At 49.4% G+C, this 70,805-nt stretch overlaps 3 protein-coding genes and 1 pseudogene across 4 annotated transcripts; 3 read left to right on the forward strand and 1 right to left on the reverse strand.

The window, feature by feature from the left end:
• The first annotated feature begins 18,420 nt into the window (after positions 1-18,420).
• LOC136454785 (probable E3 ubiquitin-protein ligase ATL44) lies at positions 18,421-19,091 on the forward strand (annotated as a pseudogene).
• A 527-nt stretch (positions 19,092-19,618) lies between these two features.
• LOC136450088 (serine/threonine protein phosphatase 2A 55 kDa regulatory subunit B beta isoform-like) lies at positions 19,619-27,161 on the forward strand. 2 transcript variants are annotated; one of them, XM_066450369.1, is made up of 14 exons: positions 19,619-20,036; positions 21,868-21,971; positions 22,064-22,159; positions 22,246-22,365; positions 22,719-22,877; positions 23,072-23,163; positions 23,916-24,034; positions 24,620-24,743; positions 24,882-25,005; positions 25,664-25,732; positions 25,840-25,931; positions 26,010-26,087; positions 26,428-26,495; positions 26,575-27,161. In XM_066450369.1, the coding sequence occupies exons 1-14, from the start codon at positions 19,880-19,882 to the stop codon at positions 26,709-26,711; spliced, it is 1,539 nt and encodes a 512-aa protein (XP_066306466.1). In that variant the 5' UTR covers positions 19,619-19,879; the 3' UTR covers positions 26,712-27,161. The 2 variants fall into 2 exon arrangements, with proteins under 2 accessions (XP_066306466.1, XP_066306465.1); XM_066450368.1 differs by having other exon boundaries at positions 19,621-20,036; positions 22,719-22,880.
• Positions 27,162-30,921: 3,760 nt separating this feature from the next.
• LOC136452361 (uncharacterized) lies at positions 30,922-34,146 on the forward strand. The gene is made up of 5 exons (XM_066452977.1): positions 30,922-31,832; positions 31,927-31,979; positions 32,861-33,012; positions 33,085-33,233; positions 33,329-34,146. The coding sequence occupies exons 1-5, from the start codon at positions 31,067-31,069 to the stop codon at positions 33,763-33,765; spliced, it is 1,557 nt and encodes a 518-aa protein (XP_066309074.1). The 5' UTR covers positions 30,922-31,066; the 3' UTR covers positions 33,766-34,146.
• Positions 34,147-36,668: 2,522 nt separating this feature from the next.
• Positions 36,669-38,344, reverse strand: LOC136452362 (thiamine phosphate phosphatase-like protein). Its single transcript, XM_066452979.1, has 4 exons — positions 38,081-38,344; positions 37,838-37,959; positions 37,530-37,731; positions 36,669-37,206 (listed from the first exon to the last, which is right to left on the reverse strand). Exons 1-4 carry the CDS (start codon positions 38,225-38,227, stop codon positions 36,862-36,864), a joined length of 816 nt encoding a protein of 271 aa, XP_066309076.1. The 5' UTR covers positions 38,228-38,344; the 3' UTR covers positions 36,669-36,861.
• Positions 38,345-70,805: the final 32,461 nt, after the last annotated feature.

Here is a 70,805-nt window from a genome sequence, read left to right on the forward strand (position 1 = left end):
GTTTCAGCAACCAGCCAATCTCGCGAAATATAGCGGCGAGACCAACCCCAAACTCTGGCTTGCTGATTACCACCTGGCCTGCCAGCTAGGTGGCGAGGACGATGACCTGCTCATCATCCGCAACCTCCCCTTGCTCTTGTCAGACTCAGCGTGAGCCTGGCTCGAGCACCTTCCTCCCTCGCAAATCCACGACTGGCGCGACTTGGTTAGGATCTTCGTCGAGAACTTTCAGGGCACATACGTGCGCCCTGGGAATTCCTAGGATCTTAAGAGCTGTCGCCAGAAGCCAGACGAGTCTCTTCAAGACTTCATCCAGTGCTTCTCCAAACAGTGCACCGAGTTGCCCAGCGTCGACGACTCGGAGATCGTCCAGGCTTTCCTCTCCGGCACCACCTACCGAGACTTGATTCGAGAGTTAGGTCGGAACGTGCCACGCTCAGCTGCCGCGCTCCTCGACATCGCCACCAATTTCGCCTCGGGTGAGGAGGCTGTTGGAGCCATCTTCCCCGATAGCGACGCCAAGGGTAAGCAGAGGGACGAGGCCCTCAAGGCCTCGGCCTCCCGCCTCCCCAAGAGAAAGAAGAAGGGGCGCCTAGGGAAGCAGGAGGTCTTGGGGGCCGATCTGGTCGCGGCCGCAGAACATAAGAATCCCCGAGGCCCTAGAGGTCCTAGACCTTTCAACGACATGCTTAAGAAACCCTGCCCTTACCACCAAGGCCTGGTCAAGCATGCCCTCGAGGATTGCTCCATGCTGCGGCGTTACTACGCCAGGCTCGGGCCCCCCGACGATGATGCCAAGCAGAAGGGCGACCAGGACGATGACAAGGACGATGGGTTCCCCGAGGTACGCAATGCCTTCATGATCTTCGGTGGACCCTTAGCGTGCCTTACGGCACGGCAGCGCAAGAGGGAACGCCGAGAAGTCTTCTCGATCAAGGTGGCCACCCCTGGTACCTCGACTGGTCTCGGGAGGCGATCACCTTTGATCAAGACGACCACCCTGACCATGTCTTGAATCCTGGGCAGTACCCACTGGTCATCGACCTGATCATCGGTAACACCCAACTCTCCAAGGTGTTGATGGACGGAGGCAGCGGCCTCAATATCCTCTACGTCAATACCCTGGAGCTCTTGGAGATCGACCGGTCGAGGCTCCGAGGCGACGTCGCACCCTTCCACGGCATCGTGCCAGAGAAGCGCACGCGACCCCTCGGGCGCATCGACCTTCCCGTCTGCTTCAGCACCCCCTCCAACTACCGCAAGGAAGTCCTTACCTTCGAGGTAGTCGGGTTTGGGGGAGCTTACCACGCCATCCTGGGGCGGTCGTGCTACGCCAAGTTCATGGCAGTCCCCAACTATACCTACCTCAAGCTCAAGATGCTAGGCCCCAGCGGTATCATCACGATCGAGTCCACGTACGAACATGCATACGACTGTGACGTTGAGTGCATCGAGTATGCCGAGGCTCTTGTGGAGGCCGAGACCCTCATCGCCCACCTCGACCAACTCAGTGGCAAGGCGCCTGACTCCAAGCGTCGCGCAGGGATGTTCGAGCCCGCGAAGACCATCAAGCTCGTCCCGGTCAACCCCACCTGCCCCGACGACCGGGCGCTGAGGATCAGCGCCACCCTCGATATCAAATAGGAAGTCATGCTCATCAACTTCCTCCATGCAAATGCCGACATATTCGCATGGAGTCCCTCGAACATGCTGGGCATACCGAGGGAGGTCGCCGAGCACGCCTTGGACATCTAGGCCGGCTCTAGACCAATGAAGCAACGCCTGCGCTGCTTTGACGAGGAAAAGCGTAGGGCCATCGGTGAGGAGGTGCAGAAACTCTTAGCGGCCGGGTTCATCAAAGAAGTGTCCCACCCAGAGTGGTTGGCTAACCCCGTGTTAGTCAAAAAGAAAAGTGGGAAATGGAGGATGTGCGTAGACTACACCGGTTTGAACAAAGCCTATCCAAAAGTCCCCTTCCCATTACCCCGAATCGATCAAATTGTTGATTCCACTACAGGGTGCGAGACCCTGTCTTTCCTTGATGCGTATTCTGGTTACCATCAAATCAGGATGAAAGAGTCCGACCAGCTTGCGACTTCTTTCATCACGCCATTCGGCATGTACTGCTACGTGACTTTGCCTTTCGGCCTCAGAAATGCAGGTGCCATGTACCAATGGTGCATGACCCAGGTCTTTGGCAACAACATTGGGTGACCTGTCGAGGCCTACGTAGACGACATCATGGTCAAGACCAGAAAGGCCGAAGATCTCGTCGAGGACTTGAGGATAACCTTCAAATGCCTTAGAGGGAAGGGCATCAAGCTCAATCCCGAGAAGTGTGTGTTCGGGGTCCCCCGAGGCATGCTCTTGGGATTCATAGTCTCGAAACGCGGCATTGAAGCCAACCCAGAGGTCTCGGCTATAACCAGCATGGGACCAATCAGAGACCTCAAGGGAGTATAGAGGGTCATGGGATGCCTTGCGGCCCTGAGCCGCTTCATCTCGCGCCTCGGCAAAAAAGGTTTGCCTCTGTACCGACTCTTGAGAAAATCCGAGCGTTTTTCTTGGACCCCCGAGGCCAAAGAAGCCCTCGATAGACTCAAAACGCTGCTCACAAATCCTCCCATCCTGGTACCCTCGGCCAGGGACGAGGCCCTCTTACTCTACATCGCCGCAACGACCCAAGTGGTCAGCGCTTCCGTAGTGGTAGAGAGGCAAGAAGAGGGGCATTCTCTACCCACCCAACGTCCTGTTTATTTCATCAGCGAGGTGCTCTCCAAGACCAAAGCACGCTACCCCCACATCCAGAAGCTGGTCTACGCCGTGGTCCTAGCCCGGCGTAAATTGCGTCACTACTTCGAGTCTCACCCAGTGACTGTGGTATCATCTTTCCCCCTGGGGGAGATAGTTCATAACCGGGAGGCCTCAGGCAGGATAGCCAAGTGGGCCATCGAGCTTATGGGGGAAACCTTGACTTTTGCGCCTTGAAAAGCGATCAAGTCTCAGGTCTTGGCCGATTTCGTGGCTGAGTGGACAGACACCCAACTACCACCTGCTCAAATTCAGATGGAGTGCTAGACCCTGTACTTCGACGGATCCCTGATGAAGACCAGGGCAGGCATGGGTCTACTCTTCATCTCGCCCCTTGGAGTACACATGCGCTACATGGTGCGGCTCCACTTCGCCGCCTCCAACAATGTGGCCGAGTACGAGGCCCTCATCAATGGCTTGCAAGTCGCCATCGAACTTGGGGCATGGCGTCTCGACGTCCGAGGCGACTCGCAGCTCGTTGTGGATCAAGTGATGAAGGAGTCAAATTGCCTCGACCCCAAAATGGAGGCTTACTGCAAATTAGTACGTCGCTTAGAAGACAAGTTCGATGGCCTCGAACTAAACCATGTCACCCCGGTCCCCCCGAACGTCTTCACCAGAGACCTCCACAAACCTTCCATTGACTACACCTCGATGACAGAGGAGGGCCCACCTGTGGGACCCACGGCAAAGCTCGACACCCCCTCTGCTGCCGAGACCCCCTCGACCGAGACCGAGGTCATGGAAGTCAACACCGAGCATCCGCAGACTGATCAGGACGTGGATTGGTGAATCCCGTTCCTCGATTGGCTTGATCGGGGGGAGCTTCCTGGTGATAGAACCGAAGCACGACGGCTGGCGCACCGAGCCAAGACCTATGTCCTCTACAATGATGAATTGTACAGGCGAAGTCCCTCAGGTGTCCTCCAACGATGTATCACTGCCGAGACGGGCCGAGCCCTGCTTTGGGACTTGCACGCAGGCGCTTGCAGGCACCATGCGGCGTCTCGGACGCTCGTGGGGAACGCTTTCCGCCAAGGGTTCTACTGGCCGACGGCGGTCACCGACGCTACCAAGCTAGTGCACTCCTACGAAGGATGCCAGTACTATGCTCGGCAGACACATCTCCTGACCCTAGCCCTGCAAACTATCCCCATCATGTGGCCGTTCGCCGTGTGGGGGCTCGACATGGTCGGGCCTCTGCAAAAGGCCCCCGAGGGCTACACCCATCTACCGGTATCAATCGATAAGTTCTCCAAATGGATCGAGGCTCGTCCGATCAATCGAATCAAATCCAAGCAGGCAGTGCTGTTCTTCACTGACATTATCCACAGATTTGGGGTCCCCAACACCATCATCACCAACAACGGGACACAGTTCACCAGCAAAAAGTTCCTGATGTTTTGCGACGACCACCACATCCGTATGGCCTGGTCGGCCGTAGGACACCCAAAGGCCAACAGCCAAGTAGAGCGTGCCAATGGCATGATCCTACAAGGCCTCAAGCCAAGGATTCACAACTGGTTGAAAAAATTTGGCAAGAAATGGCTCGCCGAACTCCCATCGGTCATCTGGAGCCTGAGGAACACTCCAAGCTAAGCCACGGGGTTCACGCCTTTCCTCCTGGTCTATGGGGCCAAGGCCATCCTCCCCACTGACTTGGAATATGGTTCCCCAAGGCTACAAGCCTATAACGAACAAAGTAACTGCACCACCCGAGAGGACGCCCTCGATCAACTGGAGGAAGCCCGAGACGTCGCGCTACTACACTCGGCCAAATACTAGCAGAGCCTACGGCGCTATCAGGCCCGACGCGTCCGAGGCCGAGACTTGAAGGTAGGCGACCTGGTGTTGAGGCTAGCACAGAGCAACAAGGGCCGCCACAAGCTGACCCCGCCATGGGAAGGACCGTACATCATCGCCCAAGTACTGAAGCCCGGGACCTACAAGCTGGCCAACGAGAAGGGCGAAGTCTTCACCAACGCTTGGAACATAGAACAGCTACGTCGCTTTTATCCCTAAATTTCCAAGCATTGTATATGTTGTTTCTCGAAATACAATTAAAAAGCGTTCTTTAGTTGGTCTAATTTTTCGAGAAACCCCCAAGCCCATCGTAGGTCTCGGCAATACAGCAACACGGCAAGGGAGACTCGGCTCTGCCTCGGCAGAACCAAGCCTCCCTCGGGGGCTAGATGGGGGACTCCCCCTAGGTCCCACGCACCATTCTTCAGTCGTTTTTCGCAAAAAAATCCTACGCCAAGACTCTAGCATGCTCTGACGAATCGGTTGTAAAAACCCCTCGAACCAAGGTCTGTTTCCAAAGCAAGAGGCCGGTAGAGTCGCGAGACGACCTATGCCTCTGGGCTACGGCACTCCCTCACTACCTCTCGCCCAAGGGACGGCTTAGGCCCCAAGGGGGTGTTTTGAAAACGAAATCTGGTCAGGAGCAACAGAGGGCAGAGGCTCAGAAACATGAGAAAAACAACTAAGAAACACAAATACTTCAAAAATAAAGGCCTCGACGGCCACAAGCGTTACAAAACAAAAATAACTCCTACTCTATTTTTACATAGCTCCCAGGGCCCAGATCAAGGCTCAGGGCCTTCAGCACCAGCAGATGGAAGGGGAGGAACCACCTCCTCTTCGAAGAGCGTCACCAGCGCCGTGCCAGGGCCTTCCGCCACCTCCATCAGCTTCGTGACTGCTGCGTCAGCCTCCTCGTTATCATCAGGCAGGACATACCCATCACTCATGGCTGGGAGGTCGACGCTGACGTAGTGAGAAGAGATGACAGCCAGCTCGCGCTTGACACCCGTGTGCAGCGCTCCTCGGAGCCACTCACGCATCTGGTTGCTCAGCGCGATCAAATGGCTCCCTAGGGAGCTACCTGACTGAACCCCTTCAACCTCCAAGGCCTCACAGGCGGAAAGGGCAGCATGTTTTAGCGCCTCATGCTCCCCGATCTCGGTCTCGAGCACCGTCTGCACCGTGCTGGAAGCCTCGACTGCCCGAGTAACCTCCGCCTCTGACTCTGCACCATGGAGAACAGAGTAAGGTTGAGCGAGGGAAAAACAACCTAAATTAGGAGAGGAAGCCCACAGGACTCACCCTTGGCCTTCAGCTCCCAGTGTCGGATCTCGACCTGACAGGCCTCGACCTTCTCCTTCCAGCACAGGGCCTCGGCCCTGGAGGCCTCGGCCTCCTCCTTCAAGTGCTGGGCCTCGACCCGAGAAGCCTCGGCCGCCCTGGAAGCTTCACTCCCTAGCTCTGCGTCACACAAGGGAGTTAGGGAGCAGACATAAGGAAAAGAAAACAAAATGAGGGGACTAAAACTCACCCTCGACCGTCCTCCTCCAAACTACAGCCTCGGTTCGTGAGGCCTCAGCTGCAGCAAGGGCCTCGTCCAAGGCACCTTTCGTCAGCTGGTGCGCCCTCTGTTCCACCCCCAGCTGCCCCACGAGAGCCGCGGCCAAGGCCGTAGCTTCAACGGCTCGGCCCCTGAAGGCATCCTGATCGCTGACCGCGTGGGTGAGCTCCTCCTCCAACTCCTTGACTCGCGCCACCAGAGGGGCGAGCTACGTCTGGGCCGTGGCCGCCTCGACCTTCGTGTCGGCACAACGAAGGTGGAGGTCCTCTACCTCCGCGCTCCGTGCCAATAGGAGCTCGTTGGCGCCAGCAAGAAGGCCCTTCTGCCACTGAAGCTAGTCCTAGATGCCCCTCTCCCGCCGGAGAAAGACCGACTTCCCAAGGGACCGGGTCTCGAGCTCCTGGGGAAGCAGAACAGGGGTCATTGATTGCAACGAAACCAGAAAAGGACAACATCACGCGAGAAAGGAAAATGCGAACCTGGGCGACTCCGGGCAGTTCGTCGACCACCACAGATAGGGATGTCCGTAGCGACCGCTCCGCTAGCTGACGATATTGCTCGAAGGTGCCCCAGTGCCCGCCCTCGGCTGCGTCCTCGAGGGCGAACAGAGGCTCCCCCATAGGGTCGTCCTGGCTCCGCCACAGTACCCGCGGGTGATCCCACCCGTGAGGCTCAGGTCGCGCTCGCACGAGGGCCGAGCTTCCCTCGTCTAAGATCGGCGCCGGCTGTTCCACGGCACCGGCATCCTCGGCGTCGACCACCTCCCGTGCTCGGGAAGTATCGTTGGAGGAGATCAGATAGACCTCTGCCTCTCGGGCGCTCTCTCGCAACAACGACGGCCCCTGAACCAAGGGCGCCACTGAGGCCTCCGCCGCCTTCATCTCTGCCTCCTAGACAGACGGCCTCGCTGCCATCACAATGGCCTTGGTGATCTCGGGGGCTCCGGCCTCCGAGATTATGGCCTCAACAGTCTCAGTGGCTCCGACCTCCGCCATCGTGGCCTCGGTGGATGCAGAAACACCGACCGCGGCCACCACGGTCTTGGGCGCCCTAGCCTCCATCGCCTTAGCCTCGGAGACCCTAGGGGCCTCGGCAACCAAGGGCACGCTGGCCCCATCCGACTCGTGAGCCTCGCCCTCACGGGGTGGAAGCACTCCCTCCCTCGTCTGTGTAGGGGTCACCTCGGCAGCCCCTCCTTGGGCGGCCGGCTCCTTCGGGTCGACCCTCACCGACGCCGCGCCGCGTTGGATAGCGGCTTGTGCCTCCGCCACCCAGTGGGCGGAGGAGCCAGGGCTCGCCTTGAGCGCCTTAAGGGGCGTCAAGGGAAGCTCGTCCGCAGGCCGCTTTTGACTAAGGAAAAATAACCTATAGGGTCAGCATGAGACCAAAAGGCGAACGAAAAGCACTATGACCCTGCCAAAAATACAATTACCTTGAATGGGGCGGCAACCGCTTCGCCACGGCAAACCTCGTCCGCAACGACGGAGGCAGCGGTAGAGGCGTCGCCTCTGTGTCCATCAGCGCCGGTCGGTCCTCAATGGACCCCGGCGCCCCTTCGGTCCTCTACGGGGGCGGTGGCGTCGCCTCCACCGCCACTTGTTCCACCACAGCCGCCGAGCCCACTGGGCTGACGGCGCGTTTGCCTAACGCCCGCGCCTCGGGCGTGTCGGCCTCGGCCCCGGAGCGGGCAACCGTCGACCCCGGGTCCGCTTCTCCTCCTCCTCCCGGGAGTGCCGGGCTGCTTCCCAATGCCCCGGGCACTACCTCCACTACGTCAGGAAGGTGGTCCAGGGGACCTCGCCCCCGTCATCCCCGTCCGAGGCCTCCGTCGACAACGACGATGATGGGGATTCCTCCAACAGGAGACCATCCTTCCGTTGTTGACGGCGGCGCTTATCCAGCTCCTCGCGCGCGAGGATTTGCTTCGTGCGCTTCACCGCCTTGGCGTCTTTCTGCTTTTTCTGCGCGTCAGCGTGTGCGCGGTTGATTGCCCGTCGCCTCGCGTCCTCGGGAACAGGCGGCGGAGAGGAGCGCATGTCCCTCATCCCCTGCAGGAACGACGGATGCGCATAAGGGAACAAGGGGTAAGGGGAGACTGAGGAGGCTCGGAGGCTACAGCGGCACATGACTTACCAGTGAGAGGAACCCCCGCGACGGCCGCATCGCGATAGGGGTCAAGTTGCCGCCCCTCAGCTTCGCCTCTACTGTCTCCCCCACCCGACGAAGAATCTCCTCGTCGGAAAGGGCAGAGGAGGACATCCGGATGCCCTCAATGGGCTCACCCGGCTTCATCTCGAACAGCCGCCGCCGCTGAGCCATCAGCGGCAGCACCCTCCGGTGGTGGAAGGCGGTCACGACCACAGCCACGGTGAGACCGTGGCCCTGCAGCCTCGCCAGCCCCTCCAAAAGCGGCTGTAGCTTGGGCTGGTCGTCCTTTGAGACACCATACTTCCATCTCTCTGGGCAACTCCCCACAATCTGCCCAGTGTAGGGGGGAAGTCCTCCGTCGTCGTTGCGAAGGTAAAACCAACTCGTGTACCACCGGCGATTGGATGACGCGAGTTGGGCCAGGATGTAGAGGTGCAGGCGGTCCTGGCGCACTTGGAGAGTGCAGCCGCCGGCCCTCGTCGCCTTCCTCGTCCCCGACGTGCCCGTCGGCTTGGTAGTGTGCCCTGCTCGGAATAGGTGGAGCCACAACTCCCAATGGGGAGCAATCCCCAAATACCCCTCGCAGACAGCAACAAAGATAGCCGCCTGAGCGATGGAGTTGGGATTGAAGTTGTGGAGCTCCACACCATAGTAGTGCGGGAGCGCCCACATGAACCGATCCGCCGGGATGCCGAGGCCCACTCATGAAAGGAGACGAAGGTCACGACGTAGCCGTCGCGAGGCCTTGGCTTTGGCTCGTCATACGGAGCAATCCACTCCGGCCTGCTGGGGTCTGTCACCGGGCGAAGGAGTCCACCGTCGACAAGCGACTGAAGCATCTCCTCGGTGACGTCCGACGAGTCCCAGGGGTCTGCCTCGACAACGACGATGTTGCCGGCCATGGGTGCGATAGAGGAATCGGGTGCGGCGGTGAGTTTTTCCCTCTCTCCCACGCTCTTGCTTTTTTCTCGCTTTCTCCCTAGGCTCGCTCTTCTCCCCTCTTCTTCCCGGCACCTGCTGCTCTAGCGATGGCTCGATGGAGGCAGTGCTAATGCAGGCAAGGTAAGACGAGGAGGGGCGAGACTCTTCGGGTATTTATGTAGGGAGGAGGCAAAACGAACGGGCGACGAAATCGGGGAAGTTCTCCCCCCCCCCCAATCCGGCACAGTTAACCATGAGCCAATTTCATCGGCCCATGTGCCCACAACTTCCTCATTAAATGCGAGGACAGTTACGTCCCATCCACCACGTCACGCCCGGCCACTACAGCAGCAGGAGTCATTTCGCCTCCCCAGAAAACTGCCTCAAAAGGCGTGCCACCCATTGCTGAGCCAACGGGGAAGATATTCCCCCCGGCCTATTCCTTTCATATGAAGGAACTAGGCTTTGAGCCTATTACAGTCTAGGGGTTCGAAGGCTGGGCCCTAAGGGGTTTCAATAGCCGCCCAGGATAACAGAGTCAGGGACGACCACGGGCGAGCCTATACGGGGTCAAGACCCAAGCAAGCGAAACGCTTGGGACGCCCAAAGTCGTGTCCGAGACCGGCAGGAAGGTCTCTGAATGGGATCCCACCGTAGGGAGGCATCGAGCCACCGAGGCCCAGTGAATGGCCTCGGCACCCACTAGAGAAATCCTCTGATACTCTTGGAGTGCGTCTCTGGACCGCTAGCCGACCCTTAGCGAATGGGGTTCGGGCCTCCACTCGGACTACCCGATAACAGCTCACCGGAAGTGCCACCACTCGTGCCCACCGAGGGTAGCGAGGCACATTCCACCCCTCCTTCTGAGCGAAAAGGAAGCATGAGGGTCGTACAAAAAGTCAGGGGAACCCCCGACGGCCTTCACGCTCTAATGCAGAGGCTAAGGGGCTCTCCCTATAACCTTGCCAAGACCCAGCGACCCCGGCTCGCACTCGAAGGGGCTCGGCAAAACAAACCCTCCTTCCGAGCAAAAAGGAAGCATGAGGGTCGTACGAAAAGACAGGGGAGCTCCTGACAGCCCTCTTGCCCTGTGTAGAGGCTAAGGGGCTCTTCCTGCAAATACGCCGAGACCCCACGACCCGGGCTCGCGCCCAAAGGGGCCTCGGCAAACAAACCCTCACATGCGAGGGGCGTATAAAAAGCCAGGGGAACTCCCGATGGCCCTCTCGCTCCGCGCAGAGGCTAGGGGCTCTTCCTGCAACCTTGCCGAGATCAGCGGCTCTGGCTCGCACCAGAATGGGCTTGGCAAACAAACCCTCCGTCCAAACGAAAAGGATGTGTGAGGGTCGGATGAAAAAGCCAGGGGACCCCTGACCGCCCTCCTGCTCCTAGCGGAGGCTCGGGGGCTCCTCCTGCACCCAAGACAAAGACAAACAGTCTAAGTCCATGCTGGAAGTTTCGTTACAAACACGTTAAAGGGCACCGAGCCCGTTACGGTCCAGGGGTTCGAAGGTTGGGCTTCCAGAGGTTTCGACAGCTGCCCCAGGGCAACAGAGTCAGGGACGACCTTAGGGCGAGCCTACGAATGGCTGAGGCCCGAGCGAACAATTGCTCGGGGCATCCTAAGTCGTGTCCGAGACCGGCAGGGAAGTCTCCAAATGGGATCCCACCGTAGGGAGGCACCGAGCCACCGAGGCCCAGCGAACGGCCTCGGCACCCACTAGAGAAACCCTTTGGTACTCTTGGAGTGTGTCTCCGAACCGCTAGCCGACCCTTAGTGAACGGGGTTCGGGCCTCCACTCGGACTACCCGATAACAACTCACCGGAAGTGCCCACGCTCGTGCCCATCGAGGGTAGCCTAGCACATTCCACCCCTCCTTCCGAGCGAAAAGGAAGTGTGAGGGTCGTACCCAAAGTCAGGGGGGCCCCTGACAGACCTCTCACTCCGTGCGGAGGCTAGAGGGCTTTTCCTACAGCCTCGCCGAGACCCCCGCGACCCGAACTTGCGCTTATGGGCTCGGCAAATGCGATAAAAACTCCTCGCTCAAACGCAAAAACGGAAAAAGCCCCTGGAGGAGTAACTCCACTCCTCCAGGGCCTCGGGGGCTACACCCAGCGAGTGCGCTCGCGCGCACCCACTGAAACCTCAAGAAACGAAACCCAATTCCTACGGGAGCGGGTACAAACCAAGCCTCGGCAAACCCTCAGGGAGAGTGCACACACTCCTCCGGAGGCTCGGGGGCTACTGTCGGGTACCGTAGAACGGGGTACCCCAAGCAAACATCAAAGGGGTCACTTAAGTCCCATCAAAAAACAAAGCTAGAAGGTAAGCCATGGGCCCCTCACCCGCCACGTCTGAGCCCGCCAGGCCCTCCGCCTCGACTCGAGGCTCTCCACAGAAGGCCTCGGCAGGGAAGACAATCTCCGCTTCACGCGAGGCTCTTCACGAAAGGCCTCGGCAGGGAGTACAATCTCCGCCTCGTGCGAGGCCTCTCACGGAAGGCCTCGGCAAGGAGTCCGATCTCCGTCTCGCGCGAGGCCTCACTCTCCGTCTCACGCGAGGCCTCATTCTCCGTATCGCGCGAGACCAGCTTATCCGTAGTCCGTCGCCCCCGCCTCGGCCGGTCACCCCGACAGCCCGTCACGTCCCATTAATACTTCAACCACTCTCGCAATCTCAGCCGGACGATGGCTCGACACCACAGAATGACCGATGGGACCTGAGGTCGCATCAACGCCATACCGGCTGGGACAGGGCACGACGGGGATTACCGGCCACTGTGTTCTGACACTGTGCCCATGATCAGCGCCCACACAGCACTGTTCCTTCCCCGCGATCCCCTCCTCGAAAACAACATCGTGCGGACAACTTGGCCTGGGTCATCACCGCCTCCAAGCCAGCGTGCCAGATTAGCCGCCCTCTCGGGGCCTCGGCACTGTACACCAAGGTCTCGGCTATCTCGGGTTCGTGCCCACCGAGACCCCCCACTGCGGTGCAGCCTCAGCACCGACCGAGCCTCGGCCTCACGCGCCACAGCGATCCGTGCCCTGGCCGCCGCGCTTGCTCCGAGGCAGCCCAGGGGCTCCCATGACGCACAGGGTCGGACGTGACCAGCACGTCGCCCCAGTACTCCAAGGACGAACCACTCCAACGACCACACCGCCACAGGGCTCGGACACACCACCCCTGTTGGCACGACGCCGTATAGTCAGCACATGTACTGCCCTTGTCCTTCCTTCAACTATAAAAGGAGAGGACTTGGGCCACTTAGAGGGGGACGGACGGAGAAGAACACCTTGTAACACACATACACGCACACATCCCAGCCGCTTGAGAGCAACGTCTCAAGCAGCCCACACGACACCTCGCCGAGACCTGGGATCAGCTCCCTCTCTCACCTAGCTTGTAACCCCCTACTACAAGCACCTCGGTGCAAGGAATACAAGATCGATCTCTCAGACTGGACGTAGGGCATCGATCGCTTGAACCAGTATAAACCTTGTGTCTTTTTCATCACCATCCGGAATTAGGGGCACGCAGTTCACATTTACTGGTTGATTGAGGGCCCCCCGGTCCGAAACACCGACACCTGGAGTCGCTGTCCTTGTAGGGGGCTCCTAGAAGCACCCCTCCCCTTATAGATAAATGCCACAAATTGGCCGCCTATCAAAGGAGAGGGGCCCTAGGCGTGACAACGGTGACGGCAAAGCGAGGAGCTGGCAGGTGGTGGCGACTCTACCCTAGGCGGCGACGACTCTAAAAGATATTATCTTTGACGCATGCATAAATGTGAAGGGAAGTGCTGTGGTACTCCCTTTTCTAAAAATGGCATGAATCGCAAAGCAGCCAATTAAAGAAATTAATTATTTATATTATTTAACAACTGGGTCCCGCCTTGGCCCAGCCTGTCCAAGCCTAGCCCTGATTCCAGCCCATTCGCTCTACTCCGTTAATCCATCGGAGATGGCGTCGTGAGCAGCAGACGCTCACTACTCTTCTCCCTCCTCCCCGACCCCATTTCGTCGTGCTTTGCGGCAAGGAGCTTCGATGGGGCTGCTGTCGCCGTTGAGGAAGAAGATGGTGGGCCACCGGCCAGGGGAGGCGACCGTACTCGCGCCGCCACACCACTAGTCATGGGAGGCGACCGCCCGCGCCCCACCACGACACCGGCCACAGTAGCTGCCTATCCGTGCCACCGGCAGACAGAGTGCATGTCCTCCAATTCGTTGGTTGTAACCATCTCGCTGCGGATTGGGGAGCTCGCGTGGCTCCGGGTTCTAGAGCTATCCAGGAACAGGCTGACCGGCGGCATACGCCGGAGCTCCTCCATTGTAGGGGCCTCGTCCGGATGGATCTTAGTGGCAACTTGCTCCACGGCCGGCTGCCCTCAGGCCTCGCGGAGCTCAAGAATCTAAAATTTCTCTCATTGTCCGGCAACAATTTCTACGGTGAGATACCTTTCGGTTTGGGCTAGCTGAGGTCGCTGGAATTTCTTAATTTGTCCAACAATTCTCTATAAGGGGAGGTTGTTGTACGTTGATCTTGTGGCACTGCGAAACCACACTATTTTACTGCTTGACAACAACAAACTATCTGGGAGGAGGAGATAACTACTGCTGCCGGTGACGAGTCTAACTATGGAAAGGTAAATCAATACCACTATCACTTTTCTGCAACCGATGATGTCCAATTTAGTAATGTTTGATGTCAAGTATTGAGCGAAACATTATCCTTTTACATTTGCAGGAAGCTGGCAATGTTGGTTATGGCAAGCAAATGTTCAGAAGAACGGCAGATGTTGGGGACCGGTACAAAAAAATGGATGAGTTATGGAGCATAGCAAATAAGACTTTTGCAAGTGAAGATGAGGCTTTCACATTCTATAATAATTATGCGAGGGACAGGGGCTTCAGTGTTAGAAAAGGAGAAAGTGAGACGTAGCAAGCAGTCAGGGGCAATTTTGTTTAGACAGTTTCTGTGTTGTAGAGAAGGGGAGCGAGATGGCAAATGACTGGACAATGAGGATTACAGCCGTAGACCACGAGCCCTAACTCGATGTGCTTGCAGTGTATTACTTGATATTAGACTACACTGATGATCTCGTGGAGTATGGTATGCGAATAATTATGTGGATGAGCATAACCATCGCCTAGCTATGCCTAATGAAGTTCCTATGGTATCACCGAAAGATTAAGGATTTCCATAGATATGAGATCATGTCAATGGAAGCTGCTGGAATCCGTAAGTATGTCATAAGAGATGTTCTTCAATGCAGATATGGAGGATATGATAAAGTTGGCATTGTTACTAAGGATATTTACAACTATTGTTCAAAGAACAAGAGGTCAAGAATCGCAGAAGGTGATGCAAGGATAGTTCTAGGTCTCATGCTGAAGAGGAAGAAGAGTAATCCAGATTTTTATTTTGATTATAAAGTTGACGATGACAATCGATACTCAATCTCATATGGACTACCAATCATTTGCTGATGTGGTCGTCTTTGACAGCACTTATCAGATGAACAGGTATAAGATGCCATTTGTCCTATTCGTTGGGCTCAACCATCACCGCAACATAACGGTTTTTGGTTGTGGCATCATTTGTGATGAGCGCGCTGATTCGTATGTATGGGTGCTCCAAGCATTTCTAAAAGCAATGTGTCAGAAGAAACCACAGTCAGTAATTACTGATGGCGACTAGTCCATGATTAAAGCTATTCGACAAGTGCTTCCTGGTGTAAGTCATTGCATCTGTTCATGTCATGTGGAGAAAAATATTCTGAAGCATTTGCATAGCGACTGCTTGGATGGGTTCCTCACACTTTTGTATTATGCTAGTTCAGAAACATTTGAAAGCTATGGAATGCCTTTCTTTCCGAGTACCAGACTATAACAAATAAAGATTCGCTTGCAATGATGTACAAGAATAGGAAACTATGGGCTGCACCTTTTCGATATGACAAGTTTTTCCTGAATATGAAAAGTAACCAGAGAAGTGAAAGTCTCAATTGAAGTTTTCACAGGCACCTGGACATATATATGCCATTACTTGACTTGGTTGAGCACTATGAGAACTGCGTATCGCGCCTTCGTGAAACTGAGGCTGATTATGATTGCAGAGCTTAACAGTTGCTGCCGGTGCCTTTAACAAGACACAATGAGATTGAAGTGGCTTGTTCCGATATTTTTACGGCTGCTAACTTTTATATGTTGCAACATGAATTATTGAAGATTAATGATTATCATATACAAGACAGGATTGTTGCTAATGGACTCATCAAGATATTTTTTAGTACACAATGAGAAGAACAAATCAGTGTTTCTGGTGAACTACTAATACACAATGATATTGTTATTGATTTACCTTTCCATAGTTGGACTCGTCAGCGGCAGCAACAGTTATCTCCTCCTCCCCAGATAGTTCGTTGTTGTAAAACAATGTGATTTCGCAGTGCCACAAGATCAACTTACAGGAACCTCCCCTGATAGAGAATTGTTGGACAGATTAAGAAATTACAGCGACCTCAGCTGGACCAAACCAGAAGGTATCTCACCTCTAAAATTGTTGCTGGACAACGAGAGAAATTTTAGGTTCTTGAGCTCCGCGAGGCCTGAGGGCAGCCAGCTGTGGAGCAAGTTGCCGCTGAGATCAATCTGGACCAGGACCCTACAATGGAGGAGCTGCGGCGGCACGCCACCGGTGAGCCTGTTCTCGGACAGGTCTAGAACCCGGAGCCGCGCGAGCTCCCCAATCCGCGGCGGGATGGTTCCAGCCAACGAATTGGAGGACAGGAGCAGGCGTCGAAGCTCCGTCCGCCGGTGACGCGGACGGGTGCTTCTTACGGACGTTGTCACAGCGGGGTGTGGGCGATCGCCTTCCACGGCCGATGGCGCGGCGAGGCGAGCGCGGGCGCCTCCCCCGGCTGGTGGCCTGGCATCTTCTTCCTCAACGGCGACGACAGCGCTGCCGAATGAAGCTCCTTGCCGCAAAGCATGACGAAATGGGAACGGGGGAGGACGCTCGCGACGCCGTCTCTGACGGATTAACTGAGCAGAGCGAACGGGCTGGACTCGGTGCTGGGCTTGGACAGGCTAGGCCAGGCGGGACAGTTGTTAAATAATATAAAATAATTAATTCCTTTAATTGGCCGGGATTCGTGTCATTTTTAGAAAAGGAGGTACCAGGCCGTTGCCAAATGTGAATGTATCCTTAGTACCACCATTTAAGCTAGAACACCACTACAAAGGTGTTAGATCATAAAAGGATTTAACACCTTTTTCTAATGCTCATCGCTTGCATGTTGTAGCAAAGCACGACAAAAAAACATTTATCACATAGTTAAGTGCAATGCAAGCAACCATATGCAATGCTCAAACAAATGCATAAACAAACATATGCCCATGAGCCTCCCCCCCCCCCCCCCCCCCCCCCCCGGCCTGGATGCATATTGAGATGAAAATTTTGCTCCCCTTCAATCTTAGTCTTACTTTACTCTCTTCACTTTTTTTTCTTTTTCCTTTTTTCTTTTTTTTGCTTTGCACCACTCTCTCTCCTTTGGTCAATTCTAATTTCCTTGTATTCTTTGTATCATAGCCCACTTTTTTTTTAGAATTACACAGTACAACGTATAAGCTCATAACACGTATGCACACTCACCCTATGAACACACGTACGCTAATCCTATCCCTGTGAGCACCTCCGAAGAACTGAGCTAGCAGATCACGAGATTCACGAAGTCACCATAAGCGGGGATGTAGCCTACCACAAAAAGCATAGCGCCGCAAGGAGACCAAACATCTGATCTATTATCAGTTCGCTCATGTCCCCTTGACATCAATTGCTAAAAATAAACTTTGTGTCGGAGGAGGAACACTCGATGAAGGTCACTCGAGAGAAAGATAACCCTAAAGATTTTAGGAGAATGGTCTGTTTGCATTGTTGTTTTCTTGCTGCACTATATCGTTATCTACTGTCATCGTCTAAGCAGTAGACAGAGCTTCTGCCTTTTGATTCATTGCAGGGCAGGCAAAGGGCACCTGACGTTCTACTGTAATGGATTGATGTATATCCTGTCGGTAATTTTTCCTACTCATGCAACATTGCTATCTCCTTTCGTCAGAGATGTGGTAGATGTTGCTTTGCAGACAGCTGTAATCGGTTTGTAAGCCATTCTTATAGATTAATTGACGGCCAATACTTTATCCAAAAGGCCATGACGAAATGCTTTCCTCGCTGCAAACAACAAGGAACCCAACGTCATGATATCGGTGTCCCCCGTACACACGGGCCTACTTACTGTCACGATATCAACTAATCTGTACTATCGCTTTACCAACTTCCACTAAACTATTGCAGACCGTAAACGATCGTGGATTATTTACTGCTGGTTGGTTTGGTGTGAGAGAAAAATACTGTTCTAACTGAAAATTTATTATTATTTACGACCAAACGAACAGGAAGTATAACGGTTTATGCATCACAGTTGGATCGGAAATGAACGGTGCAGACATTTTCAGCATGTTTATGTTGCTATACAAACTGATACGACAATGCAAGCGAAACAACGTGTCAATGTCCTGTCGTCCTATAAAATATAAGAACTTTTGTTCCTATAGAAAAAAGAGAGGAAAAATAGAACCATCAGCTTCTGTAAAATTATCTCAAAATTTGTATTTATACTGATTTTAAAATACTTCGTCTAAATAAAGTAGCGTAATTTGCATTGCAGACGGGCAGCGGAGCAACGAAGTCCCTCGGAAATGACACCGGAGGATGACTAGAAAAGGAATCATCACAAGGCAAATAAGGGCAGACAGAACAAGAAGATAGGAAAAAGGGAAAGAGGCTTTTACATCTGCGCCATTATAAAAAGTTTGTAATTATTCTCAAGCCATTAAAAAGTTCGAGCGGTCACAGATACCACTAGTTCGAACTCTTTTGCCCTCCACGCCATTCCTTCTACATTACGTTTAGTTTTCACGGTTTTGGAGTCGTGGCACGTGGACCCGCCCAGTAAAATTGTTTAAAATGCCCATGTGTCCTAACTCTATCCTCTCGCACTCACACACACGGAGAGAGGTGCCACGCCCGCGCCAGCTCTCTCCGTCACTGTCGCGGCCTCCGATCCAGGCTCCGCCACGGACACGCTCGACTCCTGACTCCATCTGCCAGATGGCATCTGGGACGCCCTCCCACACTCCTCGATGGACTCGCGGCTCCGTCTGGGACGTCCTCCCACACTCCACGAAGTCCCGGTACATGTGCCACTCCAGGCCGGCGGCGAGTTGTGCCACGTTGGCGCGGCCCAGCCCCGACCTCACGGCCGTCGGGACCACCTTGACGACGTGCACCCCGAAGCAAGCCATCTCCGTGGACTCCGATATGGTGGTCATCCTGGCGTCCCTCCTCTGCGCCCTCATCTGCGTGACGGCGTGGTCGGCCTTGCATTCGTCGCCCAATGCGCCTTCCATAGAGGAGGAGAAGCCTCTGTGTCAGTGGCGGCCGCCGACGGCAGTGGTGGCGGCAACAGCTCTGGCAGCAGGTCGTCCGCCCAGCCGCCCAGGGGACTGTAGAAAGGCGGCCATCCAGGCGCTGCCCACCGTCTCCATCTCCGTCTCTTCCCTGAAAGGAAGGAGAACAGACACCGACAAGGAGGAGTGCGCCATCTGCCCGGCGGCGTTCGCGGAGAGAGACCAGCTGCATGTGCTGCCGCGCTGCGCCCACGGCTTCCACTCGACCTGCAGGACGCCAAGGCAGCACCGGAGCCTGCTGCTGCTGCTGCGGGCTTGCTTCCACCTTGGCCGATCGATGGAGCGAGCTTGTCATCCAAATCGATCCACTGATGGAAAATATGGCCAAGGGATCGAGAAGCAACGATGATCGACGTCTTGGATCCGATCCGATACATGCAACATAATAATGCCATTAATTCATTGGATACAAGCAAGCACGTTGCCCAGAGAGCTCATCGCGCCCGCCATGCGCTAGTAGCCTAGTAGAGCACTGCCACCGTCGTTGTCTTGGTTTTTTTTTTCCCTTTTAGTTCTTTTCGATGATTTCTTTTCGTTTTGGTTTCTTCCCTCTCCGTTGTCGTATCGGCGCGGCTGCCCTGCCCCCACCATCACCTCCCTCTCCCCCCGTCTCGCTGCCTCCCTCTCTCCATATCTCATTGGCCATTCAGGTAAAACCATCGAAAAGAAATCGTTTTGGTTTCTTCCCTCTCCGTTGTCGTATCGGAGCGGCTGCCCTGCCCCCACCATCACCTCCCTCTCCCCCGTCTCGCTGCCTCCCTCTCTCCATATCTCATTAGCCATTCAGGTAAAACCATTGAAAAGAAATCGTTTTGGTTTCTTCCCTCTCCGTTGTCGTATCGGCGCGGCTGCCCTGCCCCCACCATCACCTCCCTCTCCCCCTCGCTGCCTCCCTCTCTCCAAATCTCGCTGCCTCCCTCTCTCCATATATCATTGCCCATTCCGCCCGCATGAAACCCCAAACCCTCGCCGGCATCGCCGTCGCCGCAGCAGCGCCCGCGTAGCCCGCCCCTCTCGCCATCTCTCCCCGCCCCCGCCCCCGCCCCCGCCCCCGCCCCCCCGATCCCGCCCGCTCCGCAGCCGATCCCGCCCCGACGACGATGAACGGCGCTGCGGCACCGGAGCGCTCGCCCTCAGCCTCGCCCCCGCCTGCGGCCCAGGCACAGGCGCCGCCGCCGCCCTCCCCGACTCAGCCGCTCGAGTGGAGGTTCTCGCAGGTGTTCGGCGAGCGCAGCGCCGGGGAGGAAGTCCAGGATGGTACCGATCGATCCCTCTTCTCCCTACTCCTCCCATGTCCTGCGCCTTTGCGTCACTCGTCGCTGCTGCTACCTGCTGGATCTTAGTGCTTCTGTGCCCCGGAGCTCGGTCGGAGGCTAGGGGCCGTGAATGGGCGCTGCTGGTATGTTGGTTAGAGGGGGTCCTGCTTAGATCGACCCAGGAATCAGTGCTGGCTTTGGATGGGATGCGCTAAATCTCGATGCTTTGGTGCTAGGGATGCAGAATTTACTGCCTTCTGGATCAGTGCAAATATAGTCTTGACTGGTAGATGTGTACCAGTACCTCTGTGCCATTCGGTGGTGCAGTTGAGGCCATCCATAGGTGGATGAAAGGTAGAATGCATACTCCAAGGAGTAATGCTTAGTGCTGTACATGGGATTTCTTGCTACTATGCTGTTGCAATTACATATTTGGCTGGCTAGACAGACCATACTTGCTTTCATTATATATATGTGGTACAAATAGGATCCATGTTCATCTAGTTCTGACTCGGTGAGATGGGGTGATGCTGCACATGCTCGTGCTTGTGACACGTAGGGTTATTGAATGCTGCATCGGACGTGGCCACTATCTGACAATTTTTGTCAATGTGAATTGACTAGCGAATTATTCTGGAAAATGATTTCATGCCTTGTATGCATAAACCGGCAATATCATTTTTGGGATGCATGTTGCTATTTCTCTATTGATGTGTCGAGCATACGCTGGTGTGCAGTTGTCTTAGGTTATGTAATATTCAGATAACAATTAACATATATTGGGGAAAAAGATTCTTTTAGTATTATTTCAATAGCCAATTATTTTTCTACTACCCTAATTAGTGGGCTTACTGCACTCAAATCACTATCTCTGAACCCAAGAAGCCAAACTGCATATAATTCACTTATTGCTTTGATTCCTGTGCTTGGTACCATGTTATTGGTAGGTTTATTGGCATAAATTAAACATCTAATGGATACTCTGTATTCATGCATGCCATTTTGCTTGAATTGGTCCCTGGCTATACCAGCAAGCAGCATCTATTAGTGCACCAAAGAAGCCAAACTGCGGATAACTCTACATCTCTACAAGGGTCTGATACAACTTATTTTATTGATTCCTCATTCCTGTGCTCGACACCATGTAACTGGTACATCTATTTGCATGAGTCGACGCTCTGTGGTTGAGTCAGTCCCTACCTGTACTAGCTATTTGTGTCCTGCTCATCGTCACCTGCATGGATGTTAACTTGGCTTTAGCTAATTGTTCTAAATGATGCCAAATGTTCATGGTTTCTCCCAAGTCTACCATTGTTCTGTTCTAAAGTTTCCTTTTGAAGAATGGCCCCTTCAAATTCTTTGTAGATCCAATTTTATATTGAGGTCTTTGTTGCCCATTGGCCATTGCCTGCATTTACTAAGATTTTTGAACCATGTGAATACTCTAATTCCTCCGCATAGTTTTGAAACTCCTGGTTTTAGTTATTGTTGTCTTCAGAGTCACATCTGAATCACTCACTTTAATAACCTTCACTTAATCTCAGTTAGGCTGAACCTTATATTCTTAATTTTTTTTTCTTCTTCGGGTTAAACTGGTTGGCAACTGTGAACTATCGGATTAAAACATTGCTAGTCATGCTAGCATTTCTTCATTTATGCCTTGGCTTTTAGTGCTGATTTTATTTTTTTGCATCTAATAAGCCATTATGAGTGGATGGTAGCCTGCTACGGTACATGTTTTCCCACTGTTTCTTGTATGCTCAATTGTAGACCATTGTCATTTATTATGTCTGCAAACTAACTTAACCTTTTCTTGCTTTCATTCTCTGCAGTTGACATCATCTCAGCAATAGAATTCAATAAATCAGGACATCATCTTGCCACTGGAGACAGAGGTGGACGAGTTGTTTTATTTGAAAGGACCGATGTCAAAGATGTATGCATATTGAACTGTACACCAAAGCCTGCAAACTTTTTCCTTCTGTATTCAGATGGCTAAACATATTTTGTTTGTTTTTTTTCCTTTAGCATGCCTGTAGAAAAGATGCTGAGAAAGCTGATTATTCTATCAGCAGGCATCCCGAATTTCGCTACAAAACTGAGTTTCAAAGCCACGAACCAGAGGTATATTCTCGCAAGCATTGTTAAGTGGTATTATGTGTCTTCTGAATTACTTAAAATTTGACAAAATGATGTTGTTATGGAATTAGTTTGATTACCTTAAGAGCTTGGAAATTGAAGAGAAGATTAACCAAATAAAGTGGTGTCAAGCAGCAAACGGTGCATTGTTTCTTCTATCCACAAATGACAAAACAATAAAGTTTTGGAAGGTAAGCATCAGCACTAAATAATTAGGAAGTACCTTATAACCTTTTTTTCCCTCTCGAAATCATGCCTTAGATTTCTTCAATTGTATTCATGTGGTAAACTTAGAAACCCTGTTCATCTTTGTATGTATTGTAAACTTTAGAAACTACACAGTGCATTTTCATGTGCTACTCATTGATATTTCTTAAAGTATCTGATGTTCAAATTTTGTCCATTTCATCCCAAGGAATGTTGAACTGTGCTTTTTATACCCACCTCATGTGTGCACATAAGAATGCAAGATGCACCAGACATTGAAATATTGTTGTACGTAATCAATCTTTTGTTAGTTTGAATATTAATCCTTGATATGTAGGTCCAAGAAAAGAAGGTAAAAAAGGTATCTGAGATGAATTTGGACCGTTCAAGTACTCCTGCAAATGGTAGTCCTGGTGGCGTGGGCTATCTGAGCCCATCTCTCTCAAATGGCAATGCTCTAAAACCTGGCGGGCTTCCTTTGCTTCGCCTGCCTGTGGTAGTTGTACTTAACTCAGTTTCATTTATGCACCTTGTGAAAACATATTCTAATTATTTAGAACTATTAAGCTAATTCTTGGAATTTGTGCAGCTGAAAAATGTATTTTAGTTGATTCTATCATCTTTCCTGTCTATGTAACCACCTTTTCTTTTCATAGTTTGTTACATTGACTCAGTCTAACCTGTTTACAGGTTACAAGCCAAGAAACAAGTCTTGCCGTGAGCTGCCGAAGAGTATATGCTCATGCACATGACTACCATATAAATTCGATATCAAATAACAGGTCCTGCACATCACTACACCAGTCACTTATATCAACATATGCATTTGAATGTATCGTAGCTAACGTTCAAGGTTTTCAGCTATTGAATTTGGGTATGGAAATTTTAGTTCTAAAATATTTGCTTCCTGAAGATGAAGCCTATTTGCTCTCTCTTTGCACATGACCCGATGCATTTAGTAGTTTTGTAAATCAAGCCACTTAAATTTGACCCTACAGTATGAGTAGATTGTTTGCACTCCATTGCCAAACCAAAGTTTTGAGCATCCCTTAGGGTCTCTTTGGTTTAGGGTGATCATCTAAGCAAAGTGGTATGTGCCTTGGTGTTCTGATATCCCTCAACTAGTACTCATAGTTGCTAGTTGAAATTGTGTAGTGAAAACCTTTATTACTCTTAATATGATAATATAGTGTATATTTTGTACAATTTATTTTAGGAAAAATTAAGTCACTCCCCACATGTTATTTTAAGAGTACTCATATTTTAATTTGGTTTACCGCATTTTTCTGTCTTCTGAAAATTCTGTGTTTAGAATTTTTTTTTTTTGGTGCTTGAACTGCATGGTATATCAGCTGATGTTGCTGATTTGCCACATTATTCTGACTATATTATTAATTGATCACCTTATCTCCCACATTTTTTATAATTAGCTAGTTTTATGTTGCTGATTTGCACCTCATGTATCGTAGCTTAACCTCTGCCATTTTATCTTTTGGGTAGTGATATTTATTCTTTGTAATCTTTATTTCCACAGCGATGGTGAGACATTTATATCAGCTGATGATTTGCGGATAAATCTCTGGAATTTGGAAATCAGCAATCAAAGTTTCAATATTATTGATGTTAAGCCTACAAACATGGAAGATCTCACTGGTATAACTTCCAAGTTCCAAACCTACAAACTATTTCTTAACTGTGCTGATTATGTGTGTGATAGGTCATAGGTGTGAAATAAGAAAATATACTTAAATGAAGAAGTTGATTTCTGTATTTTTTATCTTATTGGCGAGCAGTGTGACTTGTACTTCACCAAATCTGACTGAAATTTTATGTGCATAGCACATGTTTGTACGTCTTTTCATATGATTACAACATTATTTTTTTGCTCCCAAATAAAGAGAGACTCTAGTTCAGGGGGAGAGGCATCCAGCTGGCTGCATCCTAGAAAAGGCTAGGAAATGAACCCAAGCTGCCTAGGTGCGACCTACCTGCCTAGCTTGTAAACTCAGGACACTTCCCATTTCCTTGCATGTGAATAACATATTGTTGAACTAAGTTAGTTCTTTGTTTGTTGAAATGGTTGTGTCATGAATGAATGAATAAAGTTGGTTCAAACATGGGGTTTCAGGTCTATTATAGCTTTCCTTTATTGTTTTTATCACATAATCTCTGAATTTCTACTGGTGGCATCTTTGTTGTTAGCTGCTGATAGTTATGCCTTTGTTCTATGACATGCAGAGGTGATAACATCTGCTGAATTCCATCCTACTCATTGCAATACATTGGCGTATAGTAGCTCTAAGGGCTCCATTCGACTTGTTGATCTGCGGCAATCAGCCCTTTGCGACACTCATTCCCAAATGTGAGGTTTTATTTTACACTTTTTATTTCCTATATGTTCAATATACTCTACTTGGAGAATATCAGGTGGATACTGCCCTTATCAATTATCCTAAAAAGGTTTCCTTGTATTTTTATACCTGTTCATGTTTTCTTGTAGCTTTGAGCAGCATGAGGCCCCAGGTTCAAGATCATTTTTCACAGAGATTATAGCTTCAATTTCGGACATAAAGTTTTCGAAGGATGGGAGACATATTCTCAGTCGCGATTACATGACTCTGAAGGTCTGTACATGTAACTTCTGATACTTTAAATATAAATAATTTGCAGCTGACATGGCAAAAAGATGAGACCTTTGTTGTTTTTTTACCACGGTTCCTGTTTTTTCAATAATCTATGGAAAACATCATCTGATTAACTTATTTAATGTGGAGATCTTTCACTCATTGCGTATGCTTCTGCGAGAAACGTTTCAGATTCTCAGTAGAATCACTAGAATCGCTGCCAAATGCCACAAAGAGAAACGTTTTAGGGAGAATCACTTGGAACCGATTCTTGTTTTTGTACTAGTCTTGAGAAACACCCAAAACCTGGTTTGGCTTGATTCTAGTTCTAGTTTCAAGAATCCAACGAGCTACCCAAACGGTTCCACAAAGTGATTCTGATTTAGTAGAGAAACGTTTCTAGAGAGAATCTGGAACTGAAACGTTTCTAGGAGAATCCAGATCCCTACCAAACACACCCTTGGTTTCTGGGTCTGCTTGAGATGAACACTTGTACATATTTGCCTTGCATAGACTATTTCACGTGTAATGCTTGTACTTGATATAATGCCATTAGCCACATTATACTATTGCTACCTTTCTCCAGAAACAAACAAATTATCACTGTAAAATTTGTTTCATGTGTTTTTCCAATATTATACTTTGTCTATTATTACAGCTTTGGGATGTTAAGATGAATTCTGGTCCAGTTGCAACATTCCAGGTTCATGAGTATCTAAGGCCTAAGGTAATTTCTTCCATGTTAAGATGAATGATTGGTGGTTCTTTGTGGACAATGAATAGCACATATTTTCACTGGTGCAAACCTGATCCATGTATTGCTTGAAACTGCAGTTATGCGATTTATATGAAAATGACTCAATTTTTGACAAATTTGAGTGTTGTCAAAGTGGTGATGGATTAAGAGTAGCAACTGGTTCCTACAGGTAGTCTCATATGCTTGTTCAGTTGTAATACAGCTTGGCCTCATTAACAGGAACTAACTAGCTATTTGTCATCTTCAGCAACATTTTCCGTGTGTTTGGTTGCGGTACTGGTAGCAGTGAGGCAACAACACTTGAAGCAACTCGAAACCCTACAAGGTAGTGCTACTTTTTAAAGAAAAATGTTGGAAGCAAAACTATTTGACCTTTAAGCATGTCTTGTTTCTTCATGTAAATTGATTTCCATACACCAAATTGTTTGAGTAGCATACATGAGCGTTTGTCGTTCAAATGTACTCCCTCTTCCAAATTATAAGTCGCTTTGACTTTTTTTTTTGGTACATCCATTTTGCTATGCATCTAGATATAATAATATGTCTAGATACATAGCAAAATGGATGAACCAAAAAAGTCAAAGTGATTTATAATTTGGAACGGAGGGAGTAGTAGCTTGGAAGTTGGAACTAATCATATCTGTGTTAACTTTTCTTGTGAACAGGAGGCAGCTCCAGAATCCCACTAGAGCTACCAGATCCCTAAGTACTCTGACAAGGGCAGTTAGACGAGGTTAGCTTCATGCTTTGGCATGTTAGGCTGCAAAAGAATAGTTCTCACTGCAGCTACTAATATTGTAAACCTTATGCAGGTGGAGAAAGCACTGGAATAGATGCCAATGGAAATTCCTATGATCTGAGCACAAAGTTGCTCCATTTGGCTTGGCACCCATCTGAAAACCTAATTGCGTGTGCTGCAGCCAATAGCTTGTACATGTACTACGCATAAACAAGCGAAATGAACAGAGCAACAGTTTTTTTGGCGGTTGCTCCTGGTGAGAAAGACACGTTTAGCCCCTGGTGGATTGAAGCCAGGAGTTGCTGGAGATGGTGTATCTTGTGCCAGTCGGATGCAGTTCTTTTCGGTGCCATATAGAGCTGTCCAGAATCCAAGAGGAAGTGACTCGATCATTCCCGGGAAGCAGCTTTGATTCAGATTATTATTTTTTTGTGGGGAAAGGCTTGTCTTTCCCCCATAGGTTCATTTAGATTTAAAGATAAGGCCCTAGTTTGACAACATTTGGGCATCTGTAGTAGATGTTAAGGGGATGACGATGATCCACCACTGTATTCACATGTTGGGTATGGGTTTGTAACTTCAGGGTGGCCGTTGAAACTTTTGATAATTTTATCTTACATACAGATCGACCTTTTTTCCCCTCTTATGTGGGGAACCTTATTTCCGAGGAATGCCAAGACCTTCGTCATGTTTAATGCGAACCCTAGAATAGGTAATATACTCTGTCATTTTATTGTATATACATTTTAAAATAGCTGGAAGTGGTTCTACTGTTGTTTAGTTATTATTAAGTATGTTCTTTTAGCACACGCAACATGTTAACATGTCCTTGTCAGCTTTGTCATACCATTTCATCACAGGTTCATCTTGGACTGGAGCCTAAATTGGTGAGTGCTCATTTTACTTTTCTTTTTTCAAGGACGCGAGATAGGGGTACTCGTTTACTTAGCATTGAGCCACCTTACGTCTAGTTTACCTTCATTTTTATTTGACATGTTGGAATCTTTCCATCTGTCTAAGACGAATCAATTCTTGCATGCCACATATTGTGGTGACACTACTTGGAACAGATAGCTCAATGTATCGGCTAACTCTTATCGTTTCAAATTATAAGTCATATTAGTTTTGTCATAAGCAAACTTGTTGAATTTTCATAGAGGAATTCTACGACCAGCTCTGGTCTGTGTTGTCCTCTTCTTCTCCAGGCAACGATCAGGTAGGATTAGGGTTCCAATTGAGGCGTCAGTGAGAAACTTGGTCTAGATCCAAGAAGAGTTGTGGCAGAGGAACCTCGTGAGATTGAGATTGCAATCTGGTCTCAAAGGGTGATCCGTGGGGTAGGAAACCTTCTCTTCGTGGTCTCGGATTGCAATCCGGCCTCAAGCGGTCTGTGGTGATCGGTGGGGTAGGAAACAAGTGAAGGGAAGCTTGATTTTGCAGTGGATGTTTGGGGTGTTCATTGCAAAACAAAAGGAACCGATGGCACGGAGAGGTAAGGCCGCATTGGGGTCGAGGTCTGCTTGATGCATCCAAACTGCATCCATATGAGCCTCATCTCCCCCTAATTCACGAGCCTCTTTTTGGGAACTCAAGCAAGGTCGTTGGACTTGTAGTGATCTATAAGTGATTTTGAGAGTTGGGACCCATATCTTATTCGGAAGCTTCCCTATAGCGTGTATACCAGTAACATTCGCATTCACCGTACCATCACTAGTCTTTTGAAAAAGATGGCGAGTCTCAAAAGAAAACATAAAATTGAGACAGGGGAAGAATGTTTGGGTTTATCCCAAAGTAACACAGAGGTTTGTCCCTAAAACTTTAAGAAAAGTTCATAAAAAATATCTATAATATTCTTGTTTGATGCTAGAGAAAGGTAAATAAATATGTTATCAAAATATATATTGTAAAAAATGTATTTCGGTCATTTAAGAAATTTTGAAACTTGGCACATCCTTAGTGCATACTAATACGTACGTGCAAAAGTTAGAATTCAAACATGCAGTTGAAAATTCATACGGACAAATTTTAGGTTCATGTGCGGCTTTTAGTCCACATGAACCTCATATTTGTCATTTTCGTATGATTTTTTCTAGTTGGAGTTTGCATCTTGACTTTTTTGTATGAGTACATACTTGTATGTACTATGGATGTGTCAAGTTTCAAAAAAAATTAAATACCCAAGTACATGTTTTGAATTGGTTAATGTTTCCACCCAAAATGTTTCCACCCAGAAGGTGGTTTCGACAGTATATGTTGCCACCTAATACTGGGTGGCAACACCTTGTGCAGACGGTCGTGTTATAGGTCGACCAGGTCGGCACGCAGCCGGGCCGACTAGGTTTTCTGTCCTTTCGCACATATGGGCCCGCTTCTATGTTGTTCCTCATGCTTGCACTGCTTTCTCAAGTAAAGGAAATAGAAAATACGAGAAAGCAAAATATAATGTGAGTTAGAGTTCGAACACACGAACTACGATTTAGCAAAATCATTCGCCTACAACTGCACCAAATAGATATTTATGTTAAATATAAAATATTTTATTATTAAACCAATCGAACCATTTTACTCTAATGTAAAATATTTCACCTCACAAGAATAATATTGTAGACAAAAAATATTATATGATAGCAAAAAAAACAAACAAGAAAAAAATGAGAAGACATTGAAAAAAGTTATGTAACAGGGGAAATAAAATGTGATAATGTGAAAGAAAGAAAGAAAGAAAGAAAAAATAAAATAACAATCAAATGTAAATAAGTGGAAGGGAAAATGAAATCTAATATACGCAACACACAAAAAGAACATAATAAAAACACATAAAATGTCACATGGATACTACTAGAATAGCAAAAATATACCATAGAACGTCGCATCAGTAGTACGTGAATGCTCAAAGATAATGTGGAATGTCTCATTATACTATGTGAACATCATAAAATATCACATATATACTATGTGAACATCACGTGGATATTACTTAAACAACATAAAATTTATCATAGAACATCTCACAAGTCACAAGTACTATGTGAATATTCAAAGATAAACATGGAACATCTTATAATATGTGAACATCCGAAAACATATCATAGAACATCACATGTACATTACACTTACGTCATATGTGTCTCACGAAAATATAGGAATTAAAAGAATAAAACTACATAGTAGAATAAAACAAATAAGGAAAAAAGAAGACAAAGAAAAAAGAAACCATATAACAGTAGAAATAAAATAAGAAATGAAAGAAAAAGAAAATAGTAATGGAATGCAAATAGGTGAAAGAAAAATATAGAATATATATAGATCAAAGCATAAAAAGAATGTAATAAGAACACATTAAATATCACTTGGACACTGCTAAAACAACCTAAAATATACATAGAACATCTCATGAGTACTACATGAATACTAAAAAATGATCGTGGAACATTCCATTTATACTAAGTGATCATCACAATAAACTATGGAACACCACATATATATTACATGAACACTAAAGAATATGGAGAAACAGAAATAATGAAAAGAAAAGATGTAATAGAGGAAAATAAAAGAACATCACATGGATATTACTTGAACAACCTAAAAACATATCGCAGAGCATCTCACAAGTGCTATATGAATATTTAAATATAATCACTTATACTACGAGAACATCTGAAACACATCATAAAACACTATATGTATACTTCACGAACATCATATATAAAATAATTAATTATAAAAAAAATAAAAAGAAAGATAAAAAGATGAACAAAATGAAAATTTGAAATAAAATTCCACAAAGAAAAAAAGGAAACTAAAATGAAAAGAATAATAGAAGACCACACAAAACAAAAGAGAGAAGAAACAGAAAAAAGAAATAATAGCGAGGAAAGAGAGAGAGAAAAAAAGAAACGTATCCTATCTGGCCTGCCTAGTGAGCGTTGTGTGGCCGCCGCTCGCTCCGAACTCAACTGGGCCGCGTTCGTACGAATTCAAACTGGGCCATGTTCGTACGAATTCAAACTGGGCCATGTTCGCTCAGGTTCTCTCTCCCGTCACCGTCACTGGTCGGCACAGCGCACGCTACCGACCGATCGGACCGGAAGAATCCCGGTGCAGATGACCTTAGCATTTTCCGGTTCGCTAACAGACCGTATTTTGCTTAGATTTTCTTTAGAACCCAACCTAGGCCCGACTCACCCTATCACCCAATTCAATGCCCATAGATTAGCCCATTTTTATTTTATTTTTTGAATTTAGATTAGCCCATTTGGAAACTGGACCACAGAACCAGCTCAAGCCCAATCCAATAACAACAAGCCATTCTCCCGCCCGCTGACTGACCATGTGGCTCCATTGGTCAGTGTCACCCCGCCCGTCTTCAAAAATCACCCACGGCCGCAACTCCCAAGCCCCACCCCACCCCACCCCGACATTTTGAACCCAAGGCCAAACCCCTCCTCTCCCCTCGGCCTCCCCGAAAGGCGAAACCCCACTCCTCTCGGGTCGAGCCTAGGGTTAGGGTTTCGTCACTTCCGCCCCGATTCGAACCAATCCGCCTCGGCCCCCGCCGCGCCATGGCCGCCGGCTCCATCGTGGTGGACTTCCCCTCCATGGGCGCCGCCCTCTGCTTCCCCAGCCTCGAGTCACTCCTCCGCGACTCCGCTTCGGGCTTCCTCGCCGCCGTCTCCGCCGCCCCGGCCCCCGGCGCCGCCGACCTCACCAACTTCCACCGCGTCTTCTCGCGCATCCTCAGCGCCTACCCGGACCCGCCGCTCGAGGCCGTCTGGTTCTTCTCCGCGCTCTCCTTCCACGACCGCCCCGACGACCTCCGCTCCCTGCTCCAGCTCCTCTCCGCCTTCACCGCCTCCTCGCCAGGCGCCGCCAAGCCGCTCGCCCTCCTCGCCCCCGTTGTCTCCGAGCTCTTCCACTCCGACAAGCCGCGTAGGGAGACCGAGGCCCTCGTCGAGGCCGTCCTCAGCTACATCAGCATCTGCAGCAGCCGCCCCGCCCCCTCTTCGGCCGAGGGGGCCACCGCCGACGCTGTGAGGCTGCTGCCGGCCTTCGGCGAGCTCGTCAAGGTGTGGAGCGTGCGGCACTCGAGGGAGAGGTGCCCGTTCCAGGTGCTGTTCCCGCTCGCTGGGGACGAGGCCAGGCGGGAGCTCATGAAGGAAGGCTGCAGCGTTGACTACCTCGCTGGGGTGGTGCTGGCTGAGGCGTTCCTCCTCAGGTTCTGCCTCAAGGTGCAGAATGCAACAGGGGTGCCTCGCTCTGAGCTGCAGAAGGAGCTCAAGATCTGGGCAGTCAGCTCCATCCCGGTCTTCCAGAACCACCAATTCTTCGGTAAGTGGATCATGGCCATGTTCTTATTCTTCCTTTTAGCGTCACTCGTAGTGACTCGAGATTATGTTGGCATCTTTGCCCATGGATTTAACAGGGGTCCTGCTGAACATGCTCTTGAACTCTCCGCTGCCTGTTTACTCTCTAGTGGTATGTGTTTCCTGACTAATGAGCAATTTGAGAACATGACTTAGCAAGCTAGTATTATTATGAATTCACATTCACTACTTATTGACAAAGTTACAAGAGTATTAATTAAGCATTAATAAGGCATGTGGTAGCTGTATGGACCATAAGAATATTAACAAACATGTCAAATAGCTTATAAACTCATTTCGTGAATCATGAATTAAGAAACCTGAGTCATGATCATGCTTTTTCATTACCTGTTCGGTAAACTAGTTATTTAGCATGGATTACCTTTATCAAATAAATAAGAAATGTGCAACTTGTTGCCTTGTTCTTCAACTGTGCTTGGAATCAGGGGTCTTAATTTGTGGAAACTAAAGAGAACAGAACAGTATATGACTATTGTGTATCGCAAAGCTGGTGTTACTAGCATTTTGCTGTCATCATCTGCAAGGAGCATGACTTAAGATGGATTTGTGTCTCATCTTTGTGATATGCAAACAGGTTGAAGCCTGAACTGTGGTTTGTCCTAGTATGCCCTTTTGTTTCAGATCATGATTGTGCTTTTTTTTTGTGTGGAAATGACAAACTAGGGGTTGCATGTCCAATTGTCCTTGGTTATATGTTCATTTTTGCAAGCCATGTAGTACTGTGCTCATGTATTTGGTCACTCTGAGTTATTTCTAGTATAAAATTGCCAGTCTGGTTGAATTTTTGTACTTTATTATTTGGTTTCCCTGAGTAGTTGGTTACTTGTTCAATTTTCACTGTTTAGAATCTAGAAGTATCATCTGTCAGATAGCAAACTAGGAGTAAGACCTGTATTGACTGAGTTTTGCCAGTGGCACTATCAAGTTTCTTGACTCATGTATTATGTGTTGTTTGGTTTCTTGGTGATTCAGAGTGCTGATGATGAAATCTTGTTGAGAGATGTCCTTTATGATTCTCTTATCCTGGTGGATTATTCTTTCATTAACAATGGTGCTGGAGTTGATCTCTTGCCTATATATGTGTCGAGATTGGTTATCACCCTTGATGCTGTCAATGATGCCAGGTGATAAAGAGTTATTGTAACCAAAACTTGGCTGGGGGTGGAAACATATTCTCATTTCATTTCTTCTGACAGGAGGAAAGGTGATCAAGGGAGAGCATTGTCGTTTATCAACGCTTTCTCAACCTCAAATGTTCCCATTTTTCTCATCAAGTGGGCTACTTCTCAAGCTAGTTCTGGTGCACTCAGCAAACCAATTGCCAATACACCCCAAGCTATTCTCAGTATGTGCAAATATGAAACGACATCATTGGTTTTTGTTTATCATGTCTTGTGGAATGCTTACTCAAGCAGAACTGTATATGTTTGCTTTTCACAGAGTGGCTTGTCGACCTTGAAGATAAGGGGCTCAAAGTGTTTGGAGATTACAGTTCTTGGATTATGGGGAGGTTTGCTTATGATGAGGTCAAGAATGGATATGGGAACATGATTCATTCAGATGCGGACCTTTTCTTTGTTGATAAACAGAGTGGTAGGGAGTTTATGGACGCCAAAGGCAGTGAGGATGAAGCTGTGGAGAAGATGGAGACTGCAGGCAATGCTTTTATGGCTGCTGCCCAGTCAATGAAGGGGCTAACTAACGGCATAAGGAAGAGGAAGAGCTGCGGAAATGAAGATGCAGCGGCTGTGAAGTTTGTGAAGTACAAGGTAGAAGACAGCTCAGTGAAGGACTACCTGTCAGCAGCTAATGGCATGAGCAGTGGCAGTGAGGTAGAGAACCCGCAGTCGGATGATGAGATGGAAGAATCAGACTGATGCATAGAAAGGAGATCACCCGCTAATGCTTACTTTGGAAGAGTTTCTTGGACAACCGCCTTTTTGGAGCCTGGGGCCAGTCTTGTTTCAGATGCCACTTCTTAATGATGTCGTGCAGTACCCTGTTCTAGGATAATAATGTGCAAGAGGGCCCATCTCCAGCTAGGCTTTCGGATATAGTAGTAACCGTTAGCTGACCCTACTTGACATGGAGCATATGATGTCTGCTATGAGCCATATCGTGTTCTTTGTTATTATAATGCTATAGTAGAGACCTCAAACTGTAGTCTTGCTTCAAGTTACTTCTGTAGTACTAGATGGGTACTTTGTTGTTATCCCACGGAACCAGTTGGAAGTAATGAACTCTTAACTTTTCCTGTGTATCGTGGCTTTTTGTGATGACGAGGAACCTCCTTTTTGAAGTCCGTTTCCTTTTCCTTTTGGTGAATGATGAGCCAATGTGGTGAAGCTGTCAGACGTAAGCAACTGAAAGCCACGATACGCGCTTTCAGACGTAAGCAACTGAAAGCCACGATACGCGCTTTCAGACGATACGCGCTTTCCACAGCAGGGTCGCCGGCCTCCCCTTATCGCCAGCTACTTTCTCGTCGCTCGTCAGACGCCACTCATGCTCACATCACCTCACGGTGTGATCCTCTCATCCAACGCATGCCGATGCGCGCCCTGCGCCGACGCCCATGTCCGCGACTAGTCGGAGGGGCTCCGCCGCCGGCCCTGCAAGTCTGCGCTACCCGCCGCGCGCTCCGCCACTTCCATGCGGGCTGCAGCCGGAGCCGGACAAGTTCCTTCACGACACGACGCGCTGCTCGGCAGAGTTGCTGCGAGTGCGGCCGCCTGGCCGATGACCGGAGGGCGTTTGATGGAATGCCGCACGGGGATGTGGTCGCCCGCACCTCCGTCGTGGCCACGCGTCGCTACGCGGCTCTGAGCCTCTTCGAGCAGGTTATCACAGGAAGGTGCCCCACGCCTGTACGGTGGTGTTGGGCCTGGAGTTCACGAGGCAGGTGCATCGTCGTGTACCCATGTCATGTGGTAAGCCTGCAGCAGGATTTTGGGTGACCCATGCCTTGGTTCCTCCCTGCCTGGTCGAGGCTTACAGATGTTGTGGGGACTTGGGAGGTGGACATTGCTGACAGAACCGTCTGGCCTGCTGCTGCGAACTGATGCAGTGATTGATGCATCATTGGGGCTGGAAGTGGAAAGTGACGCTGACGAGAATTAGTTACCTGATTGAAACACAGCATGGTCATGGTCATGCTGGAAAGGGACGGTTAACACATCATTTTCATGCTCGTTTTCACGTTGCATGTGGAATCCGGCGATGAGATAAGCAAGTACTTGTACTAACTTACCTACTATTCTGAAGTCTGAACACTGAAATGTTGCATGGAATTCAATTCAACCTGTTCATGCTCTGGTGATCATCAAATGTTAGAGAGGTGCTTTTTTTTTTTGAAACAAAAATGTTAGAGCAGTGCTGGAGCCTGAAGCTGTTGCGGATAGTTCTTTGATGCGAAAGTTGGTTCTGTTCAAGCCTTCAAGGTGCAACACTGACCTTACGCAGGCTGACATTTTCTTGGAAGACACTTATGTGTAGAGTTTATGTTGGAAGATACTGTGAGGAAGGCTTGAAGAGTTTTCAAGCCAACTGTTTCTGTATCTTTTTCAGCTAACAATATACTTATGTAGGCATTTTGGATGTGGCGCTACTTGAGATACGGAGACAAGGTTCTGAAAAGCGGGTTGCAAGGAGATACTGATATTTCAACAATGCTTGTTGACATTTAAGCTCAATCTGGGTGCTTCACAAGTCAACTAATGATATTTCCTTGATTGATGAAAAAGATGAGTTCTCATCGACACTGATTATGGCAGGGTGTGCTAAATTGATGAATGTATAAGGTAATAGAATGCTTCAGTTCAATGTTGAAAGGAAAGAAAACGGTCTAATGAATATTGCTTGGTAATCTCCTTAGTGTTTGCTCTGATTTGGCATCCTTAGGTTGCAGGTTCCAGCTACATGGGTTGGTGATCAAATCAGTTTGGAACAATTTAATGTTTCCATTGCTTGCTCCAGTTGGCATGCATATAAAGTGAGAGCATAACGTATCCTGAGATGCTATTCAATCAGTCAAAATGTGATTAAGTTGCATGGAATGTGATCACCTGTGGGTGTTCCAATCTGGTCATGCATACAAGGATCTGGTTGCTTTCCAACAAACGATAGACATTGGGGAAGAAACCCAATAGGATCTCTTCTGCAGGTTTTCTGTCAGCTTGTAGTCGTGTGGGCTACTTGATGAATGAACTACTTTATACAGTTACTAGTAGTGTCTTGTGGAATTACCCTTAGAATGGAACACTATGGTTGCATGGTTGACATTCTGATGAAGGCTGGAAAACTTCTTGAAGCTGAATCTATGGTCAGGTCATATTGCTGCCAATACTTATTTGCGGATTTTAGAAGATGGAGTGATGCATGGTCAGATATGCGTGTTCTTGTTGCAAGACCGATGCTCAAAATACTGAAATTTGCTTGACATGTTTGCTGCCTGTTCATATTGCCTTTTGTTCCTTCAATCTCTGATGCTACCTGTCGCTCTACAGTGCCCTTATGGGCAAGATTGATCAGACCAGAAGGAAGTTCCATATATGTGGGTAGTTTTGTGTACTTTATGAGAAAAGAGCATAGGTAGGCTCCTGAATTATTACACTGAAAGTATTGCCCGTTCTGTAGCATATCTAGTTTATGCTGTTACTGTCTTGGCTATTATGTGACTTAAGAAGATTAACATAATGAATTCTGGTATTGGAAATTTGGATTTGCCTGAAAAGTTAGACTATAGTTTCCCACTTTGGCATCAGTTAATTCTCAATTCATGTTCTTCCATGCCACACTGCAGTTTATTGAATGACATAGTGCATAGCATAGATAATCCATCTAAATTGCTGCGTTTTGAACGCAGACTGAGGACATATCATGTTTAATGCAGAATGGGGACTCTTATCGATCGAGGCATATAAAAATGACTAGGCAATCATGCCTGTACTTGTGAACTAAGAGTTGATCAGTAATCAGTGTGGCACACGGAGGGCTGGATGCTGGATTGCTGGATTGCTCATCTCGCATTTGCTGTAGTCAAACTGGGAAGCTTGTGCAGGTGCGGCGATCATTTTCCTGACCAACTTAAGTAGTGTCTTTTCCAGTTCCTCGCTGCTATTCCACGGGTGAACCTCAGCCTTGAGAAGCTGCTTGTTGTTGCAGATGAGATTCCAAAGGGGGTAGTTCTCCTTTGGCATGACATAGTCCCCTTCCCCCAGCTTGAGGGATGGGCAGTAATCTCCCTTGCCGTCACCTATGTAGATGAAGTGCTGCTTCTTGTCACTGGCTGTTGCTTGGATCCTCTCGATTATCTTGCCCTGCACATGGTGAGCACATTTTTAGTTTTTGCTGAGTTATCAGTGAGTTTTCACATCTTGATATGAGCAATGCACAGAGATTTTAGCACGCTGGCACTTAGTAAAGTGTTGAAAGTACAATATGAATATTCAGATTTCAGATTGCAGAGCACATGCAGTCAGACATCTTGCAATAAAATTATGCTGTTTCTTTTTTTTTGATATAGATAGATCTGGCTGTTTGTTTTGTCTGCAGTGGCCACGTGCGGTGAGCGTTGGAGGAGTGAAGCTGACATTGAATATCTGAACCGATCGGCCGTCCTACTGTTGGTAAATCGTAGTACCTTGCACATGTTGTCAGGGCAGAGGCTGCAGCCGTGCGGCGCGGCCGTGGAGTCGTGGAACGTCGAGATCCTGAGCCTGCCGTCCGCGTCGACGCTCGCCGGGTTGGTGACGATCTCGGAGAAGCAGCCGAGCACGCCGTGGTGCGCCATGACGGTCTCGATGAAGAAGGTGTTGGCGTCGCTCACCACCTTCAGGTCACACCTGCAACAGCCAGCAGGAGCAGCAGCACGCCAGCAACCATCAAAGATCGGTCCCAAACGCAAATGCTACAGTGAGGAACGTGGTCGGCATGGTGGTGCGCGCGTACCCGAGCGCCGCCGCCGTCTTGACCGCGGAAACGACGTGCGCGTCGAGCGGCGCGCTCCGGAGGCAGTCGCGGATGTCCTCCGGCGTCGTCCCCCTGGCGTGCAGTTCCGCCATCATCATGTCCTGGAAAAGAGAAACCGAAATCGACTCGGCGCGCGTCTTTCACCCCTGGACCTGGAGGGAGGTTACCGGACGAGGAGGGGAGAGGAGAGGAGAGGAGACGTGTCGTGCGCATTAACATTACCATGAGTGGGTTCCAGCGCATGGTTGGGCGCAGGCGCTGGAAGGCGTCGGCGGCACCGAGCTTGGTGATGACCCAGTCGTCGCTGTCCCAGTCGATGATGGTCCGGTCGAAGTCGAACACCACCACGACGGCGGGGGCGGGCGCCATGGGCGGCGGATGGATGGGAAGGGGGGAGGAGGACAGGCAGGACTCCCGGGTTCTGCGCGGCTCTTATTTCGCGCCGTGGGCGGCGTGTTGGTGTTGGGGAACGCTGTCGGTCTCCTCTCCTCTGCATTATATATAGCCCCATCTGCTTGGCGGGGGTTGCTGACTTGTTAGGTTTGCGCGTAGCGTCGTGTCGTGGTTAGATGGGCAACGGGCTGGCCCGGCCCGACGGGCCAGCACGGCCCGATGGATTTTTTTTATTTTTAACACTTTTTAAATTAATTTTAAATTTAACATTGTTTATTTTTTTTTCTCAAAACTAACATTTTTGGTCGTGCCTATTGCCATGGCGTGGCGTGGCATGGCGCGGTGGAAGGATGACGTGGCGAAGACGGGGGGCGCTCACCGGTGACGTGGCAGGGTCTGTCGCGCCACCGATCTTGGCGCGGCAGTGACGCGCCCTGATCGGTGACGCGGCAGACCCGGCTAAAAGGCCCGCGGCCCAGTCCCGCCTGCCGCACTTGCCGCCGGGCGCGCCACGTACGCCGGTCGCCGCTCCCGTCGCGCCACCCGCCACGCATGCCGCCCGCCGCTCCTGCCGCACGCCGCCCGCCACGCACGCTGCTCGCTGCGCCCGCACGCTGGCGCGTCACCCCCTTCGACCGCCCGCCGCGGCCTCCGGCCATGCACGGTGGCTGCCCGCCGCCCTCACTGCCACGCCCGCAACTACCGCCCCCCCTCACTGTCGCACTGTACACCGCTCCCAACTGCCGCACGTCCTTCTCTCTATCCCGTGTCCACTCGCCGTTGCCGCCATATATGTCATATATGTCACCCTTGTATCTACGTTCAAAGACCGTTAGTATTTGGGAGATGAGCTTCGAGCCATACCTTGACCTGACACAGTGGCCACCTTATAATGGTTATGACTATATGCCGCATCCAGATCTAATGAAGGTAGAGAAGGGTAGGGGAAAAAGAAGCGACTCAAGGGGGACATGGACGCTATGAGAGGGTATGGCGAAGACATGTACGGAGGGAGAGACTTCAACGAGATCCGTGGTAGGAATCTTTGCTCCGTTTGCAAAGTCCCTGGTCACAAGGCCAGCATGCATAGAAGACGAGGACATCATGTGCTTTCATATTGTTAATGTTACTTTGAATATATACATGTGCTTTCATATTATGTTCGTATTGGATAACAAGTAGTTCAAATTTTGCAATGCTAAATAATGTTAATTTGAATATTGTTAATTTGAATACTCTAACCCTTTGTTTATCAATTTGTAATAGGATGACCCCTCCCACGCAGCACCAGTTGTACCCCCTTCTTAAGGTAGAGTACGACGACCCGCACCGAGCACACTTCTTGACTGACACCGACGTTGGCTACACTCCCACTGTGTTGCCTACAAATCCAAAGAGACAGAGGGATTCTTACACTCCTGAGACTTAGTTGGTTATGTCGAACGAATATTGTCGTCCGAAACTTGCACACTCATGAACCAATGAAAATATTATGTGGCAATTTGTCAACTTACATACGAACTACATTTATTTGCTTCATATTCGTTTCAATGCGCCGCGACAGCACTTATAGTTGTTTACAGCACCGACAACAACTTCCATTCAATTGGAATTGAGGCTGGTCGGCTGCCGTGCTCTTGTGGATGTCGCCCTCTCCACCAATCATCGAAAATGAGGTACCTGGGGTCAAACTTGTCTGCACCGTCGATCCACTGAAAGAAAAAACACCTCTCATAGGCCTACACAACAAAACTCAAACATAATATTAGTAACCTAGTAATACAAATGAAGAAAAAACATACGGAAACAATTACTTACATTAAAACGACTGCGTGTGTAGAAGCAATGAGCCGCTGTGTCCAGATGTCTTGATTGAAACACGTCGGCTAGACGACCACAATCACAGTTAGGGACAGGGAGGTCAAGAGAGACGGGGCATATTTGCTAGACTCGTCGGGGTACAATTCTCTAGGACGACCCCGTTTTTACCACAACTGCTCCCGAAACATGTCTTCCATCTAATAAAATGATTCAAATTAAACATCAATCAAAACAACACAAATTAATGTAAAATATAATCATTTGCATTACAACTCAAATAATATAACCAACACTTATAGCAACAAAAATATACATGGTAAACATACTTCAAACTAAATAATAACCTTAACATCGATAAAATCAAACCATAGCCCATAGTTCCCAAATATAATTTTCCTCCAAACCTTAACTCCCATTCATAATATTTCAATCCACCATTTAAACGAAAATAAAAAGTGCGTTATTACCTTGAACGAGACCGAGGAGGGAGGGAGGCGGCCGGGGAATGGAAGTGAAGGGAGGGAGGGAGGCGACAACGGAGGGCTGGGCATCGACAACACTTGGGAGTGACGGGAGGGCGCGGCGCAGCGGGCAGGCGAGTGGATGCGGTGGGCAGACAGAGCGAAGGCGCGGCGAGCAAGCGGGTGGACGCACCGGGCGTGGTAGGCAGGCGGGACTGGGCTGTGGGCCTTTTAGCCAGGTCTACCGCGCCACCGATCAAGGCGCGTCACTGCCGCACCAAGATCGGTGGCGTGGTAGACCCTGCCAAGTCACCGGTCAGCGCCCCCGGTCTTCACCACGTCATCCTTCCGCCGCCACCATTAATGGCGATGCACAGGCGTTTCGCCGTGCCATAGCAATAGGCATGGCCAAAATTGTTGGTTTTGGGGAAAACAAACGGTGTTAGATTTAAAATTAGTTTACAAAAAGTGTTAAAAATAAAAAAAATCATGTTGGGGAGCACTGCTGCACCGTCTCCTCTCCTCTGCTTTATATATAGCCCATCTGCTTGGCGGGGGTTGCTGACTTGTTAGGTTTGCACGTCGCGTCGTGGTTATAGATGCGCAATGGGTCGGCACGGCCCGATGGGGTTCGGGCCGAGTAGGCACATCGTGCCCTACGGGCCGTGCCTAACAGGCACGTGGGCCTGATCTTCGGCCCAGGCATGGCCCTATGGGCCTTTTTTCGTGCCGGGCCAGCCCATTAGGCACGCTAGAATTTGCGGGCCGTGCCAGCCCACAACCCGGTTCACATGAAACACCTCAGAGAACACATCTCCTCAAAGGCTCAAATATTTTCACACTTTGGCAACCAAGTAAGAAAAGATCACAGTAACTTTTGAACTCACAGTTTCACTTACATACTTATGAACTTACAAGAACGACATCGACAATTCGACATAGATAACAAGTATCAACTCACAGGAATGACAGATAACAGAAACTTGGATAACAGAATGAGCTGTTTGTGTAATGCTGCCTCATTAAAAATCTTTCTAGGTAAAACTCACTCTTATGCGAAACCCTAGAAAGGAAAAAAGAGTGTAGCCAACTCTAAAGATTGTATTAAGTTATTACAGACTATTGTTCAAATGCAAATGTTACACAAGTGAGTGAGTGACAAGTCTACTCTCAACTCACACAAAAGCACAGCAGCAGCAGCTCCACCTTCGTCTTCATCTTCATCAAGTATTCAAGTCCACTCTCAGCCATCTTCATCTTCATTGAGTCCACTCTCAGTCTCTCTCTCAGTCACCAGCAACAACAGCTCCACCTTCATCTTCATCAAGATACAAATTCTTAAATGCTTCTTCAAGCTCTTTGTTATCAGCAGTTGCATGTCATTTCCTCTTTTATCCTAACTCCTAGTCCTTCAAGCAGGTCAGCATCTGAACAGTTTCAGGTAACAAGTGCCGTCGTCGTTCTTCAATGATCCTTCCTGATAAGCTGAAACAAGATTCTGAAGAACAAGTAGACACAGGAACTAACATAATATCTTTTGCCATTATAGATAGGATTGGATAGGTTAGTTTATGATCATGCCACCAAAGAAGTATGTCAAAATCATTCTCATAAGAAGTGACATTGTCACTATCTAAATAGACTGAGAGTTCAGAAACAACAGAGGTAGAAGAAGATGAAGTGGTGGCAGGGGAAGGACCAACAACACATGCTTCTCCAAAGATTCTTCCCCAAGCCTGTTTTCTCTTACCTGTATGGTTTGAAGGCCGTGTAACCTTTTGAGACCTAGCTGCACCAAACTTACTCTTATATTTGTTAAATAATTTATATAATTCAGTTTTCACATCAGCATAGTATGAATTGTACTGAGTACCAGTGCTTTCAACAAGTAATTGGAGAACCCTATGGAAACCTCTCATCTTAGCTCTAGGATCAAGATTGAATGCATATGAGTATAACAGAGGTATGTCCTGCCAGTATTTAAGGAATTTAAGCTTCATAGGACACATAATTTATTTAAGATTCTGGTCTCTTTCAGCAGCATGCAAATGAGATGCAATTTCCAAAACATGGTGCAGTACAAGTGGACTGGTGGGATAATAAACACCAGATAGAACAACAGTGCAGTCATAAAAGAGTTTCATGAACTCCAATATCTTCTCAACAACATATCAGTGATTTGGAGACAACAATGTAGATCCATAATTTGAATTAATGAACACAGAAAAAACTGCACTATATGGAACCAAATATTTCAGCATAAGATAAGTAGCATTCCATCTAACATCCATATTCAAGCTAAACTTTTTAGGTCTAACACCCTTAGCATTACAATAGTTCTTGAACATAGCAATTCTTTGATTAGAGGAATTCAAGAAATTAATTGTAGTTTTAAAATCTTCTAGGTAAGGTTTCAACCTCTTTAGTCCAGATTTAACAATCAGATTAATTATATGACAAGCACAACGTTGATGCACAAAAGTATACTTGCGTTTATTAGGATCTAAAGGCTCAGGTGAAGGATCAGAACTCAAATAACCAGCAAACATGGGTGTCAAAGTTTCTATAGCCTTAGCATTATAAGAAGCATTATCTAAAGTGATAGCAAAAATCTTATCAATCAGACCAAACTTCTCAACCACAGCAGCAACTCTTTCAGCAATGTTTTCACCAAAATGTTTCACTTCAATCAACCTAAGACCAATAACCTTTTTCTGTAACTCCCAATCAACATTCACATAGTGAGCAACAACACTAATATAGTCCTCCTTAGCATTACCAGACCAAATATCTCAAGTCAAAGCAACAGATGAAGCAGCAGACAACATAGAATTCTTAAGCACATCATGACATTCATTAAATAGCTTACCAAGATCTCTAATGGTGGTCCTTCTAGAAGACTTAACAAACCTAGGGTTATAAGCATGAACAATATAGTCCTCGAAGGCCTCTGTCTCACCTATACCTAATGGAAGGTTAAACCTAGCAATCAACTGGCACAACTCAGATCAAGCCACAGCAGGATTATAGTTCCAGTTATGCACATAACCATCAGAATTAAAAGCAAGCCTAGACTAAACCCTAGCAGCATGATTAACCTTTTTCCTACAAGATTTTTGGTGCCTAATCAAATGACCAGTACAAGTAGCAGATCTAGCACTCAAAACAACCTTACACATTCTACAGATAGTAGTAGTTCGAATCTTGTTACCATTCACCTCCTCATAGATCTCCTCAAAATCAGCCTAGACAGTAGACTTGCACTTACCCATAGAAGAAGAGGTTGGAGTACCGTTACTGTCTGTGCTGTTGGTGTTGGAGGCCACTGCCGTCCCTGTCGCTGTCGCCGCTGCCCCTGCATCATCGCCATCTAGATCGATCGGAGTAGGGCTGCTATCGACGTTGACACCGAACAATGTTGCAGCAGCGTCACAGACGTCGTCGTCGCGCTCAGGGGACAACCCTGTCGTGATCAGGTCCTCATTGCCGATGATAGGATAGACAATATCGTCATCCGCCATCAGGCCCTCAACCACGGACGTCAGCTCTCCAACCTCGTTCCTCAATGGTGCACGCGGCCGCCTTACCCACTCTATGCCGCAGCTAGAGGACGAGGCATCAGCAACCGACCTGCAAAAGGAGAAGGTCAGAACTCAGAAGGATGAAAGGGTTAGGATTAGGGTTAGAGTTAGGGTTAGGGTTAGCTCTTACCTGCACAACTAGAGTCCGGCGCTAGAGAAGACAAGGGCCACACAGAGGCAACGAGACAGGGAACTGATTAGCAAGGACGGTGAGTGCCGACGGAGGGAGTGACGGGGACACAAACTCACATGGTCACCAAGAGGATAGAGGAGAGATAGGGAAAATGGAGGTGATCAGGGCACTCAGGGTGAGGTGGGGGAGCGGCGGCGAGGTCACCGGAGCCGAGGACGATGGTCAACGGGGACGGTCGGAGACGAGCGAGGGCAAGAGTACGAGCGACGGAGCGAGAGCGAGAGAGAGCGACGTGGTGGGGGAGGGGAGGGGATTTCTGAGTTAGGGTTTGAGGAGTGAGGGGGGCAGCCGCGACGCCTGCATTTTATATGGAGCGGGTGGGGGTGCAGCGGCGAGGGGAGGTGGGCTAGGCCAAATGAAGCGGGGAGCCGAGGAGGGGAGGTGAGCTGTGGTACGACGGGGAGGTTAGGCGGGCCGGCACTGGGCCTACTGTTGGGGAGCGGGACATGCCGTGCCGGCCCATGTGCCTTGGATGCGGCCCAGGCATGGCCTGCTCCTCCGGGCCATGCCAGCCCGAGCCCGCTGGCCACCGGGCCGGGCCAAAATACCGGGCCTCGTACCGGACTCACAGGCCCCGGCTGCATGCCTATATATGGTCGTGGTCAGCAGTCACATGTGTCGCCTTTTGCCATTTGCTCATTGTCGTGTGTTTGCTGTTTGGCTCATGCCTAGTTAGAGTAATATATGCAACAAGGAAAAGCCTCGCTCGTGCTCCACTATGGGTCTGTTCGGCTGGTATTAAAGCCGACTGATAAGCCAGCAAAAGCTGTTTTATTGTGAGAGAAAAATACTTTAGATTCTAGCTGATAAGCGAGCTAATAAGTTCAAGCTAATTGGCCCATTTGCCGCTTACTCCGTCCATTTCTCGACTATTCGTAGCAGCCACTCAAAGCCCCCTGTCGCCATCGATTCTTTCCTTTTTCTTTTGGTTTTATTAGCATAAATATAATGCATCCATATGAGCTATATTAGTATATTGCCTTACAGTAAGCTGGAATTCTCAGCTTCTCCTTAAGTTCCTGCTCGCTCAGCCATCGGCGAATCCCACGCTGTGTTACCTATCGCGTTACTCTTTCACTTTCCACAATTCCTGCCAAGGCTACTATTGGAAATCTCAGCTTGATGCGACGTTTAAGTACGTATCAGTAGTGCTAGACACATGCTAGCAAGGATTCCCGATTATAAGGATTTGATTTTTTTAAATACATTATTTTTCCTATATATCTTATATAGTGTATATCTAAGTGCTCCATCCATTCTAAATTATAAGATATTTTGCTTTCTATAGATATATTGATTTAATTATGTATCTAGACATGATATATATCTAAGTACATAGCAAAACTATGCATCCAGAAAAGCCAAACCACCTTCTAATTTGAAATGGAGAAATGGAGGGAGTAGTAGTAACAAGCAAGAATCGTATCAAAACATCAACCGATAACCGGTACGAGGTGGCAATGGTTTAGGATCCAAATTCATACGGTTAACATCGGGAAAAAAATCCAAGTCCAAACCTACCCTAACATAAAATGATTAATGTCTAATCCAATCCAAAATCAGTATGACTTCATTAAATCCATATGCATACAAGATTGTTAGCCTCGACTTTGGAATATCTACATTTATGTCATCATTCCGAGAAAGAGTTGATTATTCTCAAATTGGATTTTGGGAAGGCATCTAATACAATTGAACTTGAAACAATTCTAGAAATTTTAAAACATAAAGGTCTGGGAATAAATGGTTGCTTTGTTTAGGAAAATAATGGGCTTTGGAACCTCTTCTGTTCTCCTGAATGGACTTCCTGGCAAGACATTCCATTGTAGGAGGGGTGTTAGCCCCCCCCCCCTCTCTTCTTTTTGGCTCTGTTGTAGGTACTGATCTTCTCTGGATTTATTAATAGAGAAAAAAACAGGGGCTCCTTGAGTTTGCCAACACCTTTGAATAGTTAGATCAAACGATTATGGACATTCAACAGCCTATTCGTTTCAGCTTATACGATCGTATACGATCGTGGATTATAAGTTGAAACAGTCTTTTTCTCTCACACCGAACCAGCCGGCAGTACTTCTGACTTATAATCCACGATCGTTTCAGCCGAAACGAACAGACTGCAAATCCAAATAGATCCTATTCAAGTGCATCTAAAGCAACTCCAATAAACTTTAGATTATTCAAATCTAGTCCCACCGAGCTACCATGATACCTGACAGGAATAAATCGTCGCACTAGGTTCTGTAAAAGCCGTGCTTGCTGGGAAGCAGTGGAATCTTGTCCATCACAGATTCACAGCATATAGACCCAGTTACAAACCTGCTTGTTGCATCACGCGTCACCCGCACTTTTGCGACATTGGCAGCCATCTCCATTACTGCTAGCCGTTCAATGTGCCGCTAGCTTCCGTGCATCGTCAGGCATGCCAAGCCCATCCATATGAAGATTTTCGGCGGCCGGAAAGTTGATCTGTGGTCTCCGTGTCTCATGCTTATAGGATAAGTGCAGGGCAACAATTTTGTGCTAAAATGACATGTATGGCTGCCAAGCAACGCATTCAACTTTTGGTTCACAAGAATAATGGGATTGATGGTTGGATGGATGGGTGCGCTCAGCGCTGTGCTTTGTAAAGTATTCGCATATAGTAGATGTACTCTCTCTCCGTCCAATAAAGAATGTAATTCTCGATTTTTAAAAATTCAATGTTTTTAAGTTTGACTAAAATTGTATAAAAAATATTAACATTTATGATACAAAATAAGTATCATTAGATTAACTATGAAATATAATTTCGTATTAAATCGATTTAGAGACATAAATGCGAATACTATTCACTCGAAATTTGGTTAAACTTGAACTATTTTAACGAACATGGACGCCATAGTGTTGCATTGTTTCGTGGAGGGAGGTAGTATAGTATAGTATAGCACCATTCATACAATCTTCACTCTCTTTTTTTTTGGTTAATTAATTTGGTTGTCGGTGTCTCGTTGATAAGAAATAAAGCTGGGTTTATATATAAAGCAAGGGTCCTCGAAGCTTATCTTCTTCTCTTAATAAAATAGTTAAGCCGTCATGAGTACAGTTGTTTGGACTATTAAACAACAAAAAGATGTCCTAGCGCCAACATTTTTACAGATGGAGACAAGGAGCAGCGATCATATATGAATGATTGCCGCGGCGATGCATTTTCATATAGTTCAGTGGCTCATGTTTAGTGTTGAAGGTCTCCAAAGTTCTAGCGGCTTGAGGCGTGTACTTGCCTACTAGTCCCATGGATGCTCTCTACTTGAAAAAGGTGGCGACAACTTCGCCGGAAACAGAAAAGAGAAAAAGGCGAGGAAATGTGTGAGTTTGATATACAGTTTGTCTCGTCTTTAACAGAAGTGGGATCCTAAATTAGGACGGCATGCATGATTCGTAAACGTACGTTTGTCCCATTACCACGTCACGTTGAAATCTGTTTTAAATCTTAGTTGGGTCTTTGTTCTTTATTTTTGACACATGTGGCCATCAGGCTCGTCCCGGAGGCAAGCACACTATATGCAAACCCACTCCCAATCTCCACACATTGTAAAAAGACTCCCAATCTCCCATTTCTTTCTCGTTATTTGCCGAATGCTGCTCGAGATCAAGTTCCTCACCGTCCGCCCGATGCCAGCCGGCTGCCTCCCTCCATCGCAGCCTGCACTAGCGCTTGCCTTGCTCCCTCTCCACCGTACCCCTGGCCATTTTGCTCCATCTCCGACTGGGAGCCACAAGCAAGCAGCATCCCTCTTCTCTCTCTCTCTCTCCCTCTTCTCTCTCTCTCTCTCTCTCTCTCTCTCTCTCTCTCTCTCACTATTTCACCAGATCCACTACGCGGCATGAGATCAGGTGGTGGTGGGGACTGCGGCGCCGGCTCTAGGGGCTGCGTGGAGCGTAGGATACCGGCAACTACGAAGGGGTCCCCGCCGGCCTCGTGGTAGGCGGAGTCGATCTGGTCGATGGTGACGCTGGTCGATGGTGGCGATGGCGCAACTGCCTTTGCACACCGACAAAGCCTCCATTTCGTAAGCAACAAGTAGATGTTGCGTTTGAAAGGGCATGTTGCAAGTGTTTGTCTCAAGTGTTGCAGATGTTTTAGAGGTATGTTGCAAGTGTTTTATATGGATGTTGCAAAAGTAGATTGAGATGTTGCATATGTTGCAATGGTTGTACACATATGTTGCAAACATCTGTTCCCAATGTTTCATCTATTTTTTTCAAACGTATATTGCAAGAACGTTTATCTGGATATTGCATATGTTTCACACATATATTGTACTCCCTCCATACTGGTAATTCAAGTCATTTTGGACAAGGTTTGGGTCAAACATTGAGAATATAAATCATGAATAACTTTTAAGTTGTTGAGTTTGGAAATATGAAAACCATATGAATAGATTTGTCTTGAAAAGTACTTTCATAAAAATATACATGTCGGTACAGAAAGTGACTAACTAGTGAATATTTGTAGTTTTGCTGTACATTGTGATCGGAGGTGGCCTAGCACTCAATGACACATGATTTATACTGGTTCAGGCAACGTGCCCTACGTCCAGTTTGGGTCGGTCGGTGACTTTATTCCTGAGCCCAGGTGCTCGAAGTCTGTAGTGGTGTTACAAACGAGAAGGAGAAAAGAGGGATGTTCAAGAGGCCCGGTCGGGTCCGGCCGGAAGGGCCGAGGGCGATCGGAACTCCGCTATGAGCTAGAAGTCCAAGCGTGTGCTTGAGGGGTTGTGAGCTATCGATCTAGTGAGTCTGAACTTGAAGAAGTCGACCTTCTTTGTTGGAGGGAGCGCTTCCCCTTTTATAGATAAAGGAGATGGCTTTACAGGTGAGAGAGAGAGAGAGTACGGATGTTTCTGAGCCTTGTTGCCCACGCCGATGAGGGTATCGATGATGGTAGGCGCCCACAATACTGTTGATGTCACTGTAGAATGTTAGGTGCACATGGGAGGTTTGCGTTGGCTTCTTCAGGAAGGATGGATGCTGGTACCTGCAAAAATACTATTGGTATGTGAGGAGCCCTACCATGTGCACCAGGTATGGTGAACCCTGGCGCCCACAGTACTACCAATGCCCAGAGGCATGTGGGGGGCTTATTGCCGTACGGGAGCCCAACGGCGCCTACAATACTATAGATACAAATGTCGGTGCCTACAATACTATTTGTGTCAGGGCGGTTGTGAAGCACTGCTCCCGCAGGCGTACAGGGTATGGTCCCAGTATCGTGGTTTGACTTGTGCGCTACCTTCTTCGTTTGCCCCTGGTCCCTTCTGAGTGAACGTCCCCGGTCGGATGGCCCCAGTCGGCCCTAGCCGTGCCAGTCGGAGAAGAGCAGTAAGCAGGCTTCCTACGGCTCCCTGGTCGGAGTCGCGGGGTTGGAGTAGGAAGCAGTGTTTTGGGCCAGGCCTTTCGATCGGAGAGACCGCCCGGAGGCGGCTGGTGCCCAAAGCGAGCGCTCCGATCGGAGAGGTGGGCGAAAGAAGTTGTCGAGCAGGCGCTCATCCTTTTGGGTAGACCTTCTGGTCGGCGACCAGACTATCCTTCTGGCCCATTGTTTTTTAGACTCTTGGGCCAGCCCATGACTTACATGCTATTTTCTCGGGCCGAGCCCTGGCGTGGAAGCGGGTCCCTGAGGGACCCCGGGTTTATGAACCCGACAGGAGCCCCTAAGCCCCCGGGCGATTTGAGCAGAATCGTCCGGGGGATTTTTTTTGTCTTGCTAGTGGGTGCGCGCGAGCGCACCCGCGGGTGTAGCCCTCGAGCCCCTGGGCGGTTCAGGCAGAACCGGCTAGGGGGTTTTATGTGTTGTCAGTGGGAGAGGTTTTTTGCGTCGTGTCGGTGGGTGCGCATGAGCGCTCCCACAGGTGTAGCCCCTGAGCCCCTGGGTGGTTCACGCAGAACCGTCTGGGGGGTGTTTTTTCGGCGGGCGTGTGTGTTTTTAGCTTGAGATGGAATTTTGTTTAACCACGGCGTCGTTGTGCAGCCGAGGGGATTTTTTAGGCATGGGGATGAGACAGAACCTACTAATCCCGGTGTCGGTGCACGCTGTGGGTCGGGTGAGAAGTTTAGTTCGAGACAAACCCTGGCATCGGTGCACACCATGGATGGGGATAGTTTGGTTCAGACGTGTCAGAGCTTACTGATCTTTGGCAGTGATGCGCGCCATGGGATCGAGCGAGATGGAGTCACGAACGGACCCAGGCGTCGATGCGCACCGTGGATCGAGAGAGTTAGTTTAGTTCGTTCAGGAATCAAATGAGCCAGAGCTCGTGGATCCTAGGAGCACAGTCGGAAGTGAAGCCATTACACAAGTTTAGGAGTTGCGGTCCTAGGTTTATTGGAGCACAGTCGGAAGTGAATCCGTTACGTGAGTTTAGGAGTTGTGGTCCTAGGTTTATTGGAGCGTAGTCGGAAGTGAAGCCGTTTGAAGCCAAAGCGTAGTTAGTTGGTTAAAGATCGGATGAGGCGATGCTTGTGGATCCTGGCGTCAGTGCGCGCCACGGGACCGGGTGAGTCGGAGTCATGGATCTGGCGAGTTCGAGGTCGCCATCCTTGGCATTTGTCTTGAGCCCCCGAGCCCTATCGGGCCTTCGTGGGGGTCGATGTGAGTATTGTGCGTTACCACATCCTTGGTTCCTCACAACCGGAGGGGCTGAGTTTTGTTGCCTGTCCCGATCGCTTAGGCTCGAAGACTAGCTCGGTGAGTTTGCTAACGGGTGTGATCGAGTGGAATCTGGGTCCGTCATTCGTGACAGGGTCGACATAGCCCTCTTGTGACATTCCACTACTCCTTTACCTGTAACCCGGCAGATGCCGAGGTCATTTCGAAGACCGACCCAGGTGGCCTAATGGGCTAACGGCCTCCCCTCGATGGAGATTCTGTGGGCCTGGCGAGAGGTTTAGGATCAAACGAGAAGGTTGAGATGACCTAGTCTGCCGGACCGGGCGAGGGCCACACGGTGCTCATCTACGGTTTTCTCCCCTGGCTCTGTTGGTTGCTCATGTCACTTCGTGACGCAACACAGAGCGTTCTGGTGCATTTCGCTGCACGTGCGATGCTTAGTTCTCGAGCCCCCGGGTGGTTCAGGGCCTGAATCATCCGGGAGACACAGGCGTATGAAATGAATGCGTGTATGGATGTATGAATGATTTATAAAGAAATAGAGGGGGTTTTGGTAATGTTTACCTTGACGACTGGAGTGATGGGGCTCGGAGAGCTTCAGTCGAAAACGTCCGACCGGGACCCATGCTTGTCATTCGTGACGGAGTCGGCATGGCCTACATGGGACGTCCCTTCGCTTCCTATCTATGTCCCGGTGTTTTATCCTGAGCGATTCGATTGGCTTAGGGGATCGGTTGGTCTCTCGGCGGAGATTTCGTTTTTGGTCTCTCCCAGGCCTAGCCTGGGGAGGCGAGGAGCTGCCTGCTCATGGTGACGCTTTGGTTTTCATGCCCGGTTATGCGACAGTGGTGGGGCATACCCTGGCCACGCTTCATCTTGCTAGGTGGCGTTCCGTTTGACCCGACGTTGCTTCGTTGGTCAGTGCGCGTCCCATCGTTTCCCATTCGTATTGAATGGCGGTAGGTGGAGAGTTTTGTGCTCTGATCGTTTACCTTTTTTCTTTAAATAGGGGGAGGGAGAGGGCTCTCCGTCGTAGTCATTTGCCTGTTCTCCAACTATTGTATCTCTTCCTTCTTCCTTCTCACAGAGAGTGCCTGTATGCCGCGGCGGTTCCTAAGTGAGAGAGAGAGAGTGAGCGAGGGGAGGACTTACAGATCCTTTTGTGAACCCAGAGCGTGATGTCGGACTAGAGGTGATGCTGATTTGCGAGGCCTTCTTCAGGATGGAGCCATGTGTAGACTCTCTCCGGTGGATCTTTACCGGACGAGCCTTGTCGGAGGGGAGGTTACTCACGATCGTGCCGGTGGAGGGTTCCATGCCTACAGCTGCTCAAGTCGGCCAGTTCATAAAGTTTGATGATATTTCTTCCAGCCATGGTGACCATACCTCGGTAGCAGCGCCCCCACCCAGGAGCTACCTCGACTGCATGAGAAGGTCAGGAGCTCCATGTTCTTCTGCTGAGCAAGTAAAGGTGCGACGCCCTTGAGGTACCCGTTGCATTTTGCTGAAGTTTTGAAGGAGCGGAACCGAGCGATTTCTATTGTTCAAATCGTCGAGTGGCCGCAGTAGTATTTGTAGTAGTAGAAAATGTAATAGTTAAGTTTTGTGGGTAAGTCCCCATGTAAATAGTTTCTTTGTATCAATGAATACAACCGCACTGCCCCTGTGACGAAAGCACCATATCTGTTTCCTTGTTTTTGTCCTAGCATAACCTTTGTTTTTATCCTTTCTTTCTCGTACCTACCCATTTGTCCCATAGGGTGCGATCTTGGGAGCCCAGGGCGTGGCCCGCGAGGCTCGGCTGCTCGTATCCGTAGGGAAAGGCAGGGTGCATTTGGTTTGAGGGTAAGAATAGTGTTACATAGGGCAATCAAAGGAATGAAATGTGTTTCCGTTTGGGGAGAAAGTTTGTATACCATGTGATAGTAAAGAGAAAGGGAGGTAATACTCAATATTTGTACACTTATGGAGCCCCCGAGCGACCTGGGTTGAAAGTGTTCGGGCGAGAGCGCTCTTACATAGCTGTTCAATGTTCCAAGTGTTATTGAGAACATTGCCGTTGTTGTCCTCCAGTCGGTAGGTGCCTGGTTGGATTACTTTGGTTACCATATAGGCCCTTCCTAGGGTGGAGAGAGCTTGTGTTTTTTCCTTCGTCGATTGGGTCCTTCGGAGCACGAGATTGCCGACTTCGAGTATCCTTCCTCTGATCTTCCTTTTGTGGTACCTACAGAGGGTTAGTTGATAGCGAGCAGAGTGGATGACGGTTGTCTCACGGGCCTCTTCGAGCAGGTTGACTATGTCTTGTTGAGCCTCCGCGGCTCAGTTGGGGTCGAAAGATTTTACTCTTGGTGCGCCGTGGTTGAGGTCAGAGGGCAACACGGCTTCTGCTCTATAAGCCAGGAAGAAAGGTGTGAATCCTATGGATTGGTTTGGGGTCGTTCTTAGGCTCCAGAGGATCGCTGGGACCTCTGCAACCCATCACCTGGCATGTTTGTTGAGTCGGTCGAAGATGCGCGACTTGAGTCCTTGGAGGACCATGCCATTAGCGCGTTTGACCTGACTGTTAGTTCGTGGATGTCTGACTGAAGCCCAGTCAATTCTAATGCCATATCCATTGCTGAAGTCTAGGAACTTCTTCCCAGTAAAGTTAGTCCCATGGTCAGTGATGATATAGTTAGGAACGCCGAATCGGTAGATGATGTCGAGGAAGAATTTGACCACCTCTTCCAAGTGGAGATTGGTGATGGGCTTGGCCTCTATCCATTTGGTAAACTTGTCGACTGCTATGAGTAGGTGAGTGAAACCGCCTGGGCCTTTTTTGAGGGGTCCTACCATGTTGAGGCCCTAGACCACGAATGGCTAGGTGATTAGGATGGTTTGGAGCTCTTGCGCTGGTAAATGGGTTTACCGAGCGTAGAACTAGCATCCTTCGCACCTACGGATGACCTCCTCTACATCTCATAGCACGGTGGGCTAGTAAAAACCTTAGCGAAAGGTTTTTCTGACCAGGGACCTTGGGGCCGCATGATGCCCGCAGATCCTGGCATGGACCTTGAGGAGGATCTGCTTCCCCTGACTAGCAGGGACGCACTTCATGAGCACTCCTGACGAACTCCATTTGTAGAGTTCATTACCGAGCACGACGAAGGTCTTGGCGCGTCGAGCGATTCGTTGGGCTTTAGTTCTTTTAGGTGGGAGAACCTCCTCCAGGAGGTAGACGAGTAGTGGTACTCGCCAGTCAGTTTGATCGAGTGCCAATACGGCGACGTCCATGGGTGATGTTGTTATAGAGGTACTAGGATCGGAGCCCCCGAGCATCAACTGGGCGTCGGGGTCGAAGCCTCCGAGCGCCGGCTGGCCATCAGGGTGTGTCTTGGTTGGACCTTCTAGGATGCGAGCGGATGGTTCGTGGACGTCGTTGATGAAGGCTTCGCTCGGGGATGGATCCCGCCTGGCAGCTAGTTTTGTGAGGAAATTGGCGGTGGTGTTGTCCCTTCAAGGGACGTGATGTAGTTCAATTCCTTGGAATTTGTCCTCGAGCTTACGCACCTCTTGGTAGTATGCTGTCATGAGGGGGCTTTTGTAGGAGGACTCCTTCATGACCTGATCAACGACTAGTTCTGAGTCGCCACGGATGTAGAGTCGCGTAGCACCGAGCTCAATGGTGATGCGTAGTTCGTTGATTAGGGCCTCGTATTCTGTGACATTGTTTGAAGCCGGAAAGTGGAGGCGGATGGCGTAGCGGAGCCTACTCCTGTCTGGGGAGATTAGAACCACTCCAGCCCTTGAGCCAGGCGCCATTACGGACCCGTCGAAGTACATTGTCCAGTACTCATGGGAGATGTCCAGGGCCGGTAGCTGGACCTTCGTCCATTCAGTGACAAAATCCGTGAGAGCCTAAGACTTAATTGTGGTGCGGGGGGTATACCCGATGTCATGGCCCATGAGTTCAAGGGCCCACTTAGAGATTCATCCCATGGCGTCATGGATGCGGATGATGTCTCCGAGTGGGTATGAAGTGACGACTGTGACTTCGTGGTCGGTGAAATAGTGTAGGAGCTCCCTAGTGGCCATTAGCACGGCGTATAGGAGTTTTTGCACCTAGGGGTATTGGACCTTGGGGTTGATAAGTACTTCTCTGACAAAGTATATGGATCGCTGTACCTTGAGTTGGTGTCCCGGTTCTTCCCTTTCGATGACCAGGGCGGCACTCACCACATGGTTACTTGCAGCGATGTAAAGGAGGAGGGGTTCTCCTTGTTCGGGAGCAACAAGGATCGGGGCTGACATCAGGGATATTTTGAGGCTTTCGAGAGCCTACTGGGCTTCCTCAGTCCAAACAAAGGTGTCCGTCTTTTTGAGGAGCTTATAGAGTGGCATCCCCCATTCGCCGAGCCGGGAGATGAAGTAACTAAGGGCTGCCAGGCAGCCAGTGAGCCTTTATACACCTTTTACGTTGCGTATGGGGCCCATGTTGGAGATGGCTACGATCTTTTTGGGGTTGGCCTCGATGCCATGCTCGGATATGATGTATCCAAGCAACTTTCCCTTTGGAACCCCAAAAACACATTTTTTAGGATTTAGCTTGATGTTGAACCTTCGGAGGTTCACGAACGTTGCGGCCAAGTTTGCGATCAGGTCGCAAGCTTGAGCCCTTTTGACCACTATGTCATCAACATAGACGGCGATCATTGGTTTTGGCCATTCAGCCTGATCAGGCTGATTAGGCGGGTTGATTTGGTCGGCAAAGCATTGCTGCATGCAACTTTGGTAGGTGGCGCCAACGTTCTTCAGACCGAAAGGCATGGTCATGTAGTAGTACAAACCATACTGGGTGATAAACAAGGTCACGAGCTAATCGGAATCTTTCATCGTGATCTGGTGATAGCCTAAGTAGGCATCCAGAAAGGAGAGGATCTCGCAACCCGAGGTGGAGTCAATTATCTGGTCTATGCATGGTAAAGGAAAGTGATCCTTCGGACATGCTTTATTAAGTCCGGTGTAATCGACGCACATTCTCTACTTCCTGGTCTTTTTTTCTGACAAGGACGGCATTGGTGAGCCAGTCAGAGTGGAAAACCTCCCTAATGAATTCGGCTGCCAGGAGCTTGGCGATCTCTTCGCCTATGGCCCTGCGCCTCTTATCGTCGAAACGACGTAGGCGTTGCTTGGCGGGCTTTGAGCCTAGGATAAGGCATAGTGCATGCTCGGTGACCCCCCGTGGTATCCCCGGCATGTTAGAGGGCTGCCATGCGAAGACATCACGATTATCATGTAGGAAGTCAATGAGCTCGCATTTCTATTTGGCCAGGAGCTGGGTCCCAATTAGCACCATTTTGGCCGAGTCAGTGGGGTCGACACCCATCGCCTTGGTTTCCTCAAGTGGGCGGAAGGCCATCGAGGAGGTCGGTTTGTTGCAGTCTGGGACTGCTGGGGTTGATGACTCCCCGAGCTATAGGAGCTCGGAGGAGTTGACGACCGTGGTGGCGAGCTCGTAGTGCTCGTGGTCGCACGCAAAGGCATGCGAGAAGGCGCTACTTATGGTGATGACGCCGTTTGGACCCGACATCTTTAGCTTGAGGTAGGTGTAGTTGGGGATCGTCATGAATCTTGCGTAGCATGGCCATCCTAAGATGGCATGGTAGGACCCTAGAAAGTCCACCACTTTGAAGGTGAGGACCTCCGAGCGGAAGTTGGTCCGGCTACCAAACGTGACGGGCAGATCGATCTGTCCGAGCGGGTATGCTTGTGCTCCCGGGATTACCCCATCGAAGGGGGATCCCGCTGGGCGGAGCTTCGATCGGGGGATGCGCATGGCATTGAGGGTGTCGATGTATAGGATGTTGAGGCCGCTCCCCCCGTCCATCAGCACCTTGGTGAGGCGCTTCTTGCGGATGATGGGGTCGACGACAAGCGGGTAGCGTCCTGGTCTTGCGACGCAGGAGGGATGGTCCCTCTGATCAAAGGTAATCGGGGACTCTGACCAGTTGAGAAAGGAGGGGACGGCCGTCTCGGCGACGCACGCCTCCCTGTAGCGTACCTTATGCTGGCGTTTAGTCCAGATGGTGTCAGACCCACTGAAGATCATGATGCACTCCTTAGGTTCGGGGAAACCGTCTCCATCCTTGCCTACCGTGGCTCCCCTCTTGGCTACCGGCTCCTTGCCGTCTCCCTCCTTTGACCCACGCGGTCTGTCTGAGGAAATGTTTGAGGAGCTTGCACTCCTTGTAGAGGTGTTTGACAGGGTAGGCGTGGTTGGGGCATGGACCATCCATGAGTTTATTGAAGTGGTCAGGCAGTCCCTGTTGGGGCTACCTGGGCATGCGATCAGCCGTGGCGACCAACGCGGTGTTGTCCGACTAGCGCCGATCCTTCTTGTTCTTCTTGCCCCTCTGAGTGGAGGGGCCTTTGTCTAGATCCGCGCGCTTGGGCTTGCCTTGGTCCCGGCCTCAGCTGAAGACCACTCCGACCGCCTCCTCGCTAGAGGCGTGATTGGTGGCAACGCCGAGTAGATCATGGGTGGTGCGGGGTTTTAGGCAGCCAAGCTTGTGGATCAGGGACTCATAGTTTGTCCTGAAAAGTAATGCGCTGATGACATCTACGTCGATGACATCAGGGAAGGAGTTGCATCGTTGAGAGAACCTGTGGATGTAATCCCGCAGGGACTCGCTGGGCTACTGCTGATAGCTTTTGAGGTCCCAGGAGTTCCCCGGGTGGACGTACGTCCCCTAGAAATTCTTGACGAAGACCCTCTTGAGGTCCGCCTAGTCGCGGATGCTGTCGTGTGGAAGGAATTCAAGCCATGCCTGAATGTGTTCCCCCACGCAAATGAGAAGATATTGGATGATGAAATAGTCATCATCCACTCCTCCGGCTCGATAGGCGAGCCGGAAGTCTTTGAGCCAAATGCCTGGGTTTGTCTCCCCGGTGTATTTGGTGATGTTGGAGGGATGCTGGAAACGTTGTGGGAACGGTGCTGTCCGGATGCGCCGGCTGAAGGCCCGTGGCCCTAGGCCCTTAGGGCTAGGGCTTTGGTCGTCCGGCCGGTGACCGCATCTAGGGCGTGTTTCACCGCTTCCCTCAATGGTTTGGCCAGGATTCGTGTCGCCTGCTGCCGTATGGTGGACATCGTTGCCGTGTTGGGTCCGATGCCGGTTGCTGATGATGCTATGAGCATCCTGGTGTGGTTGGTGTGGAGCAGGCGCCCGGTCAGATCATGGTGCGGCTACCGCACCCCGAGCCAAGCCTGATGGCTGTGGCGGCGAGCGAACGGATCGATTTGGCTGGCGCGCCCCCGTCCCCCCATTGGGGTGAGAGGGCACGGGTTGGAGTCGCGATGTGGAGCTTTACGCCTGTTGGATGGTGGCGGCCTCTACTAGAACCCGGAGGTTCCGGTAGACTGCCCGCTCCTGAGGGTCGACAGGCTCGGGAACACCATGGAGAAGCATTGCTGTAGCAGCGATATTCTGGCCGGCCCGGGCAAATTGTGGGACATCGTTCCCCTCGTTCATGATGTCATGCTGGACCTAACGAGCGTGACCCCGAGCGCCACCCGCTGGGCCATGCGCATGGGGCACAACGTGCAGCACCGACCGTGCTGGCGCAGGCGGCGGCTGGCTCTGCCGCCATTGTCGTAATTCCTCGGCGTGCGCTTACGTAGCCGCGAGGGCCTCCGCACGTGGGTCTGGAGGGGCGTGAATTTGTGTAGACTCCGCAACCACCGGCGGTTGCCCTAGACCATCCGCCATAGCGCATTCCCAGAATTGATGGTGGAGGGGCGCCACATCACTGATGCTGGAACCATCACTCTCGCCATCGTTATCCGGGAGTTCGTGGGAAATGACAGGAGCGAAGCCTGCCATTCCTATGAATTCGGACATGAGTGGGGATGGTGCCAGCGCCCTTCGGAGCCCCCGAGCATAGGCATCCGTAGAGGATGCAAGGCTATAGGGGAATTGACCATACGATGTTTGTGGTGTGGGCGGTGCAGTCCCTCCGGGTGATCGGTGGGAGATAGTAAATAAAGGGCGAATAGAGGTACACGTATTACTTACAGTGGGGTTTAAGCAGAGATTTTGCTCGGAATGAAGCGCAGTAGCCGCGCCGTTGAGGTCACGCGTCCCGGAGTGGATGGAGGACATCTCTCCGATGGGTGCCGGGTCATGAGTCTCCTTGCGGAGGTGGAGTACACCGAGCCGGTCAGCGACGAAGTCTAGGCTTCCAAAGAGGAAGGCCTGGGATGGCTCAAAAATAGGTGGAACCAACATCCCCGTAGGCGAGAGTGCGAGATACTCCAATCGTATCACTCGAGCCCGTCATGGCGGGGGTGGTGAAAAAATGGGCCATCCGATGACCAAAAAGTATTGAACGTACAACGTCTTCCCCACGGACGGCGCCAACTGTCGGCACAGAAAGTGACCAACTAGTGAATATTTGTAGTTTTGCTGTATGTTGTGATCGGAGGTGGCCTAGCACTCAATGACACATGATTTATACTGGTTCAGGTAACGTGCCCTACGTTCAGTTTGGGTCGGTCGGTGACTTTATTCCTGAGCCCAGGTGCTCGAAGTCTGTAGTGGGGTTACAAACGAGAAGGAGAAAGGAGGGGTGTTTAAGAGGCCCAGTCGGGTCCGACCGGAAGGGCTGAGGGCAACCGGAACTCCGCTATGAGCTAGAAGTCCAAGCGTGTGCTTGAGGGGTTGTGAGCTATCGATCTAGTGAGTCTAAACTTGAAGAAGTCGTCCTTCTTTATTGGAGGGAGCGCATCCCCTTTTATAGATAAAGGGGATGGCTTTACAGGTGAGAGGGAGAGTACGGATGTTTCTAAGCCTTGTTGCCCACGCCGATGAGGGTAGCGATGATGGTAGGCGCCCATAATACTGTTGATGTCACTGTAGAATGTCAGGTGCACATAGGAGGTTTGTGTTGGCTTTTTCAGGAAGGTGGATGCTGGTACCTGCAAAAATACTGTTGGTATGTGAGGAGCCCTACCATGTGCACCAGGTATGGTGAACCCTGGCGCCCACAGTACTATCGATGCCCAGAGGCATGTGGGGGGCTTATTGCCGTACGGGAGCCCAACGGCGTCTACAATACTGTAGATACAAATGTCGGTGCCTACAATACTGTTTGTGTCAGGGCGGTTGTGAAGCACTGCTCCGCAGGCGTACAGGGTATGGTCCCGGTATCGTGGTTTGACTTGTGCGCTGCCTTCTCCGTTTGCCCCTGGTCCGTTCCAAGCAGACGTCCCCGGTTGGATGGCCCCAGTCAGCCCTGGCCGCGCCAGTCGGAGAAGACCAGTAAGCAGGCTTCCTACGGGTCTTCGATCGGAGTCACGGGGTCAGAGTAGGAAGCAGCGTTTTGGGCCAGGCCTCCCGATCGGAGAGACCGCCCGGAGGCGGCTGGTGCCCGAAGCGAGCGCTCCAGTCGGAGAGGTGGGCCGAAGAAGTTGTCGAGCGGGCGCTCGTCCTTTTGGGTAGACTTTTCGGTCGGCGACCAGACTGTCCTTCTGGCCCGTTGTTTTTTAGACTCTTGGGCCGGCCCATGACTTACATGCTGTTTTCTCGGGCCGAGCCCTGGCGTGGAAGCGGGTCCCTGAGGGGCCCCGGGTTTATGAACCCGACAATACATATATCACTTTCAAAAAAAATATTTTATTAAAAATAATGAGTCAAAGTTGTGTTTTGGAGACTGTGTTGATGTCTAAAATGACTTGAATTACCAATATGGAGGGAGTAAGTGTTTTATCTGGATGTTGCATATGTTTGCAATGGTTTCAAGTGTTTTTAGATGTTTTTTGCAAGTATTTTTAGACGCATATTTTAAATGTTTCATCTGTCTTCATACGTATGTTGCAAGTGTTGGATTTGGATGTTTTGTTACATCTGCCTCCTCGCCTCGGTGTCTCCTCCTCGTCTTCTACTGCCTTGTATCCTTCTCATACTGCGGAGGGGACGCGGCAGGGGACGGGGATGGCAGTGCGGATGAGCGCGCGCTCTTCCCTTCTTTGTTAAGCTGGCTGGGCAAGGATACCACTTCGTTGATATGTTACTGCAAGTAGCCTGAGATTGAACTCATGTAGGTGGGCCGCAACGCCAGCCCACGAATAGTGGAATCGTTTTAACAGTTGCTGATGGGAGCTGCGTCCGGACGTATCCTAAGCGCTGGACATCCGGACTTTAGCATCTCCCTAATTTGAGTGGTTAGTGGTACTGGAAATTAGTATTAGTGGTATTATTAATCAATAAAAACCTCCCTGTACGCATGACTCGTGACCACACCATCACAATTTACAATTCTACAAATCCGATCCTGCACGGCTGCACCCCTCTATTTTTTTTATCTCCTCTTAATTTCCCGATGAATGCATAAACATGACTTAGGCATACAACTCAACTATCCAGGCTGAATAACATCGCACAAGTTCTACCTCTATAAAGTGTATAGACATGTACCCATAAGGATGCCATCATTAGTGGTGCATATTTGCCTATCTTTGGATGGATAAAAAATAGTTAATCTATCAAGAGTACAATTATTTGGACACTATTAAACAAAAAAGAGACGTGTATAAGTTCTATCTACAACATTTTGTACATATGGACACAAGGGACAGCGATCATATATGAATGATTGTCGTTGCATTTGCTTATGTCTCCGTGGCTCATGCATATGCTTAGCGTTGAGCATCTCCAAAGCTCTAGCTTGAGATGCCCACTTCTACTTGCCTAGTCACAAGCATACCCTACTGGGAAAAAAAGGTGACAACAACTTCCCCGGAAGCAGAAGAGAGAGAGAGTGGGGAAACATGTGCATGGGCTTGAAAATTTATCTTATCTTTTACAAAAAAGAAGAGTAGGACCATCAAAATTAGGACGACATGCATGGTTCGTAAACGTATATTTAAAAATTTTAGTTGGGACTTTGTTTTCTTTACACATGTGGTCATATATCACTCATCTAATTCAATAGGATATAGTGTGTGTAGAAGAATGAGCGTCTCCGTAAATGTTAGTGTCACTTATAAAAATAAAAATCACGAGGAATGTACAGCAAACGATGGCGAAAGGGCATCGAAATTAGGACTAGAAGTGGTGGAGAGAATTAGCATAAGAATTTGACTTTTTGTTTGGCTTGAGTTAATAATTAAAACAGAGAATTTAATAGGGAATATTTATACACCGTTGAGTGGGTTTAGACGTGAGAGTAAACAGTACATCATTACTATTACCAAGTTTACATACCTTTTCCCAACGGAAACAACATACAATCAGCACATTTCTTCTTAGCTTGAGTTTACTTACATTGAAATGAACAAACTGATGGTAGCTGTAGATTTGGATGCCATTCTTTATAATATAAATTTAGTAAAAATTAGAATTCTTTTTTTGAGGCAAAGTAAACTGTAATTTGAAACCGAGGAAATAGTAATAAAGGGAAAGAAGAAGAAGCAGTAGCACAAAAAGGGCAATTTTGGGCCCATCATCTCAACGGCCTCGTTGGAGTTCAGACATGTGATTGACGGGTTGGACTGGGCTGGACAGCTTGCACGGGAGTGCCTCCGTAACTCTCATTCGTCAACTGTTCAGTGGCCCAGCTCCAACAGTCCATATTGCAAAAGGATTCTTTTTAGATTTGCCTTTTATCTTCGCAGAAAAATACCTAAGAAATTGTAATATTCTGCAGAAACAACAACACTCCACGTCCATAGACTCTGTACTCACGTCACCCCTTACGCACAATCTACACACTAATTGGAAGAAGACCAAAAGTCTAGATAGTTTTCTCTTTTGGTTCTTAAGTTGCTAAGTGACAATACTGTTTTTGCTTGTGCGAGAAAAATTTAAAATACCCTTCTTAATAATACGTACGCATGAAAAAAAAGAAATGTCAGCCAGTTCATGCGCCTGCTGGTTATAAACCAGAAAGGTACACATGTCGTCCATGATAGGTTTCTATGGCCATCTAGGCGTAGATAAGTGGGTAAAACATAACTTAGATAAGGGGACTTGCTGATATACCTCACCAAAAGGCAGTCGCGGAGGTGGTGCCGCCAACAAGGTGGCTGCGACGTGTCGGTGATGGGGTAGTGCTCCAGTGGCGTCCCGGCAGCGGTGTGGACATCCGGCGCCGTGCAGAAGCGGCGGCGAAGGCAGTGGTGCTTCCCGTCGCTCACATCACATTCTTCTAGATCGGACTAGGGCTAGGAGCCTCGGTGGGGCGCTGGCGGCTACGGTGAACCTCGTACCTCGAGCCCCAGCCCCCACCTCCTATTTATTGTGCAGCGCGACGGGGCCCATCAGCCAGAAGAACGGCTGGGCGCCCCGATCAGGGCACGGATCAAGGGCCGAATTGGCCATTGGGCCAACTTGGTGGAGATCAACCTAACATTCTTTCCCTTGATCTCACCTTATAACTTAAACTTAACTTACTTTATCTTTTTCCCATTCCATCACAGATCAGTGCATAGAACGTGTCTCATCGTTACGGTCAGCTGCCATTAGATTTAACAACTACAATGCACCTCTCTGTTTTGAAACAGATACTCAACTAGGCCTTTAGTATCCAGAAATCATATGCTTTGTGTGTTCTTTGAATGCACTGGGGGGTAAGCCTCTGGTAAGCGGATCCAAAAGTACTTACTCGGCACTTATGTGCTCAATGCTTTCAAAATGATTCTAGATTTTCTCCTTTACAACATATAACTTAGTGTTAGTGTGTTTGGCAGCACACTTGACATGTTGTCTTAGGAGTTAACTTACTTTAAATAGTTATTGCTGTTGATTACCATTGTTAAATCCGGGTACGAATTCCCTTAACCTCCTTTTGCCTGTTCCTTAAGCCTCATGTCAAGCTATACTATGGTATGTGTTGGGTTCATAAACCCGGGGTCCTCAATGGACCCGCTTCCCTACAAAACTCGGCCCAGCAGGCGACGCAGCGACAGCACGTGCCTAGGCCGGTCTAGATACACAATGACAGGCCAAGACCACGATCCGGTCCCTGACCAACACCTCTGGCTAGGAGATCTGATCGGAGGTGCAACCAGAAGTCCTAGCCGTGGTGGGACCATAGTCCGACTCCGACCGAGAATACGCCATGACCTCTGCTCACTACTCTTTCCCGACCGACACGGTCGGAGCCGACTAGGAATGACCGACCGGGGACGCCCGCTTGGTGTGGGCCCAGGAAGCAAGTGAAGCAGATAAGGTAAGGCGCTCAAGTCAACCACAATACCGAGGACCATGCCCTGCCATGCCCTGCGCACCTATAGGACGGTGCCGTCGGGTCATGTTAGGCGAACACGATAGAACCTGCCAGACGTGTCAGAGCATAAACAGTATTGTGGGCGCCACCATTTGCCGTACCATGTGAACACGGTAGAGCCTGCCAGACACGTATGAGCATAAACAGTATTGTGGGCGCCATCATTTGCCGTACCAGGCGAACACTATGCAGCCTACCAGATACAAAAGAGCATGAACAGTAAGGTGGGCGATGACGACCATCCCGTACCTGATGGCGTGGGCAACAAGACTAGGCAGCACCTATATGCACTCTCTCTTTCTTTCTGACTTGTAAGGTCATCCCCTTCAACTATAAAAGAGGATGCGCTCTCTCTTACTAGAAGGATCTAAGACTCAAAGACTCAAGGACTAGAGGACAACAGCACAACAGCTCTAGAGCTCAACAGCTACATAGTCTACACACTCTCAACAGCTGATAAGCTCAGACACACAGAGCATATGCTCCAATACTTAGCACATGTTTGAGCATCCGTCACTCTCTACAACTCGGTTCAGAGTCTGATCGGGCCTCTAACACCCCCCTTCTCATTCCTTACTCATTTATAACCCCATAGCAAATTTCGAGCACCTAGGCTCAGGAATAAAGTCACCGACCTACCTTAACTGGACGTAGGGCCTGTTGCCTGAACCAGTATAAATCCTGTGTCATTGAGTGCTAGGCCACATCCGATCACAATGCATGGCAAAACTACAAATATTTACTTGTTGGCCACATTTTGCATCGACAGTTGGCACCATCCGTGGGGAGGACGCCATGCGTTCACGCTTTTGGTCATCGGATAGCCCACCTTTCCACTATCTTCGACATGATGGGCTCGAGCGATACGATTCGCTTCGGCTCGCTGGAGTTTCCTAGGCTCCCACTTGCTGGGATGTGGGTTCCTCCCGTCTTTGTGCCACTCCAGACCTTCCTCTTTGGGAGTCTAGACTTTGTCGCCGACCAGCTCGGCGTACTCGCCTCCATGAGGAGGCGCTTGTCCCAACGCCCACTGGAGGAGGAGCGCCCTCTACCGGACTCGGACCACTTGACGACCTCAATGTTGAGACACTCGCACTTCACCTCGAGCCCATGCTGGGCTCAAACCCCATGGTGAGTGATGTATATATTGTTCTTTACTCACTATTTAACACCTTCTACCAACTCTCCAGAGGGACCCTGTTGTCCCCACCTTAACTGGTTCCCCTATGGCTTTGCGTCCCCCATGGACGCGTGCACGTGAGGGCTTTGAAGGATGCTGATGCCACTCCTACTCATGTCTGAGTTCATGGGGATGGTGGGCTATGCTCCCACCTCCTTCCACAACCTCATCGCTGATGAGGTCGAAAGCGATGGCTCCAGCATCGGCGATGTCATGGCACCTGGCCACCCTCTATCCTAGGAGTGCGCTATGACGGATGCCCCAAGATAGCCTTCGGTGGTAGTGGAGTCTCTGTAGACTCACACCCCTTCGAGCCCCCATGCATAGGCCCTAGCGCGTGCGCAGGAGCACGGCGAGGAGTTATGATAAAGGCGACAGAGCTAGCCGCTGCCTGTGTCGACGCACTTGACGCATCACGCTACGCCACATGCGCGTAAACCGGTGAGTGGCGCTAGGGGTCGCGACCGTTAGGTCCAGCATAACATACTAGATGGAGGGGATGACCCACTTTAGTTTGTTCGGTCTAGCCAGAACATCGCTGATGCTGTGATGCTTCTACACGGCGTCCCCGAGCCTACCGACCCCCAGGAGCAAGCAATCCACTAGAATCTCCGGGCACTGGTGGGGACCACCGCTGTTCGGCAGACGGAGAGCTCTACGTCGCAACACCGGCTCATGGCCTCTTGGCTAACCAGGGGACTGGGGCCACACCAGTCAAATTGCTCCGTCCACTCACCACAGTAGTTGCCAGGCATGGAGCAGGAAGCCACGGCTACACCGCAGCCCAACCTGGCGCACGCTCCACACCGACCACCTATGTGTGAATGGCTCGGGTCGAACTGTGATGCTCGTAGCGTCATCAACAATCAACGTCATGCCTAGCACGATGATGACATCCATCGAAGGGCGGCGAGACTAGGTGGTGTGGGCCCTAGCCTAACCATCAAGGAGTGCGAGGACACGCAACCCAGGCATGGCGATCGACCGAATGATCGAAGCCCTAGACCAAAAGTGTCATTCCCACATCGCTTCCGATCGCCCACCAACATCGCTAGGTACACCATGGAGACGAACCCCGGTATATGGCTCAAAGACTTCTGGTCGCCTACCGAGCCGAAGGAGTGGATGATGACTATTTCATCATCCAGTACCTCCCTATCTGCGTGGGGGAGCATGTTCGAGCATGACTCAAATTCCTTCTACCCAACAGCATCCGCGACTAGGTGGATCTCAAGAGGGTCTTTGTTAGAAATTTCTAGGGGACATATGTTCGTCCTAGGAATTCTTAGGACCTTAAGAGCTGCCAGCAGGAGCTCCCTACGGAATTACATCCGTATGTTCTCAAAACAGTGCAACTCCCTTCCTGATGTCGTTGATGCGGACGTCTTTAGCGTGTTCCTCTTTGAGACAACCTGCAAGTCCCTGATCCATAAACTCGGCTATGTGAAGCCTTGTACCACCCATGACCTACTCGACATCGCCATGAACCACGCCTCTGGCGAGGAGGCGGTCGGGGCGATCTTCAGCGGTGGTCAGGACAGGGGCAAGGCCAAGCGCGAGGACCAAGGCAAGGGCCCCTCCACACAAAAGGGCAAGAAGAACAAGCTGGATCAGGGCTGACCTGCCAACCCAGCTTTGGTCATCGTGGCCGACCACGTGGGCAAGTAGCCCCAGCAAGGCCAGCCCGACCACTTCGACAAGCTCATGGAGAGTCCATGCACCAACCATGCCTATCCCGTCAAACACCTCTATAAGGACTGCGAGCTCCTCAAGCGCTTCCTGCAGCAAACCGCCAAGCTAAAGGAAGGGATAGGCAAGGAGGAGGTGACCAAAAAAGGAGGCGCACTAAGCAAGGATGAAGACGGCTTCCTCGACCCTATGGAATGCCTTATGATCTTTGGGGGATCTGATGCCATCCACTCCAAGCACCAGCACAAGGTATGCTATAGAGAGGCATGCGCCACTGAGTCGGCCATCCCCTCTTTCCTTAGCTGGTCGGACTCCCCGGTCACTTTTGATCAGAGAGACCATCCTTCCCACGTCGCCTGACTAGGTCACTACCCACTCATTGTCGATCCCATCGTCCGCAAGAAGCACCTCACCAAGGTGCTGATGGACGGAGGCAACGACCTCAACATTCTCTACGTTGACACCGTCGACCCCATGCGCATCCCCCGGTCGGAGCTTTGCCCAATGAGCTCTCCCTTCCACGACATGATCCTAGGGACACAGGCATACCCACTCGGGTAGATTGACCTATCCATCATGTTTGGCGACCACACTAACTTCTGCTCAGAGGTCCTAACCTTTGAGGTAGTGGACTTTCCAAGGTCCTACCGCACCATCTTAGGGTGTCCATGCTACACCAAGTTCATGGCGATCCCCAACTACACCTACCTCAAGCTGAAGATGCTAGGGCCGAACTGCATCATCACCATAGGTAGCACCTTCTCACATGCCTACACATGCGATCGCGGGCATTACAAGCTCGCCACTGCTGTCATCAACTCCACTGAGCTCCCAGAGCTTGGGAATTCAGTGACTCCAGCAGTCCCCAACCACAACGGGCGGACCTCCTTGAGAACCTTCCATCTGACCAAGGAAACCAAGGTAGTGGGGATCGACCCTAGCAACCCAACCAAGACGATGTAGATCAAGACCAAGCTCCCGGCCAAATAGGAAAATGAACTCACTGACTTCCTATGTGCAAATCATGATGTCTTCATGTGGAAGCCTTTTGACATGCCAGGCATACCGAGGGAGGTCACCGAGCACACACTACGTGTTGTCCTGAGCTCAAAGCCCACCAAGCAATGCCTACGTCGCTTTGACGACAAGAGGTGCAGGGCCATAGGCTTGGAGATCGCCAAACTTCTGGTTGCTAGATTTATCAAAGAGGTATACCACTCTGACTGGCTAGCTAATCTTGTTCTTGTGAAAAAGAAGAATGATAAATGGAGAATGTGTGTTGACTATACTGGCCTCAACAAAGCATTCCCAAAGGACCAGTTTCCTTTACCATGCATAGATCAGATAGTCGACTCCACCTCAGGTTGCAAAATCCTTTTCTTCCTGGATGCCTACTCAGGCTACCACCGAATCATGATGAAAGAGTCCGACTAGGTCACGACTTCATTCATCACCCCATATGGTTCATATTGTTACGTAACCATGCCTTTCAGTCTAAAGAACATTGGTGTCACATATCAACGGTGTATGCAGCGATGCTTCACCGACCAAATCGACCTGCCTGACCAACCTGACCAAGTAGAGCTACCAAAACCAACAATCGTCATCTGTCTAGCTAACATAGTGGTGAAAATGGCTCAAGCTGGCGACCTGATCGCAAACTTGGCCGCCACATTCGCGAACCTCTGAAGGTTCAGCGTTAAATTGAATCTCGAAAAATGTGTTTTTAGGGTTCCGAAGGGAGAGCTGCTCGGATACATCATGTCAGATGGTGGCATCAAAGCCAACGCCGAAAAAATCATGGCCATCTCCAACATGGGCCCTATACACAACGTCAAGGGCGTACAGAGGCTCACTGGCTATTTGGCCACCCTAAGTCGGTTCATCTCTCGACTAGGCAAGAAGGGGATGCCTCTCTACAAACTTCTCAAGAAGACAGATGCATTCATCTAGACAAAGGAGGCACAACAGGCTTTTGAAAGTCTCAAAGCATCACTAACGCCGGCCCCAATCCTCGTTGCTCCCGAACAGGGAGAATCCCTCCTACTCTACATCACGGCAAGCAACCACATTGTGAGCGCCACCCTCGTCGTCGAGAGAGAGGAGCCGTGACACCCCCTGAAGGTCCAGTGACTGGTGTACTTCGTTAGTGAGGTACTCACCGACCCCAAAATTCGCTACCCCTAGGTTTAGAAGCTTCTGTACGCCGTGCTGATAGTGACCCAAAAGCTCCTACACTACTTCACCGAACATGAGGTCATGGTCATCACCTCGTATCAACTCGGGGAGGTCATCTGTAACTGCAACGCCGCTGGCTGAATCTCTAAGTGGGCTCTCGAGCTCATGGGCCATGACATCAGGTATGTCCCCCGCACCACTATTAAGTCTTAGGCTCTTGCCGACTTCATCGTCGAATGGACGGAAGTCCAGCTCCTGACCCCGAATGTCATGCATAAGTACTAGATGATGTACTTCGACGGGCCAGTCATGGCGCCTGACTCGGGGGCTAGAGTGGTTCTGATCTCCATGAAAGGGAGCAGGCTCTACTATGCGATCCATCTCCATTTTTCAGCCTCGAACAACGCCACGTAGTACGTGTTTATACTAGAATTTGGTAAGCTTATCCTAGAAAGGAAGAGATCGATTGATGATGTCAAAAGCAAGAATATTTCCTAATTAAGAGATATTTACAAGCCGGCTAGGAAATATTATTTAATAAATTTGAGAGAGACATGACGTCCAGGTGCATATCAGGACGAAAGAAACAAGGACACGTATCAAACAAGGAAGCTTCATCAGCAAGGATTCTGCATAAGGGAAATTAGAGTCCATGTATCTTAATATTTCTTTTGTTATCTAGTCGTGTTTGTTTAGGACTCTTATCAGCCCAGGGTATAAATATAAACACCCGACTATTGTAACAGGACATCTCTCAATCAATCAAAATAGTCTTTACCTTTTTGGCTTCACACCAACCCTTAGGAGTAGGAGTAATGTAGATCTCAGCGAGTTCTTCAACAAGCAGGGCTGCATCAATCCAGTCGACCTCCAGTTTGTCTATAAGTACTGTCATGGCATATACTTCTGCTTGTAAGGCTACATTGGTCCGGCGGACCTCTTGCGAGCTCTAGTATAAGCTAGTTATCGATCTTTATCTAGTTCAAGTACGATTGCATCGGTTAAGTTTGACATCCACTGCTCGAATTAGATTAAGGTCAAGTTATCGGCTCTACCTAAGGGTGGCATCCTTTGGGTAGATTCATTAAGTTACCGATCTTGCTAATGTTCTTGTTGTCATCAGTTTCAGCAACATCAACCTACCCGATTGAGATCGATCTAGATTGGCCTTACGTCCTTTTAGTCCATCATTTATTTTGTCACATTGCGATGGTTCTTACTTTAAACATCAGATTATGTTTTATCGGCCATTCTACTTCGATTTTGATCTTGCATAGTACGCAGTCAAGGCATGTCTGATCTTGAGTAGGTTTACTAGCTAGTTGAATCTGGTCTATAGCTCGCTATTATGGCTATAATGATCTGGTCGATCCCCACTGTTAGCACTTTAAATCAGAGTATGTTAGTTGGTAGATTTGCTTTCGACCAGGCTTGACCTTGGTGTTTGCTATGCCTGCATCGGCTAAATAGCTGATTGCTCATACTTTAACGCTTATAGTGTGTCTTCATAATTCTGTTAAATGTCAATAGATTTGT

Source organism: Miscanthus floridulus, chromosome 5 (genome assembly GCF_019320115.1).
Source record: "Miscanthus floridulus cultivar M001 chromosome 5, ASM1932011v1, whole genome shotgun sequence".
In the NCBI taxonomy this organism is placed as follows: Eukaryota; Viridiplantae; Streptophyta; class Magnoliopsida; order Poales; family Poaceae; genus Miscanthus; species Miscanthus floridulus.

Bases quoted from the DNA above. Each gene is read 5' to 3' on its own strand.
- LOC136450088 (XM_066450368.1), top strand. From the start codon at position 19,880: ATGAACGGCGCTGCGGCACCGGAGCGCTCGCCCTCAGCCTCGCCCCCG. The intron at 25,006-25,663 runs GTCTGTACATGT...CTATTATTACAG, and splicing joins GCGATTACATGACTCTGAAG to CTTTGGGATGTTAAGATGAA. The intron at 25,932-26,009 runs GTAGTCTCATAT...TGTCATCTTCAG, and splicing joins GTAGCAACTGGTTCCTACAG to CAACATTTTCCGTGTGTTTG.
- LOC136452362 (XM_066452979.1), bottom strand. From the start codon at position 38,227: ATGGCGCCCGCCCCCGCCGTCGTGGTGGTGTTCGACTTCGACCGGACC. The intron at 37,732-37,837 runs GTACGCGCGCAC...TGGCTGTTGCAG, and splicing joins AAGACGGCGGCGGCGCTCGG to GTGTGACCTGAAGGTGGTGA. The intron at 37,207-37,529 runs GTACTACGATTT...CACCATGTGCAG, and splicing joins GCCCTGACAACATGTGCAAG to GGCAAGATAATCGAGAGGAT.
- LOC136452361 (XM_066452977.1), top strand. From the start codon at position 31,067: ATGGCCGCCGGCTCCATCGTGGTGGACTTCCCCTCCATGGGCGCCGCC. The intron at 31,980-32,860 runs GTATGTGTTTCC...TTGGTGATTCAG, and splicing joins TGCCTGTTTACTCTCTAGTG to AGTGCTGATGATGAAATCTT. The intron at 33,234-33,328 runs GTATGTGCAAAT...TGCTTTTCACAG, and splicing joins TACACCCCAAGCTATTCTCA to AGTGGCTTGTCGACCTTGAA.